General features: G+C 36.1%; 2 pseudogenes; both read right to left on the bottom strand.

Moving 5' to 3' along the window:
- Positions 1–15,685: 15,685 nt before the first annotated feature.
- Positions 15,686–21,477, bottom strand: LOC129903680 (uncharacterized; annotated as a pseudogene).
- Positions 21,478–29,617: 8,140 nt separating this feature from the next.
- LOC129903679 (protein MAIN-LIKE 2-like) lies at positions 29,618–30,306 on the bottom strand (annotated as a pseudogene).
- Between the last annotated feature and the right edge of the window lie 41,783 nt (positions 30,307–72,089).

Below are 72,089 nucleotides of genomic sequence, written 5' to 3'. Positions count from 1 at the left end.
AAACTCAAGGAGGACTTACATAGACAATCTATCCAGTGGAAAAAAACTTCGGCCAATATTTGCTGAAAGAGACCTCGTCTATAATATCTGGCGGAAGAGACCTCGGCTGTCAGAAGAAACCTAGGCAAATTACCTCGAACAATAGAAACCTCGGTTCCAATATCCATTACCTCACTCGTATCATTTTTCCGCCATCACAGATATAATACATGCACAAGTAATGAGTGAAATAGGATAAATATTCACATAAGATGCCATATAATCCTTAATCACACAATAGATCAATGTCCCATAGTTCACAACACTTAGACAATTCTCTATCTGAATTTCCATTATCACCCTTCAACTCATATAATTCAATTCAATCTAATGACCCAACACACCCTAATCCCCTCACATAGGCAAATACAAAGTTCAACATACTTAACTAAGGTTAAAATTCCACTTACCTCAGGAAAACATCACGCACAATCTGAACTCAAAGTTTTTCCCCTCCGACAATACTCCAAATCACGACAATCTTTCAAATATATACTCACAATGACGTTTAAAAACTATTGACAATTAAAGTAAGGAATTTGGGGGAAAAGGGTAAAATGGGCAAAATCTCATATCAAAAATCGAACTCGAAATCTGATTTTTTTAGATTAAAATGTTCCTCAAGGAATCAGGAATCTAATGGTGAAAACCATTTTATAAATGAGGCTTAAATGAGTCCAAAATCCGTATTTCTCTTTCAATAGTTCATGTTCAAGAAAATCCAAAATCTCCAATATGAAATCCATAATTTAACATTAAAATACAAAATTACTCAATGGAAATTATGGAAAAGTATTAAAAATACATTACCCAATAGTTTTATCACGAAAAAGCTCAAAGAAATCCCTAAACCGAGCTTGGAATGTTAAAAATGGTAAAAATACCTTAAAACTCGTCTAAACCCCTTCAGATGTCGCTTAAGCGACTAGACCTTCTCTTTAGCGGAGGTTCTCTTTCGCAAACCCTGCCTAAGTGAGTCCCTTCGCTTAAGCGATGGGTCTCACTTAAGCTAAGGTTCTCTTTAGAGAACTTTGCTCGATTAAGTAGACCCTGCAACAGCATCAGCAAAATAAGCTAAGTCACAACTCAAGCCTTCGATCGGACCCTCAGAATTTGTTCGGAACCCCCTATATACAAACCATATATGCATCCCTACTAAATTCGACGTTCGAGACTCAAAGGAACAAGAGGAATTCAAATTTGAAGCCTTCTTGACCCAGAATACGATAAATAGCAACTAAACTAGTTTCGACACTTGAAATACCCAAAATACCCTTAGACCTCTAAAATTTATGATGAATCCATTTCTAGCATTAGAATCACCTTCTGAAACCATTACAACCATCAGAAATCCAATAAGAGCACCCGAACCCAAAATGTTGACCAAAGTCAATCTTGGATCAAACTTTAACTCAATTTCCAACTTCGAACCTAAATTCCATGTTTTAATTCCAAATCTAATTCCGACAACTCTTCTAGACCAATTTACACATTTCAGAACTGATGGAATCAACCAAATTCCATTTCGAGAATCGAAACTCCAAATGTCTTCGAAACTCAAAATTTGGCAACTTAAGCCTTTAAAACTCATTCGCAAGCAAAACCTCAACTTTTTACAATATTTCCAAAAACTAACTTTCAAGCCCAATCAAAAGTGACTCGGGAAAACTAATAGGAGGGGTAAAAGGGTAATTTTATGGAAAATATCTTAAATGAACTGGAAGGTCATTACATTTTCCACCACTAAAACCCATCTTCGTCCTCAAACACAAAGTAAAAGAAAGAAGGATACTCGACGCTACCAAGAGTCCGAGGTGTAACCTCCAAGTTCGGTATTTCCCTCCCCCAAGTGAAATCATCCCTAAACCATATCATCAGGAACAACTATCAAAACTTAACTTCTGAATCAAAATTAAAAAAAGCTACAACCTAGGAGTGATTACTGAGTCATAGGCTAATCCATGAACCAAACTTGAACTGACACTCTCTAAATCATAGTATAATCATCGAAATGTAATCTTTTATTGCATAATCATGAGATGATTCTTAACTATTACCTGCTAAAACCCGGAGTGAATCCAGAGCCAACCACCAAACATGCATAATGCACACACCCACCATTATTCTTAGTCAAGTTTCCATTACTTAACCTAATCCTTCCATGAGCTTTAGTTTAAAACAGCTGATCTTTAGACAATGCATACTCATCAAGGGAGAACCCAACTAATTTGATCCAAATAAGGAGATGGTCAAGTAACCACCTGCTAAACAGTACCTCCAAACATACACAACCTCTAATAACGTTGCTGAAAAATTATAATAGTAGTTGTGCTTGTAATCAATTCCCAAACGAGAGAACTAGGCCCAATTGTCCTACAAGTATCAAATCACACCTAGCTGAACATGTCCTCAATGAAAAGGTAAAACTCAAGACTGTCGAGAAACTGCAATATATAAAGTAGCTCTTCTATAAGTTCTTTTAAACAAGATGACACTTATAGAATTTCTGAAAACCTTCAATTGCCGCAAGGCAACACCAAATCTTCCACATCTAAAATAATCAAACTTACATCAGTATCTTAACCTACCAAAAAGTGCATGGATCGGTACATCTGATCCATCACTAGGTATAAGTCCACGTAAGTGAAAACACACATGGGCATAGATAAGAAATCAAACTATAAAACCATGTCTGAAACAGAGTAGGTGGTCACATAAGAATGTACCAAACTGAAGTCGGATGACACAAAATATTCCTTCCATCGTGTCTATACCACACATCCCCATCTGTCTGACTTCACAATCAACCAGCCTGGTTTTATAACCATTGTAGGCATACTCGATTTATGAACTCCTTCATACTCTTTATAGTCCTCCACTGAAGCCCGCACTCTCAATTCTACCTGAGCGTTGTAGTTACACCAGTCAGTTACTTTAATTCTCAAACTGTCACTGGTATCAAGGTCCTATTAGCAACACATTGTGGTCCCTAAAAATTTGAACTATTGACCTCTCTCATTCTATTTAAGCATCCTGCTACAAGTACGGGTTTTACCCAATTGATAATCCACCTTCAAAATCTCATAGTACTTTCCTATTGAGATGAAACTATTGAGTCATGCTCACTATCAACTCCATAAAATCTTCCATTTGCCCAGTTCCAACTATTATTCAAATTATTATGTACTTCATGTGCGAACCTAGAGAGACTATTCATCACCCTGATAATTTTGTATACTAAGAACACATAACCCATGGAATGCACCATAGTATTCTGTGTAACCCCATCAATAGAGCGGTATTAATCCCACTACAGAGCCTTGATAATCATGTAGAACTATATCTCACCCTGTAGTACATCATATGTCGCATACCATAATTTGAACAATCCAACCCCACATCAAACACAAAATCTTTGATACCTTACAGTCTGTCACCTAATTTAAAACCAAACCAAACCTTTAGAAAGTCGTTAATGACCCATCTTACATCTGTGCTCAATCATCCCACCTTGTATTATCATATCTGAACTCAAAGGCGAAAACCCATACAACCTTCAATCTTGAACCTAGGGATCTATACCTGAGGTCTTATTTCTTTCACATTTCTTAGCTTGTATCCATTGCGCAATACGACTAAAAAATTCAAACTCCTAACTCATACTCATGACTCAATATCAAATGTTTGAACTCTTTAATGCAACAGACTCGTATTCCATTTCTTAGCTCGTTTATCATTATTATTTCTAGGAAAAACATCCACAATGTATTGCCTATTACCTTAAATCAAACTTCTGAAATGAAGAATTCATTAAGCTCTTTTACAACCGAAAGTAATAAATCCACACTCGAATCATACACAAGTTCCTCCAACTACTTAACAATCGACACAATCAATAATTCCTTACCTTTCCAAGCCATTCCTTGAGAAAATCAACTACCACGAAGGTAGAAATTATGATACAAAACTTGAATTTTAACCCAACCATGCTAACCACTCCCTTTTATCAGTCGACATTAGTCCATACAATGAAGATTTTATGAAATCACACAACTTAACTTAGCATTATATACTTATACGTCGATCTTATCCTATCCCTCATGAGGAACCCAAATTGTGCCAGTTGTCAGACTCGAGACCACTATAGAACTTACCACGACACTAGAGTTGATTGTCCATGAACTCCACCCTCAAAGCATTCACAACCCGACTGATGCACACCGATATTATTCCATAACCAAAACAAGATGGACAAAGCTACGTGTTTCTAAACAAAACTCTCTAACATCCCTGAAGTTAAATCCTTGAACCCTGCAATCAAAGTAAGCATTCTTTTCCTTGCTTCATTCAAAATGCCAAACTACATCCCAATAATTCTCCCATCATAAGTTGAAACTCCTTTCAATTCTACTCGAGTAGTTCCTAACACATCATACAACCTTTCATATAACTACACTGCTCATTAAGTGGTAGCAACCGCAACCTTATATACTCGTAAGTCGTCATCATCATACTGGATCCCCTAACCAAAAGCCATCACCACATAGTTGCATCCTAACTAGAGTCCATCTCAAACTACTATTACTATGCTCAATCACCCTTGCCATCATCATAGAGTCAACCTTATCATTTACGTGATACCTCAAACTCATTGTTCATCTCATGAATTAACCAATTCTCATAAGTACTTTCTCATTGGTACACTTACCTATCTTTACACATGTATGCTCGTTGGGACTTTTCTTACCCATAAACTTGTCATTTCAATGTCAGTCTACTCTTTTTTATCTTATCATGAAGTTACCAGTCCCTAATTTAATCATGTCAACTCAAATATCACAACATACCGAAGAGACAGAATAGGATCAATTCACCCAATCCACCACTATAATTTTTTGTATAAATAATGCTTAATCTAAGCATTTATAGTAAATAACTACTTGATTCCTCGACTAAGAATATAACAAAACCTCATTACCTAAGTAGGTCAAATTGTTGATAACTTCATAGATGTCTCTGTTTCCATGAATCACCAGTACCACATCGTGAATATCTACTAGATCTACTATTATGTCACATCATATTCAATAAGAAGGCCGTACTCAAATAGCCCACAGATTATACCCATTAAATAGCTATAAAACATACCAAAGTATTTCAGTCTCTAACCAAAAGTAATATGCACCATTTCATTAGCCAGGCTGATAACAGAAGAAACACAGCCCATAACCTCACCTAAGTAAAGACAGGTATCTTGGCAGTAGACGTGTCATAACCTTTCTTTATATATACCCACTCTATAAAATTTTCGTACAAATTCTAGTCTAGATTGACGTAACATAATCATCATCATACACCATGCAACCTATCCTGTTATGATGAATTTCATAGTCTGTAGTCCCCAAAGACACAATGCTCACTGCATACTCACGCCCCTAATTATACAATTCTTCATTGTCATCCACTTGAGATGTCGAATAAGGCACACTAATGTTATTCTTCATTGTTGAATAACTAACCAGACAAAATAAGATGTTCATGAAGTCTCTTAACAATTGTTCATCTTTCAATTCCATAACCTCGAAACATATCATAGAAGTACAACCTTACTTATCCCTTTCGAGTCGCAGAGCATCCCAATTCTGATTACACATCCTTCCCATAATTATATCATTTTTACATCAATGCAATATCTAACACTAACACCAAGCGACAATAACTCAATTTCTCACACGCAGGACCAAGCACGAGTCATCTCTATAGGAAAGAGGACGGAGTGAAATGATCGGAACTAGATCAGAACAAGGACGCATGATAGAGATACAAGAAGTAAAGGTATTTCTTAACAGTCTTCATAGCCTCTCGAAGATAAGTACAGACGTCTCCGTACCAATCCTTGAGACTTTACTTAGACTTGGCTGGTACACATGAGACCTATGAACCTGGGGCTCTAATACTAATTTTTCATGACCTAGAATTGGGTGTGATGACATTCGTCTAACCTATCAAGACGAGTCATCCTAAGAGTCTCGACTATTCAAAATAACTGAAAATAAAAGCAAAAATGTAAAGCCTAATATTATATAAATAAGGATAAGTGGAAAATAAATTCTAAATCATCGAAGACTTGGTGTCACATGTACAAGCTAGTATTTCAACAAAAATGAAAAAAGAATACAAGTCTAGATGACTCAGTTCTAAAGAAGAATAAAGCATATAGTAAATAGACGATGAGGGTCTGCCGAAGAAGACAAGTTGCTACCTTTAGACAATTAAATCTATCCGAATTTCCACTATCACACTTCAACTCATATAATTCAATTCAATCTAATGACCCAAAATATCCTAATCCCCTTACATAGGGAAATTCAAGGTTCAACATACTTAACAAAGGTTAGAATTCCACTAGCCTTACCCAAACGACACACACAATCTGAACTCAAAACTTTTCCTCTTTGACGATACTCCAAATCACCACAATCTATTCAAATATAGACTCATAATCACATTTTGCACTATTGACAATAAAATCAAGCAATTTGTGTAAAGGGTAAATTGGTCAAAATCTCATATAAAAAATCGAATGCGGAATCTATTTTTTTAGATAAACATGGTCCTCAAGGATTCAAGAATCTAATGGTGAAAACCATTTCAAAAGTGAGACTAAAATAAGTCCAAAATCCCCATTTCTCTTTCAAAAGTTCATGTTCAAGAAAACCCAAAATCTCCAATTTGAAATCTACAATTTGAAGTTAAATTGCGAAATTTGTTAGAAATACATTACCCAATAGTTTTCTCACAAAAAAGCTCGAAGAAATCGGCTAACCGAGCTTGGAATGTTAAAAATGGTGAAAATACCTTAAATCTCATCTAAACCCCTTCATATGTTGCTTAAGCGACTGGACCTTCGCTTTAGCTTAGGTTCGCTTTCGCGAACACCACCTAAGTGAGTCCCTTCGTTTAACCGATGGGTCTCTCTTAAGGGAAGGTTCGCTTTAGCGAACCTAGTTTTCTTATGCGGACCCAGCAAAAGCACCAACAAAATAAGATAAGTCACAACTCAAGTCTCTGATCGAACCCTTGGGATTTCTTCGAACCCTCGTATACACAAACCATATATGCAACCCTACTAAATTCGACATTTCGAACTCAATAGAATTATCAAAATTCAAATTTGAGGCTTGCTTGACCTAGAACCCGATAAGTCGCAACTAAATTAGTTTCAACACTTGAAATACCCAATATACCTTGGGACATCTAAATTTTATGATGAAGTCATTTCTAGCGTTAGAATATCCTCTTGAAACCATTGGAACTATCAGAAATCCAATATGAGCACCCGAACTCCCAACGTCGACCAAAGTCAAACTTGGATCAAACTTTAAAATAATTTCTAATTTTGGACCTAAATTCCATGTTTTAACTCCAGATCTGATTCCGACAACTCTCCTAGATCAATTTCCACATTCTGAAACTGATGGAATCGACGAAATTCCATTCTAAGAGTCGAAACTCCAAATGATTTCGAAACTCAAAATTTGGCAACTTAAGCCTTTAAAACCCATTTCTCAAGCAAAGCCTCAACTTTTCAGAAGATTTCCAAAAAAACTTTCAGATCTAATCAAAAGTGATGGGGGGAAAACTAATGGAAGGAGTAAAATGGTAATTTAATAGAAAATGTCATAAATGACCTTTCATATTATTACATCATCCACCACTAAAAACCATGCCCGTACTCAAACATAAAGTAAAAGAAAGAAGGATACTCGATGCTACCAAGAGTTTGAGGAGTAACCTCTAAGTTCGGTATTTTCCTCCCCCAAGTTAACTCAGCCTTAAACCATATCATCAGGAACAAATATCAAAACTGAAATTTTGAATCAAAATTGAAAAACTCTAAAACCTAGGAGTGATTACCAAGCCATAGGCTAATCCATGAAAAGATTCTTAATTATTACCTGCTAAAACCCAGAGTGAATCTAGAACAAACCAACAAACATGCATAAAGCACACATCCATTAAACTTAGTTAACTTTCCTTTTCTTAACCTAATCCTTCCATGATCTTTAGTTACAAATACCTGATCTTTAGACAATGCATACCTATCATGGGAGAACCCAACTAATTTGATCCAAATAAGAAGATGGTCAAGTAACCAATTAATGAATAGTACCTCCAAGCATACAAAAACTCTAATAACATTGGCAAAAAATCGGAATAGTAGTTGTTCTTGCAATCAATTCCCAAACAGAAGAACTAGGCCCAATAGTCCTACTAGTATCAAATCACACCTACCTGGACATGTCCTGAATGAAAAGGTAAAAATCAAGACTATCGAGAAACTGCAATATATAAGGTAGCTCTTCTATAAGTTCTCTTAAGCAAGATGATCGTTGTGGAATTTTTGAAAACCTTCAACTGCCACAAGGCAACACCAAATCCTCCACATTTGAAATAATCAAACTTACGTCGGCATCTTAACCTACCAAAAGGGGCATGGATCGGTACACCCGATCCATCACTAGGAGTCTATCCATGGAAGTGAAAACACGCATGGGCATAGAGAAGAAAATCATACTCCAAAACCATGTCTGAAATAAAGTAGGTGGTCACATAGGAATGTTTCGAACCAAAGTTGGATGACACAAGATATTCCTTTCATCATGTCCAACCACACATTCCCATTCATCATACTTCACAATCAACCAGCCTGGTCCCATAACCATTGTAGTCATACTCGATTTATCAATTTCTTAATATTCTTTATAGTCCTCCACAGAAGCCCACACTCTCAAAACTACTAGAACATCGCGGCCACATCGGTCAGTTATCTTACTTCTCAAAATGTCACTAGTATCAAGGTCCTCTTAGCAACACATTGCCTTCCCAAAAAAATTGAACTGTTGAACTCTCTCTTTCTATTTAAGCATCCCGCGACAGGTACCGGTCCCACCCAAATTAATAATCCACCTTCCAAATCTCATAGAACTTTCCCATCGAGATGAAACTATTGTCACGCTCACTATCAACTCTACAAAATCTTCAATTTACACATCCATGCTCAATTAGCCCACCTTGTATTATCATATCTAAAATCGAAGGTGAAAACCCAGACAACCTTCAGTCTTGAACCTAGGGATCTACACCTGAGGTCTTATTTCTTTCACATTTCTTAGCTTGTATCCATCGTGCAATACGACTAGAAAATTCAAACTCTAAACTCATACTCATGACTCAATATCAAATTCTTGAGCGTATTAATGCACCAGCCTCACGTTCCTTTCCTTAGCTCATTTATAATCATTATTTCTTGGCCAAACTTCTCAAATGAAGAATTCGTTGAATCTTTTACAACCGAAAGTAATAACTCCACACTTAAACATGCACAAATTCCTCTAATTGCTCAACAATCGACACAATCAATCATTCCTTACCTTTCCAAGCCATACCTTAACAAAACCAACTACCATGAAGGTAGACCTTATGATGCAAAACTTGAATTTTATCCCAACCATGCAAAACACTCCCTTAATCAGTCGACATTAGTCCATACCTTAAAGATTTTATGCAATCACATACCATAGCTTATCATTAGACACTTATGCATCAATCTTACCCTGTCTCTCATTAGGAACCCAAATTGTGCCAGTTGTCAAACTCCAGACCATTATTGAACTTACCACGACACTAAAGCTGAGTGTCTATAGACTCCACCCTCGAAGCATTCTCAACCCGACTAATGCATACCGAATACTATTCTATGACAAACACAAGACAGATGAAACTACGTGTTTCTGAACCAAACTTTCCAATGTCCTTGAAGTTAAATCCTTGAACCCTACAATCAAAGCAAGAATTCTTGTCCTCATCTCAATCCAAAGGACAAACTACATCCTACTGATTCTCCCATCATAAGTTCAAACTATTTTCAATTCTAGTCGAGTGGTTCCCAACACATCATACAACCTTTTATATAACTACACTACTCAGCAAGTTGTCATCATTATACAGATCTCCTTAACTAAAATCCACCACCACATAGTTACATCCTAACTAGAGTCCATCCTGAACAACTATTACCATGCTCAGCCACCCTTGCCATCATCATAGATTCGACCTTATTATTTACGTGATACCTCAAACTCGCTATGCAGTCTCATTCCATGAATTAACAAATTCTCATACGTATTTTCTTGTTAGTACACTTACTTGTGTTCACACAAGTATACTCATTGGGACTTTCCTTACCTATAAACTTGTCTTTTCAATGTCAGCCTACTTTTTTTGTCTTATCATGAAGTCACTAGTTCCTAATTTAATCATGTCAACTCAAATATCACATATTGCCGAAGAGACAGAACAGGATCGATTGTCCTAATCCACCACTATAACTTTCCATATAAATTATGCTTAATCCAAGCATTTATAGTAATAAATACTTGATTCCTAGACTAAGAATGCAGCAATAAAACCTCGTTACCTGAATAGGTAAAACTGCTGATAACTCCATAGATGTCTCTATTTCCATGAATCACCAGTACCACGCCGTGAATATCTGCCAGATCTACCACTATATCACATCATATCCATTGAGAAGGCTGTACTCAAACATCTCGTACATTATACCCATTAAATAGGTACAAAACATTGCCAAAGCATTTCAATCTCCGGCCGGAAGCGATATGCACCATTCCATAAGCCAGGTCAATAGCAGAAGACACACAACCCATAACCTCACCTAAGTAAACATAGGTATCTCAGCAATAGACATTTCATAACCTTTCCTGATATACACCCACTCTATAAAATTTTTGTAGAAATTCTAGTCTCGATTGACGTAATATCATCATCATGCACCATGCAACCTATCCTATTATGACGAATTTCATAGTCTGTAGTCCCCAAAGACACAGTGCTCACCACATACGCATTCCCCTAATTATATAATTCTTCATTTCCAACCACTTCAGATGTCAAATAAGCCACACCAATAATATACTTCATTGTTGTATAACAAACTAGACAGGATAAGATGTTCATGAAGTCTCTTAATAATTATTTATCTTTCAATGCCATAACCTCAAAACATATCATAAAACCACAACCTCACCCATCCCTTTTGAGTCATAGAGCATTCCAAGTCTGACCACACATCTTTTCCATAATTATATCACTTCCACCTCATTGCTAGATTTGACACTAACACCAAGCGATGACACCTTAATTGCTCACATATAGGAACAAGCACGAGTCACTACTATAAGAAAGAGGATGAAGTGAAATAATAGGAATTAGATCAAATCAAGGATGCATGATTGAGAATCAAGAAATGAAGGTGTTTCCTAACAGTCTTCATAGCCTGTCGATGATAAGTACACACGTGTTCATACCGATCCTCAAGACTCTTCTTTCACTTGGCTTATACACGTGAGTTCTATGAACCTGGGGCTCTAATACCAATTTGTCACGACTCCATATTAGATGTGATGGCACTTCCCTAACCCACCAAGATGAGTCATCCTAAGAGTCTGAACAATAAAAAATAAGTAAAAATAAAAGAAAAAATGTAAAGCCTAGTATGATATAAATAAGGATAAGTGGATAATAGAATTTAAACCACCCAAGACTTGGTGTCATATGTACGAGCCACTATTTTAACAAAAATGAAAAAAAAATATAAGTCTAGATGTCTCAGCTCACAAATAGAACAAAGCATAATAAATAAATAACGAGGGTCTATCGAAGAAGATAAGTTGCAACCTCTCATGCATTCAGAGGCTTGACCGATCCAAAGAAGTACTAAAAATAGGAGGTGCCAAATCCTTCATAAATGTAGAAGCAAAGGGTGAGCACCAACAATACGGAACTCAGCAAAATAGAAACTAAACTCAAAGTAAAGCAATGCGAAATGCAGGTACTCTTGACATCCCAACCACAATCCTCCACAACTACACACCTGCACTCAGACAACCCAATCCATACAGTTTACATCATAATTATACCAGAATACTAGACTGTACACAAAAAAAGTACAATTGCATTCTCGCCACTACACTCAGGCAAAAATATGTAATCTCAGATTATAATCAATCAAAAAAAGAAATAGATGCAAATGCAATGTCAAATATCGTGATGCTTGTTTGTCCTATTGTACACATCCATTGATCAAATCATAACGGAACCCATGGGGGCCTTACATAGACCGTGTATCCACCAAAAAAGACCTCAACCAATATCTTTCAGAAGAGACCTCGACCATAATATCCACCGAAAGAGACCTCCGTCTTCGGAAGAAACCTCGGCAAATCACCTCGACCGATAAAAACTTCGTTCCAAATATCCAATACCTTACTCATATCATTTCTCCTCCATCACAGATATAATACATGTACAAGTAATGAGTGAAACAGGATAATTATTTCCATAAGATGCCATATAATCCACAATCATACAATAGATCAATGTCCCACGAGTTCACAACACTTAGACAATTAACTCTATCTAAATTTCCACTATCATACTTCAACTCATATAATTCAATTCAATCTAATGACCCAACACACCATATTCCTCTCACATAGGAAAATACAAGTTTCAACTTACTTAACAAAGGTTAGAATTCCACTTGCCTTAGCCAAGCGTCATGCATAATCGAAAATAAAAGTTTTTTCCCTCCAACGATATTCAATATCACCACAATTTACAAATATAGACTCAAAATCATATTCTGAAACTATTGAGACTAAAATCGAGCAATTTGGGTGAAAAGGGTAAAATGGTCCAAATCTCATATCGAAAAATCAAATTTGGAATCTGATTATTTTTAAATGAAAATATTTTTCAAGTAATCAGGAATATAATGGTGAAAACTATTTCAAAAATGATGCTAAAACGAGTTCGAAATCCCCATTTATATTTCAAAAGTTCATGTTCAAGAAAACCCAAAATCTCCAATTTGAAATCCACAATTTGAAGTAAAAATATAAAATTATTCAATGAAAATTATGGAAAAGTGTTAGAAATACATTACCCAATAGTTTTGTCGTGAAAAATCTTAAAGAGATCTCCTAAACCGAGCTTGGGATTTTAAAAATGGCGAAAATACCTTAAACCTCGTCTAAACCCCTTCAGTTGTCACTTAAGCGACTAGACCTTCACTTTAGCGGAGGTTAGCTTTCGGAACCATGCCTAAATGAGTCCCTTCGCTTTAGCGATGGGTCTTGCTTAAGAGAAGGTTCTCTTTAGCAGACCCTGCAATAGCACCAGCAAAATAAGCTAAGTCACAACTCAAGCCTCCGATCAGATCCTCGGGATTTGTTTGGAACCCCGTATACACAAACAATATATGAAACCCTACTAAATTTGACCTTTCGGACTCAATGGAACCTTCAGAATTTGAATTTGAGGCCTCTTTGAGCCAGAATCCGATAAGTCGCAACTAAATTAGTTTCGACATTTGAAATATCCAAAATACGCTTGTGGACTCTAAAACTTATGAAGAAAACATTTCTAGCATTAGAATCACCTCTCGAAACCATTAGAACCATCACAAATCCAATACGAGCAACCGAACCCTAGATGTTGACCAAAGTCAAACTTGGATCAAACCTTAATTCAATTTCCAACTTCGGACCTAAATTCCATGTTTTAACTCCAAATCTGATTCCGAAAACTCTTCTAGATCAATTTTCACATTCCAGAACTCATGGAATCGGCAGAATTCCATTCTGAGACTCAAAACTCTAAATGACTCCCAAAACTCAAAATTTGGCAACTTAAGCCTTTAAAACCCATTTCTCAAGCAAAAACCTCAATTTTTCACAAGATTTCCAAAAACTAACTTTTAGACCTAATCAAAAGTGACTCAGAGAAACTAACGGAGGAGTAAAATAGTAATTTTATTAAAAATAACGTAAATCACTTCCACATCATTACATCATCCACCATTAAAAGCCCAGTTTTTCCTCAAACATAAAGTAAAATAAAGAAGGATACTCGACGCTACCAAGAGTCCGAGGTGTAACCTCCAAGTTTGGTATTTGCCTCCCCCAAATGAACTCAGCCTTAAACCATATCATTAGGAACAATTATCAAAACTAAACTTTTGAATCAAAATTTAAAAAATCCACAATCTAGAAGTGATTTTCGAGCCATGGGCTAATCCATGAATCAAACCTAAACCAAAACTCTTTAAATCAAAGCACAACTATCGGAATGAACCCTTTTCTCGCATAACCATGAGAAGATTCTTAGCTATTACCTGCTAAAATCCAGAGTAAATCTAGAACCAACCACCAAACATGCATAATGCACATATCCATCATTAATCTTAGTTAACTTTCCTTTTCCCCATCGCTTAAGTGAAGGGACTCACTTAGTTTCGTGAACCTCCGCTAAAGCGATGGCCCGATCTGTTAAGCGATGGGTCTCAGTTAAGTGAAGGTTCACTTTAGCGAACCTAGTTCTCTTAAGAGGACCCTACAACATCACTATTAAAATAAGCTATGTCACAACTCAAGCTTCCGATCGGACCCAAGAGATTTGTTCAAAACCCTGTATACTCAAACCATATATACAACCCTGCTAAATTTGATGTTTCTGACTCAATGGAATTATCAAAATTCGAATTCGAGGCCTCCATATCCAAAATCTGATAAGTCACAGCTAAATTAGTTTCAATACTTGAAATATTCAAAATACCCTCGGGACATCTAAAATTTATGACAAAGCCATTTTTATATTAGAATCACCTTCTAAAACCATTGGAACCATCTGAAATCCAATTCGAGCACCCAAATCCCAAATGTTGACCAAAGTCGAACTTTGATCAAACTTTAACTCAATTTCTAACTTTGGACCTAAATTCCATGTTTTACCTCCAAATATAATCCTCTTCTAGAACAATTTCCACATTCCAAAACTGATGAAATCGATGGAATTCCATTCCGAAACTTGAAACTCCAAATGACTTCGAAACTCAAAATTTGGCAACTTAAGCCTTTAAAACTCATTTCTCAAGCAAAATCTCAACTTTTCACAAGATTTCCAAAAACTAACTTTCAAGCCCAATCAAAAGTGACCCGAAGAAACTAACGAGAGGGATAAAATGATAATTTTATAGAAAATGTCGTAAATGACCTTCCAGGTCATTACAGGATATAGCTCTTGCTCGACTGGCCAGAAAATATAGTGTTTGCAAGGAAACGGGCCATACAAAGGCAAGATGTCCTACTTGATTATAAATATATTTTTTATGTATTTTAAATGAATGTAATTTTATGTCTTATTATTAATAATAGTAATAAATTACTTTTAATTTAGTTATTACTAACTTTTATCTTTCTAGTAGATTAAAACTAATAAAAGATTCTTGGTAATATACAAAAGTTAAAAAAATTAAAAAAACATTGTCATTTATATTGCAAGAAAAAGTTAAAAAAGATTGAGATCCTCTGCATTTTTTATTTAACAATTCTTCAAACAAAAAGGAAACAACAAACCAAAAAGTTGATTTGACTTGATAAGAGTAAGTTAAAAAGTAAAAAATATTAAAAAGTGATTCTTGAATTGATATTACACTGCACAAAATAATAAATTTCAACACTAATAATCAACAAGATTTTGCAAAAATAAAGATCAATAAAAATTATTCGTCTGAGTTTTTTGAATCTTCCACGTCTTCATCTTCCTCTTCATTTTCTGAATCCTTCGAATCTTTCTCATTTTGATAGTGACTTCCCGTATCACACCTAGTTGATTTGTGGGGCCTAGATGTTATTGACGTAAGATTCTATCTAACAAAAAATGAATGTTGTGAAGCTTCTGCATTAAACCTTGAGTCATGGGACATGGTTACCTATAATAAAATATAATATAATTAAATAAATATATACATAAAAAACATAAAAGATAATTATTCAATTTCAATAAAAATTATCATACTTACATCTAAAAAATTCAACCTCACACCAAATGGAGAATTATTAATAGGAAATTCATGCATGCCATGTTGAATACCAAATGAATTATTAGGTTGAGATAAAAACCAGATATAAAAACATGTATAGTTACAAAACCAGTTATTTCTTGATTTGAAAAATTAGAATTAGTTGTAGATGGTCCAGTAGAAAAGTCAAATGTGGGGTAATAAGGCTCGGGAGTAGCCACCAAATATAATTGTGTACTATTATCAAACACATTTTATTCATCAACCAAATGATTTCCCACATAATCTCAACAACGAGCACGACCTTCACCAGTACTCCTTCTACCTCAATGTGCACCATCTCTAGGCGCTATTATTTCGCAAACGGTGGGCAACTCGTGTAAGACCCCGTAAGTTAGAAAGTTGGAACCAAGGATCAAAGTCCCAGAATTTTGAACCTATCCAGGTGAACAAGTCCATCTATGGCTCGTAGAGATCCCTGCGGCTCGTAAAGTTGAGTCATAGAGTGACCCTTCGAACAAAAGTTGAAGTTTCTCTCAGAAGAGGTTCTATAGCATGTCAGGATGAGTCTTCCTCATGATGACAACACATAGAAACCCCTCATAAACTAAGTTCAGAGGCCAAGTTTCAAGGATCCCTCAGAGTCAAGTCTACGAACTTACAGGATGGGTCATAGAAGCTAGGACGGGTCATAAAGACCCACTGTTATAAAAATTCAGAGACTTGTATTTTGCATATTTTTGGGACCTGTAGGATGAGCCCAAAATATGGGTTGTTTACTTGAAAACGGATCGTAAACCCTGCCCATTCCCAAACTTCAGAGACTATATTTCTAGACCCATTTTTCAGACCTGCAGGACGAGTCATTTAGATGGCTCGTCATTTCCAAGACCACTCGTATAAAGGGGTCTGTAGGGTTAACTTTTAGAATTTAATGAAGGGAAATTATTTCTTTTCCCAAGTTTGGTTTAATGAACCTAGACATTTTTATGGTCAAGTTCAAAGTCTATAAATACTCTATTCTTCAAACTCTCCTCCTATTCAATTCATTCTCTCAAAATTCCCAAGGCAAGAACTATCAAATTCTCTCAAAGTTTCTCTCCAAATTCAAGCTAGGGTTTTCAGATTTCTTTAAGGTTTCTTCTGAATTCTAAGTGATTTCAAGAAAGGTATGTGGGGATTGATTCATGGGCTCTTTCACCCATGATTACCAAAGATTTATCAATTTTTCATTTAATTTATAATTGATTATGAACCCTAGTTTGGATGAATTGCATTAGGCTAATTTTATTTCATTTTTAAATGTTATCAATGCTCTTTATATGCATGTTCTTATATGAATTGCATGATTTCAAGTTGAATTATAGATTTCTATACATAAAGCTATATTTTGAAATCATGATTATGAAGTAAAGATGAGTTTTTGAGTTAATCACAAGTTAAATGATTTATAAAGATAGTTTTCAATGAGTTACATCTAAGATTATGATTTTAAAGTTAAAGATTGATATGATGATCAGAGTTAAGATCATTAGATGTTTTGAGATAGTGATAAGGACAATTCTCACCGAACTTATAGATTCATATGAATCGCCAAATTAGATGAGCCATTCCTAAATATTTTAAAGATGTATTGATAGGTAGTTACTATCTTTTCCTACTATGATATGATCATGTTTATGAGTTTCCATTGGGATATTGACTATGCACCGAGAGGAATCCTAAGTGGGGTTCAGTACGGTAACGCAATTAGTTACCCAGGGGAATCCTAGTAGCAATATAAAGTCTCAAACTACGTTGCCCACGTAGGTTGCCTTCAAGTCCTAGCTAGTATATCAACATAGCCCAATTGAGTTGAGTTGAGTTTTCTTTAGAGTATGCCCTGGCAAGATAGCATCTCCTATTTTGATGCAAGAGTCATCGTCCTGTCTCAATGCAGAAGTTATCGGATTCTATGTAGTAGCTCGCATGGTCTTAGGTGTTGGTTAAAGGTCTTATCCCATACAAGTTCAAGTTCAAGTTAAGCTATGAGGTTTCAAGTTATGAGTTAAAAGTTGAAGTTTTATGATATGCATTGACCAAAAATTTCTTGTGTTTTAAATTTCTTTTAAGCTATACTCATGTTCACTATGATTGGTCATGCATCTTATGGCATATTGATACATTCCTTTAATTGTTCATGAATATCTCACATACTTAGTACATTCAAATATACTAAAGAATACTTTGCCTACGTTGCCTCATAATGTAGGAACGGACGACACTCAGGACTACCCCGCTCATGGCTAGAGTTTTTTTTAGATTTCCAAGGAGTTGGTGAGTCGTTATTCTACAGAAGACAAGATTTTTATTCACATTACTATTGTTGAGTCATTTATTTTATTATTAAGGTGAGCTAAGAGCTTATCCTAATCCCCCGTCAAAGATTAGACTATAGACATGTTTAGACATTATACGGTATAGTCCCTTTGGACATCTATTATGTTGATTTCCCTTTCCCAGTTCCCCACTTATGATTACTTCTATTTATATTATTTTTTACCTTATGTATGTAATGTATGCTAAGATGGATTATGGTTGGGTTCCCTCGCATCCCTATCGCCTTGTTACGATTAGGCCCTAGGTCGGGTTATGACAAATTTGTACTGGTTGTGGTTCCACATATTAAGTTGGGGGATTATATCCGGTATCAAATATCAATCACGTTCCTTGATATGCCGCATTCATTGACTCTAGTGAAATATGAGTGTTACACCCGATAAAATTACCAAAGTAACCCAAGACTAAAGACCGCTTGCTCAAAACATCATCCTTAACTTTTTCGGTCAATCTGAGGTCAAAATATCAATCAGGAGGAAAAATCATATGGGGAAGTAGTTTCGGTTGAATTTTACACCAACCGAATCAAAAGATAAATTTTAGGAGTGAAGTGACGGAAAACAGAGTGGTGGGAGACAGGACCGCGCCACGGACCTGCCGTAAACTTGCACTTAATTTTATCCTAGTTATTTTCTACTGGGTTAAAATTCGATCTGAAAATTTTTTTGGAAAAAGATGAACTATGAGAGAACAAGTCCACGTCGCGCACTTGTTCCCCCACAAGCCAAATTTTCTGCCCATTTTTATTTTGAAGAAGGGGCATTCTGGTCTTTTCTCTACCCTTCATATACTTAACCCAAGACTGATATAGGTCATTGTTGATCTTAAAAGACTTTCAAAAATATTCCTAAGTCTATTCTACACATTCTAACTAGAGACCTAACGCTAAGGAGTAGAGAAGAGGCTAGGGTTCAAAAGATTCAAGTAATTTCTTGCCAGATTGATTATCTTGTCTTCATCCCAGGCATGTAAGGCTACACTAAAGTACGTACTTTGTTCTTCCATGTGCCCCATGAATGTGATAGGTTGATTTGTGAATAAATTGAGTTCTCACGATTGTGATAGGTTGAATTGTGAATGAATTGAGTCTTCATGATTGTGTTTCTTGAGAATTTTCTTTAAACTTAACATATTTTTACATAATACTACGTAATTGATGATTTATATGAATTTCTTCTTCAAGAAAATAATTTTGACTATTTACTTCATAAATCCTTAAGATATTTTGACTAATGTTGGATGAATATGATTAAGGATTGAGTCTAGAGCCTTGAACTTGTGAATTTATGGTTGTAGTTTAAATGTGAGCATGATGATAGTCTTCATAAAACTTGATAGTCATTTCATGTTCATTATTGAACTAAATTGAATAGTCTCAACTAAATGTTGTCATAAATAATTGTCCTAACTACTCAAAAATGAATGATTTGGAAAGGACTGGAAGATTGATTATACAAAATAATTGATTGGATAGAATCGATGAACTAATAAAAGTCCATATGAGATTTGTTGATTGGTTTGATTGGAAGATTGATTGTCGGAAAGGACTGATTTGATAGAACAGATGAACTGATAAAAGTCCATATGAGAATCGTTCATTGGTTGATTGGAATTAATTATCTTATGAGCATTCAGTTTTGGGAGGAGTATCGAGCACCGAATTGGATAAGAGTAAGTAATAACTCGAACCCAATAACTACATAGCCAGTGTAGAAGAAGATTGAACCATTAAAATTAGATGTTTCCTTTTATTTTAATGACCTGAAAAGATAGGACTTGATTTTTTGATTGGATCCTTGATTGGATGATTCATCCTTTACCCTGACAAAGTACTGGACAGTTGTGGAAATAGCAACGGTCTTGTTGTATGATCACTAGCTCATAAGTGATTATTGTTGGATAATAGAAACTCTCATATAGGTCTTGATATTACTCCGGATTGGAATGGATTGGATTATATTGTATATGATTGGTCTTTGTCTAAATCTTATTCTTGTTTTAGACTTAGAATATCTTGATTGAGTTGTTCACCTTACTGATTGGAAATCTCTGAGTTGATTTGATTCCACCTTGGTGCATGTTTCATTCTTCTATTTCACATACTTGTACATTCCATGTACTGATGTCCATTTGGTCCTGCATCATTTCATGATGCATAAACATGTACTAGAGATCATCAACAGGCGCATCGTTAAGGATCTATTTGCATTCGGCGATTTGGTGAGTCCTCCCTACTTCCGGAGGATACCACATATATCTTTCAAGCTTTGAGTTTAATTTTCTTCATTTGATTTGAGGTAGCCATGAACCTGTCATTGGCACCGTTAAGATTTTTGATAGAGGCTTCATAGACTAGATTGATGATGATGTTAATTCATTTCATTTTGACTAGTTTCACCCTTACTATTTGTTGATTTGTTAGATGGTTGGCCTTTGGCCTTATTTATGAGTAGTATTCTTAATGAGTTGAGTCTTCCGCTAATAAAATGTGATTGAATAAATGTTTGATTGGACTAATTGATTCGATTGAAGACCAGTAATGGTCTTCGAGTACCCGTCATGCCTAGGTTACCCTCCCGGGGCCTGATAATGAGCGACTTCCTCATCAGATTGGCTTGCATCATCTTTAATTATTCAATCTTGACAATACTTAACTTCATGACCCCTAGCCTAAAATAAATAAAAATAATTAAAAAATTATTAATAACTAAAATATTGTTAAAGATTATTATAATTAATTAATTTTAAAAAAATATACGTACTAAAGCCTCATGTCTTCCTGCCATAAGTTGATATCCTCTTTGAGTAACATGGCTTGGATTTCCAACTAATATGTGGGAATGTCTCATGTACCAATGAAAGTACTTTGTTTGATCACTTATAAATATAGGCTGAAATATATTATTTCGACATTGTTCCCATAAGTAATTTGTGTAGTGAAACACATCGATATTCTCTTATTTTATTTTGGTCCATTTATCACGCTTATAATATTTTTAGTCAAAATAAATGCATGGTCCAGGAATATGTTAAAAATAATCAAATTGTCTCACAACACAATTCACCATGTGCCACTCACGATAAATTCCACATATGAGTGGAACATGTACCATCCAAATGGATTTTTCTAACCGACACCACCCAGGTAATCCATTAATAACTTTTTCTGAATAAGGTTGCCAAATAAACTATAAAAAAGTAAGTAAAATAATTATTTAATGTTTTAAAAAAACTAAACTAGTTATATTAACTAAAATTAACAAAAAATAATTAATAATAACTAACATTTATAACAAAAAGACAATAATAACAATAGTTATCTACCTAAATAATCAATAATCAATAAAGTATCACGTGAATGTACAAAATAATTTTACAAAAAGAAGAATCTTACTATTATTGTAATGACATGCTTCTGTCGTTAGGGATAGGCCAATGGGGAAGGATTTCAGGACAGAAACTTCGGATAGTAACTTCGAAAAAATTGAGCCTAGGACAGATTTAGACGAATTCTGAGTCAGGTAAAGTCTAGGGGAATCATGTGAACGATGAGAGATCAAATTTATTAATTGATTAGACAGGCTGATAGCCAACACAAAATAGAGCATTTATGGCTTCGCGAAATTGTATTTAGGCGAGTAGAAAGTTGATTGTTTGTAGGTCCTTTGAGAGGACCCTTGTGTGAGATTATAGTATGTGAAAGACTTTGAACTGTGATATTAAGATGTGGTTTTTTTATTCTGTATATGTATGTGCCTATTATATTAAAATTTACTTGTCTAGGATCCGTTTCCTAGCTAACCGTGTGATCCTACCAATACACCATGGTTTTTTGTACTGATACTACTCTTTGTCTAAATGTTTTTAGTACAGAGCATATTCAGCCAGAGCAAAAAGACCTCATCTAGAGGAGTGATGGTCTTTACGAATTCAAGGGTGAGCTGTTCCTTTAGGCTTCCATGGAGTCTATCGTTGTTCTAGTCCTTTGTTTTCTAGGACTTAGGTGTTCAGATAATGTTTGTATTTATTACTAGTTTCTATTCAGAATTGTACTTCTGTTCTAGACTTGTTAGTTTTAGAGTTTTTGTATAATGACTTTCAATTCCTAGGGGTGTTTAATTTCTCATATTTGAGGTTATAACTAGTTAGTTTTCTGAGTTTATGGGAACTCACCACTTGTCTTCGATTTAAAACCTATTTCTGCATCTTTAAGCTTGTGTACACCTTGTGATTATTATTGTTTTGCTGTTAGAATAGTTCTCTCACCAGAGAGTTAGATAGAGTGTCAGTCACGGCGGGTTGGAGTCGTGACAAAGTTGGCATCAGAACCTAGTTTCATTGATCACGTCATACCAAAATGACTCCAGTAGAGTCTCGCTGAATGGTACGAAGATGTTTGTACTTTTTTTATCAAGAGGCTATCGAATTTTAGAAAAAATTTCACCATTTTCCTTCCTTCATTCTATAACTTGATTCCAATTGGTATCTGGTGATCAAAATTATTCTCTTATAACTTTCACTCTCTTATCCGCCGATGGTTAACATGTATTTCAACCATGTTAGGCTAGTAGCTCTAATTAAGCCCGACGAGGAGCCAGTCATTCGAGGGCGTAGTAGAGGGAGAGGCAGTAGAATTAGGTGAGGTAGGGGCAGAGGAAGGGCAGTACCTGCGAGAGTAGAGGTCTCTGTTGAGGAGGTACTGGTAGACGAGGCGGCTCCTACTCTCCTGAATAAGTTTGAGGGAGAGGTGGAAGCTAAAGAGGAGCAGAAACAAGTAGGACAACAGAAGGATGGATAGGCTGAGACCGTTGGTACTCCGCTCTTTGAATCCACTCCTGGCCCATCAGATCATGGCATTCCTGAGTGGGCTAGTTGGTGCTGGTTCCATCCCTACTATGCCCACTTCACCAGCTCTTGTTGACCATCCAATTGCTATTGTAGTTCAGCGAACAGATGTAGTGATGGGCACATATGCTTTCTTCAGGCCCTTAATGGGTCCTATGATGAATAGTACTGATCATGACATGCTCAGCATATTCCTCAAGCTCAAACCTCTAGTTTTCTAGGGTACTAAAAATGAGGATACCTACGAGTTTATTCTGAATTGCTATAAGAGGCTACACAAGCTAGTCATAGTGTATCAGTACGAAGTAGAGTTTGTGACTTTTCAGTTGTAAGGAGAGGCTAAGCAGTAGTGGAGGGCCTATGTGGAGTGATGCTCGCCTGTGTTGCCCCACTCATGTGGGCTCAGTTCCATGCTCTATTTTAAGAGAAGTAAGTGCCCCTCACTAGGAGGGATAGGAATAAAGATGAGTTTATGGCCCTTGAGTAGGAAGGATTATCAGTGGCTGTGTATGAGGCCAAATTTCATGCCCTATCCAGATATGCTACTCAGTTGGTTACTACTAAGAAGGATAGAATCAGGTTGTTTATGAAGAGTTGGACCCTGAGTTGCAGGTACTCTCTGTTTATATGACTTTGTCCTCCAGGAGTTTCAATGAAGTCATGAACTTTGTTAAGAAAGTAGAGGAGGAGGAAATCTGAGAGGCCATGGGGGCCGAGGAAGTAGTAGTGTAGGTCAAGGATTAGTCCATCCAGGCAAGGAGGTGGCCCATCAAGATGACCGGGCTTATTTTTATCCATTCTAGGGAAAAACTGAGGTAGAGGCATCTAACGCAGTTATCACAAATATATTCTTATTTGTGATTGGATGGCTAATGTCTTATTTGATCTGGGTTCTACTTATTCTTATATATCTGTGAGGTATGCCTTGGGTTTTGATGCATTATGTGATATGTTGGATGCCCCTATTCATGTTTTTACCCCTGTTGGAGAGTCAGTCATAGTCACCTATATGTATCGTTCTTGTTTTGTGATGTTTATGGGGTACCAGACATGGCTGGACTTAGTGATTCTAGACATGACAGATATTTTTATGATCTTAGGCATGACTTTCTTGTCCCCCTATTTTTTTGTACTTAATTGCAATGTAAAGACTGTGGATCTAGAGATCCCGAGGAGGGAAAGGTTAGAGTGGGAAGGGATGTACAAGCCTAAGCCAGTTAAGGTCATATCATTTCTCCAAGGTAGAAAAATAGTGGGGCAGGGTTTCTTAGCCAATTTGGACTATATCCAAAATATGAAAGTAGAGTCTCCTTCTATTGAGTCTATTCTAATTGTGTGTGAATTTCGGAGGTCTTTCCTTCAGACTTACCTAGTATGCCTCCTGATTGAGACATAGATTTCTACATTGATTTAGAGTCGGGTACTCGCCTAATTTCCATTCCTTCCTACCGTATGGCTCCGGCAGAGTTGAGAGAGCTTAAGGCTAAAATTCAGAAGCTCCTTGATAAGGGGTTCATTCGTCCTAGTGCTTCCCTTTGGGGTGCTCCGATGTTGTTCATCAAGAAAAAAGATGGTAATATGAGAATGTGTATTGACTATCGAGAGATGAATAAGGTCACCATCTGAAATAAATACCTTTTTCCTTGTATTAATGACATGTTTGACCATCTACAAGGTGCTTCAGTCTTCTCAAAGATTGATCTCAGGTCTGGGTATGATCAATTGAAAATTAGACCTGAGGATGTATCCAAAACAGCTTTTAGGACCAGGTATGGGCACTATGATTTTTTAGTAATGTTCTTTGGGTTAACCAATGCACCTGTAGCTTTTATGAGTTTTGATGTATGGGGTGTTCAAACCATTCCTGGATATTTTGTGATAGTGTTTATAGATGATATATTGGTGTATTTAAACAGTGAACAGGAACATGCATATCACCTTTGAATTGTGTTGGGTGTTTTGGGCAGACAAATGTTGTATGCGAAATTGTCTAAGTGTGAATTTTGGCTGCCTTCAGTTGCCTTTTTAGGCCATGTTATTTAAAATAAAGGGGTGATGGTGGACCCACAAAAGATTGAGGCAGTTAAGAATTGGACTAGGCCTAGTTCTGTAATAGAGGTTAGAAGTTTTGTGGGACTGGCTAGTTACTATCGTCGGTTCGTAAGAAAATTTGCCTCTATTGCTACTCACTTGACCAGGTTGACTAAAAAGGAAATGTCATTCGAGTGGACTGACTAGTGTCAAAAAGAGCTTCCAAAGGCTAAAAACTCTCCTAACCACAACCCCAATTTTGACCCTACCAGTCAAAGTTAAAGATTTTATTGTTTATTGTAATGCTTTACATTCTGATTTGGGTTCTATGTTGATGCAGAATAAGAATGTTGTAGCATATGCTTTGCGACAGTACAAAGTGCATGAGAGGAACTACTCGACTCATAACTTGGAGTTGGCAGCGGTAGTATTTGCATTAAAATTTTGGAGACATTATCTTTACGGTATCAAGTGTGAGGATTTTACTGATCAATGCAGCTTACAGCACGTGGTCACCCAGCAGGACTTGAATTTGAGATAGCGAAGGTGGATAGAGTTACTTAAGGACTATGATGTCACGATCCAGTACCATCTAGGCAAAGCTAATGTGGTAGCAGATACATTGAGCCAAAAGCTAGTGAGCATGGGCAGTTTAGCTTATTTGGAGGCCCTTAAGCAGCCCTTGTCTAGAGAAATTCAGGCCTTGGAGGACCAATTCATGAAGTTAGGCATCTTTGAGAAAGGTGGGGTAATGGCTAGAGTTGATCTAAGGCCCACTTTCATAGAAGAGATCAAAACCAAGCAGTTTGAGGATGTATACTTAAATGAAATAAAAAGGAAGGTATTGATGGGCAAGGCTCCAAGCTTAACCCTAGATGTAGAAGGGGTTATCCATTTTAGGGGAAGAATTTGTGTTCTTCGGGTAGATGGATTAATTAAAAAGATCCTGATTGAATCTCATCATTTCCGATACTCTATTCACCCTAGAGTGACTTAAATGTATTAGGACTTGAAACGGTTATATTGGTGGCCAGGTATGAAGAAAGACATAGCTGAATATGTAGCCAAGTGTCAAAATTGCAAACAGGTGAAGTACAAGCATAAAAGACCCGCAGGTTTGTCGTAAAGAATGCCTATTACTGAATGGAAGTGGGAGAGAATAGCCATGGATTTCGTGGTGAGACTTCCTAAGATTTTAGAAAATCATGATTCTATTTAGGTGGTAGTTGACAGGTTAACGAAATCAGCACACTCCATTCTGGTTAGAGTGGATTATAATGCACATCATTTGGCCAGAATTTATGTAAAGGAGATAGTAAGGTTGCACGGGGTGCCCCTTTCTATCATTTCAGAACGTAGTATGCGATTCACTTCCATATTTTGGGGTAAGTTACATGAAGAGTTGGGTACTCAACTCACTTTCAGCATAACTTTCCATCCACAGACAGACGTGCAGTTAGAAAGGACTATCCAAGTACTGGAAAATATGTTGAGGGCATGTGTGATAGACTTTGGAGGATATTGGGACAGGCTTTTGCCTTTGTTTGAGTTTTCCTACAACAATAGCTACCAATCCAGTATTAATATGGAACTATTTGAAGCCCTGTATGGGAGGGGATGAAGGTATCCAATAGGGTGGTTTGAAGTTAGGGAAGTGGAGCCATTGGGGGTTGACTTAGTGAGGGATAGTCGATACAAGGTGAGAAGCATCCAAGCTAAGCTTCTAGTGGCTCAAAGTCATCAGAAGGAGTATGCTGACCAAAAGGTAAGGGATATGACATTCGAGGCTGGTGAAAAAGTACTTCTAAAAGTGTCACCTATTAAAGGGGTGATGAGATTTAACAAGAAGGGCAAACTCAGTCCTCGTTACATTGTCCCTTTTGAAATTCTTGATTATATAGGGCCGGTGGCATACAGGTTGGTCTTACCACCTAGCTTGTAAGGGGTACACCCTGTGTTCCATGTGTCTATCCTAAAAAAGTGCCATAGGGATAGGGACTACATCATTTAATGGGACTCGGTGTTATTAGGCAAGGAACCTAAGTATGAGAAAGATCCAATTGCAATTCTTGATGGTGACATCCATAAATTTAGGATTAAGGAGATCAATATGGTTAAAGTGCAATGGAAACATCATTCGATAGAGGAAGCTACATGGGAGATAGAGAAAGATATGCTAGACAAGTATCCTCAACTGTTCAACGAAATAGGTACTACTCTATTTTTGCTTTAGCCCTATTTTCCCTAGTTAGTCACTCAGGGACAAGTGATGGGTAAATTGGTATCTATTATAACAACTTACTTTCGTTGTTAGGAATAGGCAAACGGGGAAGGATTTTGGGTTAGAAAACTTCGAGTAGTAACTTCAAAAAAATTGAGCCTAGGCCAGACTTGGACGAATTCTGAGTCAGGTGAAGTCTATGTAGATCATGTAAATGATGGGAGGTAAAATTTATAAGTTGATTATACAGAATGTTAGCCAAGGTGATACGGAGCATTTATGCCTTTGTCGAATCATATTCGGATGAGTAAAACTCTCGAAATCGAAGTTTGCATGGGGAGTATATTTTAATACGTTCTTGAAGGGAGGTGTTGTGAAAGGGGATCTTGAAGCACAAACTCCGAACTCTCTGTTTCTTCTTATCCCACTAGAGCGGGATTATTTCCGCTAGAGAAGGTCCATCAGAGCGGGAACTGTCCCGCCAGAGCGAGATCTGTCCCACTAGAGCAGGACAGTCGCGACTTAACTCATGAAAAAGACCATAAATGATCTTTTTGTGCAAGTTTAGTTTCTAAAACCCCAAGAGGTGACCTAGGGTAATTTCAATCTATTTTCTACGAATTTCCACACTTAAAGTAAGGTTTTTACTCTCTAGATTCATACTTTGATTCTTAGAAACTAGAAGTATGGGTCATAATAATTGGGGGAGGATTTGGACTAAAAATCTAGGTAGAAAGTAGCCCTAGGGTAAGGTTAGGCTCATAGATTTGGCCTATATAATGAAATTGTATTATATTTCTTGATAGTTAGGTCATTATATTGATCCTTGTTATGTATTTAATATTTCTGGACCAAGAACGACGAGAATGAACCCAAAAAGGGAAGGTCATTGCGTTGTAAGGTTTTGAAAGCTTGAATTTGAGGTAGGTGACGGTCTAGTTTCCTGTATATGTTTCATATACTTGTTAAATTACTTCATAATATGCATATGTATATATGAATAGGGAAACGTGCTAGATTATGTGTGAAATGATCACATGCTGGCCTGTTATATTTATGAACCTACTCTTAGTGGTATAATGTTGTAAACATTGTATGTTCTTGTGATTGTGATATTTTGGGACCAGGTGTCATATTCCGACATGTACTTGGATGAGGTGTAACGTTCTGACACGTACTTGAATCGGGTGTCACGTTCCAACACATACTTGGATTGGGTGGCACGTTCCGACACAAAGTTGATTATTTGTAGGTCCTTTAGGAGGACCCTTGTTTGAGATTATAGCATGTGAAAGACATTGAACTGTGATATTGAGATGTGGTTGACTTATTCTGTATATGTATGTGTCTATTATGTTGAAATTTACTTGTCTATGATCTGCTTACTGCTAACTGTGTGATCCTACTAGTACACCGTGGTTTTGTTACTGATACTACTATTGTTGTGCCTTTTTGTTGAGTACAGGGCATATTCAGCCAATAGCAAAGAGACCTTGTCTAGAGGAGTGGTCATGTTTTCAAATTCAAGGGTGAGATGTTCCTTCAGGCTATCGTGGATTCTATCATTGTGCTAGTCCTTTCTTTTCCAGGACTTAATTGTTCAGACAATGTTTGTATTTATTACTGGGTTCTATTTGGAATTGTATTCTTGTTCTAGATTTGTTAGTTTTAGAGTTTTGGTATGATAACTTTTAGTTCCTAGGGTTGATTAATTCCGCACATTTGAGGTTATAACTAGTTAGTTTTCTGATTTTAGGGAACTCAACACTTGTCTTCGATTTAAAACCTACTTCCGCATCTTTAAGTTTGTGTACACCTTGTGATTATTGTTGTTAGGCTATTAGAATGGTTCTCCCATCGGAGAGTTAGAGTGGATACCAGTCACGACGGATCGGGGTTGTGACAATTATGTCATATGATTTGACATTAGAGGATGTGATGTAACACAACAAAATATTTTAATTTGAGAACCTGCCAAGATCTATGCATTTGCCATTATATTCGCATGTTATTTTTCATGTTGGACGGCGGGACACAAATATGAATAATTAAAAATTTAAATAAAATGAGTATTATCTTATTTTTTGCAATAAATATAATAATATTTAAATACTGGTCATCAGTTAGGTTATCTAGTACATCTCTAATCATGCCAATTACATTTTGTGCCTCATTTTATGAATCCTACATCGAGTCCATTTAAGTGCTAGTGCAGTATGCCTCATGTTGGTTGGTCCTTAGAGGAAATGGTAATGTTTTCAGTGGAATAATACGCTCCCAAGCCCATATTTACAATAAATAAAATTTAACAATTTTTAAAATATAATTAAATTTAAAAATGCATATTACATAGAAAATAATTTTAAAAAATAAATTACATACCTGCACTAAAGAGAGAAATCCACAAACTTCGTGTTGACATTGCATTTATACAAATATGATAATGCAATCTCTCCCATGCTTGTGTTGACATTGCATTTAAATTTCTCATGTCAATCAAAAGGTCTAAATTAACTTTATTATTAGATTTATCTGAAAATATTAACACACCACATAACCATAATAGATATAATCTAAATATTTGTTGCACTTCATGCTTAGTTGATTCATCAGTAATATCATTTAAACTGTCAATATGTTTGACTATTTTGAATGTGAACAGTCTACTAACATCAGAAAAATAATCGTTATCGGGCAACCATCATGTCAATTCAAACATCATTTGTTGTCTACTCAAAATTCCTAAATTATTAGCACCATTTAAAGTTATAGGGCTACCATCTATAACCATGCCGAACAAAATTTCTACATCCTGCAAAGTAATAGTAGCCTCGCCAATTCACATGTTAAAGGTATGTGTTTCTGGATGCCACCTTTCAATTAAAACAGAAATTAGTCCGGAGTCATACGACAGAAATCCTACATTAATAATTCCTTTAAATCCACAATTTTCAAAATACTGCCGAATGTGAGAATGTAATGGATGATGCTTTATATGTTGCCAAAATTCAACATCACCGCGACATGCATATAAACAACTTTTCTCTCCTTTTAAGCTACCATTCCAAATTCCTTCAGAGTGATGTTTGGCTTGGCTTGAATTGTTAATATATCATACTCTGTTGGATCAGGATGTAGGTAAAAAGGAATATTTTCACAATATAATAATAATTAATAACTAATTCTTAAACTTTAAAATAAAATAAATTAAACTTACCTCAAATTGAAAACTTCACTAATAAATTTCAAAATTTGATGATAGGGAGAGAGAATTAGTATTGAAAAAATTTGAAGTAACTCATTTGAAAGAACAAATGTTGATATAAATAAGGAAATGTTGATTTTTTGTTTCACGTGAATGCCTGTGCATGAATTAAAAAAAATGAAAGATGTTGCTCACATTATCAAAAATAAGTGTTTGCTCACATTATTATTTCACAATATTTTTTAATTGAAATGGCAATTCAATATTTGCATTAACTGTGGTTGTATGCATATAAAGATAAGTGTTTCTTAACATTATTCAAAAATATTGTTCCGCCTTATAAGTATTCAAGTGAGGAAATAGACCACACCACACTAATTTATTAAATTTTCATCAGTTATAAACAAATATTTTCTTTGTTGCCTCTAATTTTTTAATATTTTAAAAATTAACAAGCAAGTTTATCTATAACACAAATAAAATAGGAGTTTTCCGCTGCATGAGTGGTGATATTAATTTTTTTAACACTGCATCGATATATTTTTTTTTGAAAAAACAAAAAATTTAAATTGTTGCTATTGTAGGCTTGCAGCAATGTGCATTTTCTATTTTAAAAGTTAAGGAGAAATTAAGCGTGCAAAAACGTGTAAAATTACTACTACAGTGTTGTGTTAAATCCAACCATCTACTCCATGTCAGTAAATTACACCCCCACATGCCACTGTCCTTTTTTTCTTCTTCTAAGTTTTCATTTCATTCTCTAGTCTTTTTTATTTCATTTATGCACGGAATTGATAAAATTGGACAATTAATTAACTACATAAAAATGAACATATCTTATTTTCTTTTGATATTTGGGATTAAAAATTGATTCAATTTTAATTGGTGTCAAAAAAGTCTTACGACGTATTTTATTTGCACATTAATACTTAATTATATATTCTTTTAAAAAATTGCACGACTCCTATCCATTTCAAAACAACTTCAAAGTGTCTAATTAACTATTAAACTAACTTCAAATAAAATATATGAAGCTAGGTGTGATGTATATTTTAACACTTCAGCGGTGTGTATGCTAAAAAAAATTGGGTCAAAATCATTGTTGTAGCAGTGATGTGTATTTAAAGAAAAATTCAAAATTGCTGCCAGTGCAGCATTTTACATTGAAAAAAATATTGAAAATCGCTGCCAGTGCAGCATTTTACAATTTTTTTTTTTAAAAAAAATTCTCTTGAAAATCGGTGCAGTTGCAGCGTTTTACATTTTTTAAAAAAAATTGAAAATCGCTGCCAGTGCAACGTTTTACAATTTTTATAAAAAAATGTTGTTGGAAATTGCTGCAGTTACACCGATGTTTTATAAAAAAAAGTTAACTGCATTAAAAAAATTTAATAAATTGCTATAGTGTCAGCGATATGTTCCTTTTGGTTATTTCAAAATATGAGTGGCCCTTTTATGAGTTTTGTAGAAAAAAATTGCTTTTTTGGCTCAGGACTCCTAGAAAATATGGTGGCAACAACAGAAGATACCAGCAGGGGAGAATTGTGGTAGAGGCTCAACAGGTCCGCAAAACAAATACCTTTAAACCTCTTACTATTATAGATGAGAATGAGCTAGTTGCTTATGTAGGGGTGGTTGGTAATTTCTAATATAGTATACTATGTGGTTAAGGGCCGGTTTGTGTAGTGGAGACTTTTAGAAAATATAGGAAGCAAACTAGACGCTTTGGGTTGATATGTAGTCGAAAACTGCTTCATGTGTGATAGAAGGGCTAGACCTTGATGTAATGACCCGTTAGGTAATTTTGAGAACGAGTCCTCCTCCTTTCATAGAAGACCCTTTTTGTATATTTAAGTTAAAAATTTTGGACCTTACGATAACTTCGGTTAATTGGTTGAGCGATAATTTTAGAAAATTAATTTAATTGGTGGGCTAAAGCGTTAATTTATTTAATATCCTATATCACTTTTCTTATATTTATTAAAATAGGTTAGTAGGATTTGTAAATTTTAATACATAATTAGTTTGAGAAAGAAAAAGAAAAAAAAAGGAGAACAGCGAGGAAGCAAACGCAGAGGCTGGAAAAAAATATGGCGGAAGAAAGAAAAGAAAGGGGAAAAGAAAAATAAAGGAGAAGAGAAAAATAGGGATTTTCAATCCAAAGCGTCAAGGTAATTATTCTCATCCTTTCTATTAAATTTTTATGTGTGAACATATTTTTAGGGTATATTGGTGGAGAAATAACGCTGAAATAAGAAAATATGACCCTAGGTTCTTCACATAAAAATATGATTTGGGGGTCAAATAACAATCTGTTTTAGCTGAAATTTGACATGTGAGTTTATTTTAACATGAGTGAACATAATCGGAAAGAAAATTTCAGATTTGACTTCAATGACTCGGGATGACTTTTTGACCCAATTGTTGATTCGAAAATAAATATAGCAATATGGGTGTCATTGGATTCGTATTCTTATGAAAATTATGTATTTGAATAGATTTTGATTATTCGGAGGAATTATGAAAGGCTCAAGTTTTAAAGTGATTATTCAATTTAATTGAGGCAAGTGAATTTCTAAACCTCAATTTAAGCTTATATATACTTGTATTTCCGTGTTATGTGCACTGAGAGTAATGAGAATTGGAATGGATTATTAACTGTATGATTGGCCTTAAAAATAGAGATGATGGGTATAAAATGGTGATCTAATGACATGTATTAGTGGAATTGATATGTTGTGATTATGAGTTTATTTTGGACATGTGAAATGACTATGTTGATGTGAGATAGGAAAAATTATTGTTGTTGTCATGTTATTATCGTAAATCATATGAACATGATTTAATTGTATTGGTTCTGACATACTGTGCTGAGACTGAAAATGATATGAACCAAAGGGGTCGGGCCACATGCTCCGTGGCAGGTATTATACAATAAAGGGGTCGGGCCACACACTCCGTGATAGGATATGTATATTAAGAGGATGGGCCACACGCTCCGTGGCAGGTTACATGGAAAAAATATCTCCCATGGGTTCCGAACTGTAATTCAGCGGATGTGTACCGATAGGACATACATGCATTATCTTATTGCATTGCATCGCATTTTGTTGATATTTGTGAATTCGTGTTTACTCCTTTATTGCTCTGTATATGCTGAACTTGACTTGATATGATTCATTGATGAGATTATTGATGAGTATTCATAGACTGTATTACTGTTATTATTATACAAGTGTAGAGTTGGGCTAGTTTTATACAGGTTGTAGTTAAGGAGGCTCGATTTGGAGGATAGGAGGACTTGCATCTATTGAGCTTTGCTTAGTTTTAGTTGTCCACTTGCTGAGTACCGTGTTATTTGGTACTCACCCCTTACTTCTACACTTGTGTAGGTTGTGAGCCCGGACCTGCTTGATCTCCTAATGTTTACCACCACATCTGAGGCTATCATTCCGAGGGTTGAGATAGCTGTTACATCCATCTAGCGGACACCTCTTACTCTTTTATTATGTTTTAGTCCTATTCTAGAGACAAAGACATTGTGACTGTATTTTTTTTGTACTTCGGTAATTTATTATTGGCTTGTATACGTGACAACTAGTCTTGGGGGATTTTGAGATTATTCATTTGCCTTTGTCTAAGTTAAACCTTATTTTATCTCAATTACTTCCGCATTTAATTTTTATTGAGTTTTAGGTTGACTTATCTCGGTGGGTTGATATGAGTGTCATCATACCCGGATTCGAGTCGTGACAAAATGGTATCATAGATCCAAGTTCATAGGTCTCACGTGTATACAAGCCGATTCTAAGTAGAGTCTTGAGGATCGGTACGGAGACGTCTGTACTTATCTCCGAGAGGCTATGAGGACTTTTAGGAAATTTTCCATTTGTTCTTTCACTTTGTATCGTGCGTGGTTCCTTGTGTTGGTATTGAACTTTTACGTGTCCCTTCTGACAGATGGCTAGGACCATAACTACGGCTAGAGGTAGAGGAAGGAAGCACTCCCTAAGGTTGATGTTGGGACCCTAACTAGGGGTAGAGATAGAGGCCGAGCTAGAGTCCGTGGTCGGGGTGTGGGGGCAGCTAGAGGTAGTGCCCGAGGAGCGGCACCAACTATAGGTCGTTCTAGAGAGACTTCTCCTGATCCACAAATTGATGCTAGAGAGGAATAGGTCCCTCTAGAGCTTGCTACTGCACTATTGCTTCTGGCCACTTTGATGCGAGTATTGAATGCGCTCGAAGGATTTAATCAGAGTGTGAGGGAGAATGGTACACCCGAGGGTTCTTAGACTAAAATAGAGGCTAAAAAACTGGGGTAACATCAGATTCCATTTGTTTAGGATCCGATGGGCCAGCCACCTATGGGCCCTAGACAAGATGAGGATGGAGTACAGGTAGGGGGAGCCCAGGGTTCACCTGTAGTCATGTTGACTGACGACGAGCAATGTCGATATGAGAGGTTCCAAAAATGGACCCACCATAGTTTCAGGGTGGGGAGAATGAGGATGCACACGAGTTCCTGACCATATGCCGAGAGTTGTTGGAGGTAGTAGGATTAGCTGAGACTCACAGAGTTCGTTATATAACACTCCAGTTACGTGGGCCAGCCAAGGAGTGGTGTAGAGTGTATCTGAGTTCCATGCCAGTTGGGTCATCCCAGATGACTTGGGATGAGTTTTCTAGTGTCTTTTATGACCGTTTCGTCCCCTGGAGTGTAAAGGAAGAGAGTCGATTATGGTTTGAGAATTTGAGGCAGGAGGGTCTTATAGTTGCTAAGTATGAGACTCGTTTCTACCAGTTGTCCAGACATGCCATGGCTGTCCTTTTTGATGAGACAAAACAGATTCGCATATTTGTGCGAGGACTAAACTATTCTATTCGTACAACAGTTTTTCGACCTGCCCGTGAGGGCGCTTCCTTCCAGTCCATTGTGGGTGATGTCAAGGAAGCGGAGTTGATGGAGAGAGAGGAGTTTGGGGACCCCAAGAGGGCCCGTGCTTCTGGTCAATTTTTGGGTACCTCATTTGGAGGTAGAGGGTTCTATAGAGGAGGTAGTTCCTTCAAGCGTAGAGGACCAGTTCATGCATCTATGCCGTCTTCTGAGGATGGTTAGACACCTCGTGGGTCCTACAGTATAGGTCATAGTTACTAGGGGTCATAGTAGAGGCCGGTGAGCCAGGGTAGTTATACAAGTTCTTTAGGTTCATTGTAGAGGTTTTCACACGGGAGAGCATATTATACTTGTGGTGATCCAGATTATCTATCATGATAGTGTACATCTTAGGGTCGAGGAGGAACCAGTCTAGTTCTTCAGTGGCAGTTAAAGGACCAACGTCACTGGTCAGAGGTCAAGGTAGAGCCTAGACTAGTAGAGGTGGTCGCACTCCTGGTAGGGGTGCTGGTGGTGCTATAGTCCCTCATGGAAGAGGTAGAGCTATTGGGAAGGCCGGAGGTGGTAGAGAAGCCCAGTGTTATGCTTTTTTAGGGAGACTCAAGGCTGAGGTGTTTGACGCAGTTATCACAGGTATCATCCCAGTCTGCCATCAACCTGTATCTGTATTATTTGATCCAGGGTCTATATTTTCCTCTGTGTCTGCCTATTTTGCATCTGACTTTGATTTGACATGTGATCGTATGTCCGTGCCCGTTCATATTTCTACACCCATGGGTGAACCCTTAGTAGTGGATTGAGTATATCGATCCTGTCTTGTTTCCTTTGCCGGATATGATACTTGGGTAGATATGATTATTCTGGGGATGGTATATTTTGATGTGATATTGGGTATGGATTGTCTTTCTCCCCATTATTCTATTCTCGATTGTTATGCTAAAACTGTTACCTTAGCGATAATTGGTGTACCGAGGATTGAGTGGAAGGGTACTAGTGGCTCCTATCCCAGTAAGGTTATCTCATATATTCATTCTCATAGGTTGATTGATAGAGGGTGTATGTCTTATTTGGCCTTTATTCGGGATATCAGTATTGAGTCACCTCCTATAGAGACTATTCTAGTGGTGAAGGAGTTTTCTGATGTATTTCCTACTGATCTTCCTGGTGTTCCTCCGGATAGATACATTGATTTTGCTATTGACTTAGAGTCTGACACTAAACCCATTTCTATTCCTCCATATCGCATGGCTCCAATTGAGTTGAATGAGTTGAAGGATCAGTTGCAAGATTTGTTGAGTAAGGGGTTTATTCGCCCTAGTGTGTCGCCTTAGGGTGCACCGGTTCTGTTTGTAAAGAAGAAAGATGGGACTATGAGGATGTGTATTAATTACAGGCAGTTGAACAAGGTAACTGTAAAAAATAAGTATCCTCTTCCCCCATATTAATGATTTATTTGATTAGCTATAGCGAGAGACATTGTTTTCCAAAATAGACTCGAGGTCCAGTTATCATCAGTTGAAGATTAGGGCGTCAGATATCCGTAAGACAGCTTTTTGGAATCATTATGGCCACTACGAGTTCTTGGTGATGTCATTTGGGTTGACCAACGCCCCCGCAGCATTCATGGAGTTGATAAATGGAGTGTTTCGCCCGTACTTAGATTCTTTTGTGATAGTATTCATTGATGACATCTTGGTGTATTCTAAGATTGAGGCAGATCATGTCCGCTATTTAAGGTTGGTACTTCTGAAGTTGAGGGAAGAAAAGTTGTATGCAAAGTTTTCCAAGTGTGAATTTTGGCTTGATTCTGTGACATTCTTAGAACACGTGGTGTCCAAAGAGGGGATTAGAGTGGATCCAGCTAAGATTGAGGTAGTTAGAGGTTGGACAAGGCCTATTTCTCCTACTGAGATTCATAGTTTTGAGGGGTTAGCCGATTATTACAGACGGTTTCTGTAGGGCTTCCCCACTATTGCAGCTCCATTGACAAGATTGACTCAGAAGGCCGTAGATTTTCATTGGTCCGACGAGTGTGAAGAGAGCTTCCAAAAACTCAATACTTTATTGACTTTAGCTCCTTTTAACGCTACCCGAGGAATATATGGTATTTACTGTATATTGTGATGCTTTCGGTGTTGGTTTAGGCGGTGTGTTGATGGAGAAGGGGAAAGTGGTTGCCTATGCCTCGAGACAATTGAAGTCCCATGAGAAAAACTATCCTACTCATGATTTGAAGTTAGCGGCTGTGGTTTTTGTGCTTAAGTTATGGCGTCATTACCTATACGGTGTGCATTGCGAGGTCTTCACCAATTATAAGAGTCTTCAATATATATTCAGTCAGAGGGATCTGAACTTGAGGCAACGTAAATGGCTTGAGTTGTTGAAGGACTACGACATGACTATTTTGTACCACCCAAGAAAAGCCAATATGGTGGCGGATGCCTTGAGTAGGAAGTCCTCTAGTATGGGGAGTCTTGCCGCGATCCGAGTTGAGGAATGACCATTGGCTAGAGATGTTCAGAGGCTGGCTAATAGCCTTGTCCGGTTATAGATTTCAGAGGATGGTGGTATTCTTGCCTTTGTGGAGGCACGTTCTTCCTTGGTTGAGCAGATTTGGGAGAGGCAGATTGAGGATGAGAAGTTATGTATCATTCGAGACAAGGTATTAATAGGTGAAGCTAAGGAGGCAGTACTTGATTTGGAAGGCGTACTGAGGATTGGCGGCATGATTTGTGTGCCTAAGGTGGGTGAACTGACCAGACTTATTTTGGAAGAGGCTTATTGTTCAAGGTATTCCATCCTTCCGGGAGCATCCAAGATGTATCATGATCTGTACCAGCACTATTGGTGGTGTGGGATGAAGAAGGATATTGCAGAGTTCGTATCCAAGTGTTTGACTTGCCAACAGGTAAAGTGTGAGCACCAGCGGCCTGGGGGTGTGAGTTAGAGGATGTCTATTCCTACTTCGAAGTGGGAAATAATCACTATGGACTTCATTGTGGGTCTACCTCCCACCGTGGGTAGCTACGACTCTATATGGGTGGTGTTTGACAGACTGACCAAGTCCGCCCATTTTATTCCAGTTAAGGTAAGGTACACAACGGATAAGCTAGCCCAATTGTATATTAGTCAGATCGTTCGGCTTCATGGTGTCCAGTATCCATCATTTCGAATCGGGGTTAAGTATTTACTTCGCACTTTTGGCAAGCATTACAGCATGATTTGGGCACTAGACTTGATATGAGTACAGCTTTTCACCCACAGACCGATGGTCAGTCCGAGCGGATGATTCAGATGTTGGACGACATGCTCCGAGCTTGTGTTATTAATTTTGGTGCTAGATGGGATCAACACTTGGCCCTAGCAAAGTTTTCCTACAATAACAGTTATCACTTCAGTATTCAGATGGCTCCATTTGAGGCTCTACATGGTAGGCGGTGTCGATATCCTATTGGCTGGTTTGATTTAGCTGAGATGGACTCCTTAGACACAGACTTGCTTAGAGATGCTATGGAGCAGGTTCATAGGATTCAGGGTAGACTCCTGACAGCCCAGAGTAGGCAGAAGAGTTATACAGACCAGAGAGTTCGACCATTGAAGTTCGCCGTGGGTGATCATATTTGGCTTCGAGTGTCACCTATAAAGGGCGTGATGCAGTTCGGGAGAAAGGGAAAGTTCAGCCCTCGATTCATTGGGCCATTTGAGATTTTGGCGTAAGTTGGAGAGGTGGCTTATAGATTGGCCTTACCACCTAGCTTATCGGCTGTGCATAACGTCTTTCATGTTTTCATACTCCAAAAGTCTGTTCCGGATGAGTCCTATGTGTTATCACTCGATTCAATGGAGTTGGGTCTAGACCTGACATTTGAGGAGGAGCCTATATCTATTCTAGATAGGCAGGTCTGTAAGCTTAGAACCAAGGAGATAGCTTCAGTGAAGGTACAATGGAAGCACCGTTCAGTCGGGGAGGCGACTTGGTAGACAGAGGTTGATATGCATGCTAGATATCCCCAGCTTTTTGAAGCTTCAGGTACTTTCTTTTACTTTATGTTCGAGGACGAACATAGTTTTTAGTGGTGGATAATGTAATGACCCGTTAGGTAATTTTGAGAAAGAGTCCTCCTCCTTTCATAGAAGACCCTTTTTGTAAATTTAAGTTGAAAATTTTAGACCTTTCGGTAACTTCTATTAATTAGTTGAGCGATAATTTTAGAGAATTAATTTAATTGGTGGGCTAAAGCGTTAATTAATTTTATACCCTATATCACTTTTCTTATATTTATTAAAATAGGTTACTATGGTTTGTAAATTTTAATACATAATTAGTTTTAGAAAGAAAAAAAAGAGGAGAATAGCGAGGAAGCGAACGCAGAAACTGGAAAAACAATATGGAGGAAGAAAGAAAAGAAAGGAGAAAAGAAAAATAAAGGAGAAGAGAAAAATAGGGATTTTCATTCCAAAGCGTCAAGGTAATTATTCTCATCATTTTCATTAAATTTTTATGTGATTATGAACATATATTTAGGGTATATTGATGGAGAAATAACGTTGAAATAAGAAAATATGACCCTAGAGTTCTTCACATAAAATCTTGATTTGGGGGTCGAATAACCATCCGTTTTAGCTGAAATTTGATATGTGAGTTTATTTTATCATGAGTGAACATAATCGGAAAGAAAATTTCAGATTTGACTTCAATGACCTGGGATGACTTTTTGATCAAATTTTTAATCCGAAAATAAATATAGCAATGTGGGTGTCATTAGATTCATATTCTTATGAAGATTATGTATTTGAACATATTTTGATCGTTCGAAAGAGTTACAAAAGGCTCAAGTTTTAAAGTGATTATTCAATTTAATTGAGGCAAGTGAACTTCTAAACCTCAGTTTAAGCTTGTAAATGCTTGTATTTTCGTGTTATGTATACTAGAGAGTAATGAGAATTGGACTGAGTTATTGACTGTACGATTGGACTTAAAAATTAAGATAAAGGGTATAAAATGGTGATCTAGTGACATGTATTGGTGGAATTGATATGTTGTGATTATGAGTTTATTTTGGACATGTGAAATGACTATGTTAAGGTGAGATAGGAAAAATTATTGTTGTTTTCATGTTATTATCGTGAATCATATGAACATGAATTGATTGCATTGGTTCTGACATACTGTACTGAGATTGAAAATGATATGAACCAAAGAGGTAGGGCCACACGCTCTGTGGCAAGTATTATGCAACAAAGGGGTCGGGCCAAATGTTCCGTGGAAGGATATGTATATTAAGGGGATGGGCCTCATGCTCCGTGGTAGGTTACATGGACAGAAATGTCCCCTCTGGGTTCCGAACTGTAATTCAGCGAATGTGTACCAATAGGACAGACATGCATCATCTCATTGCATTGCATTGCATTTTGTTGATATTTGTGAATTCTTGTTTACCCCTTTATTGCTCTATATATATGCTGAACTTGACTTGATATGATTCATTAATGAGAATATTGATGAGTATTCATGTACTGTATTACTATTATTATTGTACAAGTGTGGAGTTGGGCTGGTTTTATGCAAGTTATAGCTAAAGAGGTTCGGTTGGGAGGACAGGAGTACTTGTATCTATTGAGCTTTGCTTAGTTTTAGTTGTACACTTGCTGAGTACCGTATTGTTTGGTACTCACTCCTTACTTCTACACTTGTGTAGGTTGTGAGCCCATACCTGCTTGATCTCCTAATGTTTACCACCACATCCGAGACTATTATTTCGAGAGTTGAGGTAGCTGTTACATCCATCTAGCGGACACCTCTTACTCTTTTATTATGTTTTAGTCCTATTCTAGAGACAAAGACAATGTGACTGTAATTTCTTTCATACTTCGATAATTTATTAGTGGCTTGTATACGTGACAACCATTTTTAGGGGATTTTGAGATTATTTATTTGCCTTTGTCTAATTTAAACCTTGCTTTATCTCAATTACTTCCGCATTTACTTTTTTTTGAGTTTTAGGTTGACTTGTTTCGGTGGGTTGAGATGAGTGTCATCACACCCGGATTCAGATCATGACACTTGAACTGTATTAGAGTTGGCAGCGGACCAACTAAGAGGGATGAGTACTAGGCTTTAATGGCTTTAAGAAGGCTAGAAATAATTGTACTACTTTCGGATTGGGTAAAGGGGAATGGTAAGAATTATGTGCATAAAGGTTGGGTGGTGTATTTTTCTTAAGTGCATGCTTTTTCTTGTTAATTATTGTATACTAGTGTCTGTTGTTTGTACTGATATTATTCTTGCTATGCCACATGGCACAGTTTAATCGCAGGGTAAGTGATGTTTCTTAGGTGAAGACGAAGATGATTCTCCAACAGCTTCTACTCTTTCGTACTTATGGTGGGAGTTGTGTTATTGTCCCTTTTATATACTGTTTCTTTAGAGGCTCTTGTACTTATTTAGTTTTTTATGCTTGAGGGTGTTGGAATGTTTCTTGCAAACAACCTTGGAGTTTTAATTAAATAAAGATGGTATTTTCATTCCCTTCTAGGTTGTACTTTGGTATTTTATTATATTTCTATGTGTTGTTCCATTTAGGGGATTGAGAATTCTCTTACCTAGGCATTAGAGTAGGTGATCACATAGCCCGATGGGTTGAATCATGACAGTCGCATGTAGGTATGTGACTGTATCACTTCCTCCGCATCAACGTCAGTTCTAGCAATGATTTATTTGTTTACGTTCATCCTTTTTGCGCCTTTTTACTTTAAAAATATGTTATTCAGGACAAAACCATCGTAAGTGTCCCTTTTTTCCTCTTTGAAAACACACAATAGGGTATGATTAAGGGCCAGATAATTAGGTAAATTACCCACTTATCACGTTCAATGTGGGAGGATTGTATTAAAGAATAGTCAATTACTACTATTGTTGATTTATTGGACCAATGGAACTTTATAAAATTATGTGTATTTGAAAGCTTGTAATAACACAGAATCACCAATAGTTATTTATAAAAAAAGATACAAAGATATGAGATTTATTAATTTATCACCTAAGAATATTTTAACTCCTTGTTAATGAATTATAATTTTCTCATTTGGTAAGATTGTATAGGAGTAAAGGAAATTTTGATAGTTTTCCCAAACTATAAGATTTTCATATTTATTAAAAGAAATATAAATTAAGAAATCCAAATTGCATGTCCAAAACAATTTTTTAATTTTGATATCATGTCCATCGTTAATCTCAACTCTCAATAAGCCATAAAATTCCCGACATTTTTTAAATGAGAATGATGTTTATAATTAAATGAAATGAGATTTTTTAAGTGTTTAACTTATCTACACAATTGTCATTTAGGATAGATGCAAAAAAATTCAAAAGTTTGAATCAAAAGTGTCGAATAAAAACACATCATTTATTTTGGTACTCAATTGGAATAAATCATTGTATGAACTCTTTGAATGTACTAAGGGGTCGTCTGGTAGGATGCATTAAGAAAAATGTATGTGTTAGCTTTGTTTAATATTAATACCTTATTTGGTATATTTTTTCAACATTTGTATAAAATGCAAATTAGTTATACACTCTATTTATTATGTATGACTAATACATGGCAAACCATGGTATTAGTAATGCAAGGCTCTTTAATTGTCTCGACCCGAATTCGAGTGTGATGGCACTTGTGCCAACCCATCGAGATAAGTTATCCAAAACCCAATTAAAAGTAAATGGAAATGAATCAAACTTTAACTAAATGCATAATAGGTAAAATAAACTCAAAATCTTCAAAGATTGGTTGTCACGTTTATAAGCTTCTGGAGAATACATAGAAAGCAGAAAGAAATACAAGTCTCAATGTATTTATCTCAAACATGACTAAAAACATAAAATAAGAGTGGAGGTGACCGTCGAAGTGATGTAACAGCTACCTCAGTCACTCTATATAGTAGCCTCAATGATGGATGGAAATAAGGATGTGTCACACTGATCCGTGCTCACAACCTACACAAGTGTAGAAGCAAGGGGTGAGTACTAAAAACACGGTACCCAACAAGCACACAACTAAACATAAGAAAAGCTAAATAGAACTCAAATACCCCTGCCACTCCAACTGAACCTCCATAATACAACCTGTACGCAAACCAACCCAATCTAGCAATTTACATTACAAGTAGCACATAGGTTCAACCGTTCTCAATATTTTAACTAACTCAGTCAAGTATGAAGATATATCAGTCACAAGTATATCACAGGGGTAAATATGAATCCACAAACAATCAATGAAGTGTAATACAATGCAATGCAGTGTCAGATAATATGATGCATGTGTGTTCTACCTATACACATCCTCTGAATCTCAGTCAGAAACCCATGGGAGAAATATCTATCCATGTAACCTTCCAGGGAGCGTATGGCCTGACCTCTATTATGATACCTACCATAAAACATGTGACTCAATCTTTTTTTCTCATAATCACTTCCACGTAGAGTATGGCCTGTCCCATATTTCTCATTGTTATCACAAGTGTTTCTTTTCATTATGCCATAGAACAAGTACAATATAGGGATGATTACAAATAGAAATGTACAATGATAGTCAACAACTCACGAGTCATATCAATATAGTCACGGCACACTATCTCAGATAAGTAAATATCATCAATCATATCACACATAACAATAGAATTCATCAAGTTTTCTTTTATTACCCTATTCCTTATCCTTAATTCTTTCCAATTTCACAATTAATTCCCAAATACGAGTCCCCGTTACTGCCCAACACACATAGCATGAAGTATAGAATTCGATAATCTTAATAAAGGTTTAAAAATCCACTTGCCTTGAATCCGATCAAAACTAATCCAAAACTTGAGTCATGCCCTTATGTCGGTACTTTTATTCAGTAAAATATAATCAAATATAATTTCCAATAAGAATACGAATCTAACAACACCCAAATCATAATGTTTGAGATCCAAGCCAAAATTTACCCAAAACACGATTGCGAAAACAAAGGCCTCTCTAGCAGGGCCTCTAACTAGTGCCGCTCCTCGGGTACGACCTCTACCTGCCGTCACCCCATAACATGGCTTCAAGCTTATCCTATACCTCTATCCTTAATTGGGGTCCCAACATCAACTTTGGGGATGGATCCTCTTCTCTACTACTGTAGTATCCCTAGTCCTAGCCATCTGTCAAAAGGGCATACGAAAACTAAGAATTAACGCAAGTAACCACGCACGATACGAAATGAAAGAATATAAGGGGAAATTCCTAACAGTCCTCATAGCCTCTCGAAGATAAGTACAAACGTCTTTGTACTGATCCTCGGGACTCTACTTAGACTTGGCTTGTATACATGTGAGACTTCTGAACCTGGAGCTTTGATACCATTTTGTCACTATCTGAATTCGGGTGTAATGGCACTCATCTCAATCAACTGAGACAAGTTAGGCTAAAACACAATAGAAAGTAAATGAAAACGAATCAAACTTTAACTTAATACAAAACAGGTAAAATAAACTCAAAATCCTCCAAGATTGGTTGTGACATGTACAAGCCTTTGGTAATACATAAAAATCAGAAAGAAATACAAATCTCAATATCTTTGTCTCAAACATGACTAAAAATATAAAATAAGAGTAACGGTGGCCTCCAAAGGGATGCAATAGCTACCTTAGTCACTCTAAATAGTAGCCTCATTAATGGATGGAAAGAAGGAAGTATCACACTGATCCGGGCTCACAACCTATACAATTATAGAAACAAGGGGTGAGTACCAACAACACGGTACCCAACAAGTTCACAACTAAATATAAGAAAAGCTAAATAGAACTTAAATACCTCTGCCACATCAACGAACCTCCATAACTACAACCTCCACACAAACTAGCCCAATCTAGCAATTTATATTACAAGTAGAATATACGTTCAACCGTTCTCAATATTTTAACTAACTCTGTCAAGTATCAAGATATATCAATCATAAGGATATCATAGGGGTAAATACGAATCCACAAACAATCAATGAAGTGCAATACGATCCAATGCGGTGTCAGGTAATATGATTCATGTTTGTCCTACGGATTACATATCCGCTGAATCTCAGTCCAAAATGCATGGAGGACATATTTGTCCATGTAACCTCCCACGGAGCGTGTGATCAAACTTCTATTTCTCATATGCACTGTCATGGAGTGTGTAGCCCATCCCATATTTCTCATTATTATCACAAGTGTTCCATTTCAGCTGTGCTATAGAACAAATACAATATATGGATGATTACATGTATAGGAATGTACAATGATAATCACAAAAATCATGAGTCATATCAATATAGTCAAGGCATGCTATCTCAGATAAGTAAACATTATCAATAATATCACACATAACGATAGAATTCATCAAATTTGCTTTTATTATCACTTTTTTACCCTTAATTCATTCCAATTTCACAATTTATTCCCAAATCCGAGTCCCCATTACTCCCCAATAGGGTCATTACATTAACACATGCATTAGCATGGTTATTTTCCACATATCATTTCCATTGTATTTGTGGATGATATTTTTATTATAAAAATATTTTTTTAAAAATTATGTAATATATGTTATTTTTAATATACCAAATTAAATAGTGCATATAAAATAATCGCAGCATAACTAATATCAATATTACTTACATATTATATTTAATATTACTTTTATACACCCCACCAAACCACCCTGGGCGTTTTGAAAATAAAACAAGTCCATCAAGGCAAAGGACTATATAAACCATATTATGTGGTCCTCAAAGTGGAAATAGTAAATCAACTTGGGGAAAAATAATAGCTAACATAACACTTTTGCTTATAAAAACATTAGAGTGTGTATGGATTAACTTGTTTTAAGTGCTTTTAAGTTTGTAAGTTTTGTTTTTCCTTTTTGTGGTATTTGAAAAAGATATGAAGTGTTTTTAAGACCATCTCCAACCCAACACCAAATTTGACACCAAATTCTATATTTGGTATAAAATTTGGTGTTTTGTTGCTCCAACCCAACACCAAATTTACATCAAATTTGGTGTGATGAATAGTATTACACCAAAGCACACCAATTTTACTTTTTGAATATTTTATATTATTTCATTATACAATACTTTTGATTAAACATCATATAAATTGTATGTAATATTTTTATAATATTAATTTTATATTAAAAATTCATTATTTTTATAAATTATTTTTCTATACATGGCTTTTTAAAAATTAAATTTATGTTAATTCTACTATACATTTTAATTGGATATGCTTACAATTAACCTTCACAAAAATTAAATATGCAAAACTATAGATTCGTGGACAAATAATACAATGCACTTTAGAATTATCGAAAATAATAAACATTCAACAAATTAATTTTCTTAATGCACCAATTCAAGATGCATTTGATGGTCCAACTCCGATGGTAGAAATGATAGTAGATGAAAATTATCGATTTCAATAATTTTTTGCTCGACATAAAAAAATTAAGGACAAAGAAGCTCATTTTGAACTATGTAATTCATTAATAGAGCATTTCTGAGAGCACCGTAGTGATTTCATTAATAGAACATTTATGAGAGCACCGTATTGATCTTGAAAGTTGAATATTCATGTAGAATTTAAAATAAAATTTTCAATTGTGTAATGTTTATTTAACTATATTTTATTAATGATTTCACTTTTATTTGTGTTATCTATTATTATGTATAATATGTAATATTTGCTAGCAATTTATATTATTTAACAAATTATGATATAAAATAATTTTATATTAAACGACTATAAAAGAAAACAATATGAAAATTATATATAGTGAATGTTTTAGAAAGAATTTTATTTTATGAAATTAGAAAATATAAAATAAATAAAAAATAATAATATTATAATGAATAGAGAGAAAAAGATTTCATTTTGGTGTAAAATTTGGTGCAGTAGGTTGGAGTTGATTTACACTAAAAATAGTGCTGACAACAAATTTAGTACTCCTTCTGTCCCATATTAGATAAACACTTTCTATTTTATACGATAATTAAGAAATTATTAATATATTGATTGCCTTTACTATTTTGCTCTTTGTTCATATCAATGCAATATACATAAAATATAGAATATGTAGTATTGAGAATTGTTCACATTCAAAAGGTCATATTAATTGTAGGATAAAAAATATTTATAGGAAAATGCACATCTAATATGGAAATGAGGGAGTATAAATTTGGTGTTTAGATCGGAGATGCCCTAAGTACTTATTTTTAGACACACATACCGAGTACTTGTTTTTTCACAAAATTTAACCTAATTGTTCGGAGTTTCCACAACTTTAATTGATAGTTAGACATACATCCTGAGTACTTGTTTTTTCACAAAATTTATTACTCAGCATCTTAAAAATAAAAGAGTAGGTGTGGTTGCTAGAGTGGAGCCTATAGAGAGGCATTAATTTTATTTTCTCATTTTTCTTTTGGGACATTGTCTCACTCAGCCGACAAATAGAACTATTAAACAATGCCATTGAATGCCTCATTTTAGTACCTTTAAAGGTGCACAAAAGAAAATAATGTTAGGTAGGGCTTTTGTACTCTTTTTTACAGATGAGATATGAAATGATTATTCTGATATCTGATATACTTATACTATATATCTTCTCAGTGTTGGGTCCTATATTTCTTTTCCAAGAATGGAAAGAATGGGACTTGACATTTTTCGTTTACGGAAAAATAAGTCACTCAATTCTAAATTAGGATTATTCATTTATTACCCATAAATATAAGCTAATGGTTGTCAACGCTTAGGTGGAGTTCTTCTCATTCATTCTTGACCCAAAATTCACTCCTGAAGGTGGAAAAATTAGGATATTTTCCCTACTTATAAAAAATAATGAGAAAAAATATATTATGTTTTCTGCTTTTTAATGTCTAAATATATATATATATATATATATATATATATATATATATATATGTATATATTTCTCGCGTGTAAAAATAAAAATGTTTTGTAAGAATGATATAAAATATATATATATATATAAAATATAAGTAGCCTATAAAATCAAGGAAAAATCACACCATATATTTATTTAAGAGTTAATATTACATTTTATTTACAGGTCTTAATATATCTGTATTAATTTTAAAATTAGTTTAAATTAATTCTTTTTTAATATATTAAATTAGAACATAATTAATAGAAGTGATAATCACAAATTCGACGCATTTATTGAAACAATCCAATCATTAAAGTCTGATGGTTCCTTATAAAATTACAAAAAAGGTGGGATTGAATAAAAATAAGAAGAAAAAAAAGGATTAAAGTCTGATGTCATCATCGGCTATAGACGTCAGAGGCAGAAATAGGGACACAACAAAATGTATGACCCTATCAGCCTCAAAACTTCTAGGAAAATAGGGTGCACAATAAGGCTACCTAGATGAAAGTGTTGAAAATGACCAACATTATGATTGCAGTTTCAGCATTACTTCAAGTGATCAAACCTCTAGTCTTAGTTCCCACCAAGTGCAACATTCTAACTCCAAACAAAAAGACAATGCAACCATTAGTGGTATAGAATTCTCAGCTAGTCCTATTACCTCTAACCAGCAAGCTACCTCTAAAACACTACGGAAAAAGAGAGCTAGAAAGAAGAAACAAGAAAAGAAGCAAGAAGCTGCAGCCCCTACCCCTCCAACCACTGCTGATACAGGTGGAAAAGATAACAATGGTGAGGTGTTTTCAAACTCTTGGTCACAGTATGTACTCTTAGATCAAGCCACACCAATAAGGAGCCCTGATTTTAGTTGTGAAGACCCTCTTAATCTTACCCCTTTGAATATTCAGCCAGCTCCTTTTATGCAACCTGAAAATGCCACCAACATCCTATGCACTAATAATGAGGCTCAAACTTCAACTCCTGATAGTGATGATGAATATGGGGTTATTCATTCGGAGGATGAATATGACCAAGACTTTCAAGGTGAGGTTGAACTTGAGAATGAAGAAGAGACTGCTGAACAGTCTAATAGTATAGCTGCACCATCCAAGACCACTACTAAGGTCACGAATGATGAGATGAACCAGCTAGCTAATGAGCAAGCCTATCACCTAAAGGCATTCATCACAATACAAAATTAACAACTATTCATGCTCCTATTAACAGACCAAACACTAAGCTCCACAACCTTAGATCCCATCAATGATTAACACAATTGTTTGCAATGCTAGAGGTATCAATACCAAATGAGTCATAGACAGACTAAAGTCGCTCAAACATATCCATCAAACGTCCATTATTTCCATCCTAGAACCTTTTTCCAATAATGTTCATCTCCAAACCTTTAGAATCAACCTTGGTATGGATAAGTCCGTTTGCAATCCTAATGGCAAGATTTGGATCTTCTAGACTCAAGATGTTGATTGTAAAGTTATTGATGTGGACGACCAACAGATCACTTGCGAGATAAAACATGTAGAGCATCAAAATGCATTTCTCACGACTTTTGTTTATGAAAAATGCAAAGATACTCTTAGAAGACCGCTTTGGGATAGGCTCCTACACCACGCTTCCACTAACATTTCTTAGTGCACATTTAGAGACTTTAATGTCATCACCTCCATTACTGAGAAACTAGGTGGAATCCCTTACAACATGCAAAAAAGCTTCGAGTTTATAAGCGTTATTGAAGCATATGGCCTAACGGATTTGGGTATCATGGCCCAGACTACACTTGGTGTAATCAACGAGATATGCATAAAAGAATATGGAAGCGACTCGATAGAGCTATAGTGTCCGATAATTGGTTAGCCGCTATGCCTCACATTTCAGTCACCCATCTTCCCTCTACTGGTTCTGACCATAACACTTTACTAATAGAGATGAATGCTAGGCAGGATTCCGCTATTAAATATTTTAAATTCTTGAATTGTTGGGTGGATAACCCTACTTTTCTCAAAACTGTAGAGTCCTGTTGGGATAGACCCCTGACTGGGAATCCAATGTGGTCCTTCCACCAAAACCTGAAAAGGCTTTCCTCCACCTTTAGCAAATGGTCGCGAGTGGAATTTGGCGACATTTTTGCCAAGGTTAAGGAATATGAAGAATTGGTGAAAAATGCCGAAGAAAATCTGATAGTGTCCAATAATGAAGAGAACAGGATGCAATTGCATGCTCTCAACGCTGAATACATCAGATTTCTTAAAATTGAAGAGAACATTCTCAAACAAAAAACTCAACTATATTGGTTCAAGGATGGAGATGCTAACACCAAGTATTTCCATACTTTAATCCATGGTAGGAGAAGGAGATTGTTCATTCACAAGGTTATCAACGAAGAAGGGGATTAGATTTAAGGCGACGAACATATTGCTAGAGCAACATGCGATCATTTTCAGAAAATATTCACAAGTGATGAATCTCGGATTCTGGAGAACATCTTGAATTACGTTCCTAGAATGATCATAGATGCTCAGAATGAAAGCCTTCAAGCCACGCCTACCATTGAAGAGTTGAAACAGGTAGTCTTCTCCATGAATCCTAACTCTGCAGCTGGTCCGGACGGTATGAATGGAAAATTCTTCCAAGCTTGCTGGGAGATTATTTCGGAGGACCTACTAGCAGTGGTTACTTCTTTCTTCGGAGGGTATGCTATGCCTAAGTTCTTTTCTAATGCTTGTTTGGACTTGCTCCCAAAGGTAGATAATCCCAACACACTCTCTTACTATAGACCCATTAGTCTCAGTAACTTCACCAATAAGATCATATCAAAACTCATTTGCCTCAGGCTTGCTCCGATTCTCCCCGGTCTTATTTCTCTCAATCAGTCTGGGTTTGTAAAAGGAAAAAGCATCTCCGAAAATATCATGCTAGCACAGGAGATTATCTACGATATCCGAAAGCCTGTTATTGGCGACAATGTGGTTATCAAGTTAGACATCGCTAAAGCATATGATAGAGTCTCCTGGTCCTATACTTGTCTAGTACTGAGAAGGATGGGCTTCGGTGAGACCTTTATTAATATGATTTGGTGAATCATGTCTAACAATTGGTACTCCGTTATCGTTAATGGGTCTAGACATGGTTTTTTCCACTCCACCAGAGGGCTTAAACAGGGTGATCCTCTTTCTCCCGCCTTATTCATTTTTGGAGCGGAGGTACTGTCCAGAATGTTGAATAGTCTTCATAATTACCACTTCTACCGTGGTTTTCATATGGATAAAAGAGGCCCACAGATTAATTATTTGAGTTTTGTGGATGATGTTATCATATTTTCCTCCGGAAGGAAGGAAATTCTCCAGATTATCATGAAGACCATGACTCTGTATGAAAAGACATCGGGACAGCTTATAAACAAGAATAAAAGCCACTTCATGATGTATCCCAATGCACTCCAAGACAATGTGGAAATGGTGAAACAGGTTACGGGTTTCACTCAGAAGCATAGTCCCATCACCTACTTAGGATGCCCACTGTACATTGGAAGGCAGAGAGTCATGTACTACACGAACATAGTCTCTAAGGTTGTCAACAAAATTAGAGGGTGGCACTCCAAAATCCTTATCTACGGCGGTAGAGCTACACTCGTGAAATACGTACTTCAATCGCTCCCCATTCACCTTCTTTCCGCCATTACTCCCCCCGTACTACTCTCAAACAGATTGAGAGAGTCACCGTAGATTTTTTCTGGGGGTGGAAGGATAACAAGAAAAAATACCATTGGGCTTCATGGAAGAAACTTTGTTACCCTTATGACGAAGGAGGTATTGGGTTGAGGAGAACTACAGATGTGTCCAAATCTCTCCAGTTAAAGCAATGGTGGATCTTTAGAGCTAAACCAACATTGTGGGGTGATTTCCTTAGAGCCAAATACTGTCATAGAGCAAATCCCATCATCAAAAAATTCCATACTGGCCAGTCGCTTGTGTGGAAACACATGATGCACAATAAATACATTGCCGAACCTCACATTCAATAGAGGCTTCACTCGGGTTCGTGCTATTTTTTGTGGGATGATTGGCTAGGTATCGGACCCTTAGCCAACTATAGACAGGAGTTGGGAAGAACAAACAATGCGAGGGTGGTTGATTTTCGTATAGAGGGCCAATAGAACATCGATATGCTAAATCAGTTGGCACCAGCGCAGCTCGTTCCTCTCATTACTTCTTCCACACTTCAGCTGCAAGGAAACACACCGGATCAGGACATTTGGAAGCTGAATACCAATGGGAACTTCACATGTTCCTCGGCATGGCAGCTTGTGAGGGTACACCGAACCAAGACACTTTCCGACCACTACACTTGGCACAAAAACATCCCCTTTAAATGCTCTTTTTTGTTGTGGGGGGCTTTTAGAGGCAAGCTGCCAATGGAGGAAAAGATCACTGCATTTGTCTATGTTTCCACACCATGCTATTGCTGCCACAGTCCAGGTCCGGACACCATAGAGCACATTTTCAGCACTGGCCATTTTGCTAGGAATATTTGGTACTACTTCTCAGATTCCCTAGGCATAAGGCATGAAGCCACACCCCTCAAACCTCTTGTTATAAGCTAGTGGATTCGCAAGTACCGCATAGAAGCTCACAAACTTATCCTCCATTCCACCTTAATATTTATATATTAGAATTTGTGGAAGAATAGGTGCGCGAGAAAATACGGGGGGAAAAGTTCTAGCTTGGCGAGAGTGAAATTTGCAGTTCTTAAGGACATCTCAAATCTTCTTAGAGTCGCGTACCCCTATATCCGTTGGCCCTCGAACTGGATCCACACCATCTCCTGCATAGATAAGTGTACTCATGAGATGAAGATCACCCAAGTCTTGTGGATTAAGCCACAACTCGGTTTTGTCAAGCTGAACACTGACGGCAACGCATTAGGTAATCCGGGGGAAATTGGGGGGGGTGGCATATTAAGAGATCACATGGGTAAATTCATATTCTCCGACGCCATACCGTTAGGGGAGGGAACCAACAATCAAGCTGAACTAGAGGCGGCAGTTTATGGGCTTAAATGGTGCATTCAACAGGGTTTTCAGCACGTTATCCTAGAAGTTGACTCAGAGTTGCTCACTAAATGGATCAATCATCAGACTAAACCTCTGTGGAGCCTTCACCAGGTAACTCAGGACCTTGTTGGTATTTCCAAATTATTTGTTCACTTTTCTTGCAGGCATGTATACAGGGAGGCAAACTTCACTGCGGATGCTCTCTCCAAGCACAGTCACACTCTTACCACTCCAGGCCACTACACTACCCTCCAGCAGCTACCTCGTGGTACTCGAGGTTACTATATTCTAGATAGAGTCGTCCTACCCAGCTTCAGACGGAGGAAGACCAAACGGATTAAAAAGCCTCCATGATCTACTATTTTGTGTTGCATCCTTGGATTGAGCACCCAATTGCAGTGTTTGTGATTTTCCATGTTATATCTTAGCCATGTTATTTGATGTTCCTCGTCTACACTAATTTTGTTGTATATATAACATTTATGAGGATTCATCCCCATTTTTATTTAGATTTTTCCTTTATTTTATGTAAAGGGAGAGTCTCCCTTATTTATGCTTTCCTAGTTTCTTTGTATTGAGAGGAGTCATTTCCTTTAGGTGCATAGTTTCTAGGTTTCAATTCCTCTTTGATGTAAGGTACGGTAAGTCACTCTAAGCTATGCGTGTAAGGCCTTCTCATGTGCTTGTATCGGGGATGAGTTGGCTGCCCTTAGTAGGATGGTCGGCTTATGAACCACCATAGGATTGGAGGTTAGGTTTATGTCCCCCTCCATATATTTTTCTGTTTTTATGTATAATACAGCTTAGGGGTGAGCGACTCAACTCCTGGCCGTGCACAAGAGGTGGGAGCCTAAGAAACCAAAAAAACAAAAACAAAATGTATGACCCAGAAGACCAGTTTTGATTTTTTTTGAAAAATTACTAATTTATCCCTTTTGATAGTTACTTCGAGTTATTTTTGATCAGTTTGCGAAATTGACTATGGAGATTCTACGAAAAAATGTGATTTTTGAAAGTTTTGAGTTTTTAAAGGCTTAAGTTGTTTAAAAGTGGTTTTGGTAACAACCAAAAATACGAGCCTCAGAATGAAATTCCATCAGCTCCATCAGTTTTGGAATGTGGAAATTGGCCTAGTAGAGTTGTCAATTTCAGATTTGGGTTGTATCATGGATTTAAGATCCTAAGTTGGAAATTGTTGAGATTTTAGCCTTTGAGTTGACTTTGGTCCACATTCAAAGTTCGGACACTTGGAATGGATTTCCAATGATTCCATTGAATCTGGAAGATGATTTTAGGCCTAGGAGAGGTCTTGGTTGATTTTTTAGAGGTTCTGAGTTTGTTTCGATATTTTTGAGTCTTAAGTTTAGTTTAGTTGCGAATAAATGGATTTTGAGTCAAGGAGACCTTGAATCCGAATTACTATATTTCCATTGATTTCAAAACATGTTTTATAATCAATTTGAACTATTGGTTCATGTTTATAGGGTTCCGGATGAGTTTCGAAGGTCTGAAAGATATTTCGAAGAATGTTGATGCATACTTTTAGTGATGGAGAAATAGACCTTTAGCGACGGAAAATGGGATTTAGTGATGAAATCGTTGAGTTAAAAATTTATCTGATCCCATTTCGTATTTTTGACATTTTGGAGCTAGGAAGGTCCATTTGAGGTGATTTTTGATGTTTTTTTCTCCAATAATCATTGGGTACGTATTTCTAATCTTATTTTACTCGTTTTCCAAGAATATCCCTTTCATATTTCTTAATTTCTATTCACAAACTAGAGATTTTAAACCCCAAATTAGAAAAATCAAAAATCGTTGATTTGAAGGTCTATTTAGAATGGGTTTTCATTGAGTTTTGGGATTTAAAGTCCATGTATTATGGGCAAACTGATTTTGATAAAAGTTTTTCAAAATTTCCCGTTTTAAACCGCATTTTAAATATGGATTCTGGGCCCAAGTTGGAGAATTAGTAATTCTTTCATTTAGAGCTCGATTCTACTCTATTTTTACGGGGTTTTCAACCCCAAAATCCTCTTTATTTGTAGAACATTATTTTAAAATAAAATTCTTAATTTGACCAACCCGATTTCAGAGGGATTTTTGAACGATTTTAACACTAGTTCCTAACCTTACATATAAGGATATTGTTGATCTCCTTTTGATGAATACTTTCCATTCTTGATAGTTGAAGATTATTTCAGAGTCTTTATTTGAATTTTAAGGCTCGGTAGAGTTTCAGGTGAAGTTTTAGACCTTCGAGATTATGTTGATTTGGCTTCTCGAAAGGGAAAAGCTCAAGTTTTGAATTAATTGTGATTGATTAAGGCAAGTAAACTTCTAAAACTCCGTATATCTTATTGAATCCTCGAATTTCCTTTTTTTTTGTATGTGTTGGGGATTAATGGGAATGAGGTGTTGAGTTATTATTCATGTAAATTGGCCTTAATAAAAGAACAGGGATAACAAAAAGGCAATGTGTGCTATGGTTGTGATCGAAAATGTGAAATTCTTGACTTTGGAATTGATGTGAATTCGATGAAATGTTTGATAGCTCATTGTGATGTAAACTTAATGAAATTGTCAACTTTCTCATTATTGATGGTGGAAATTGACATGAAACATTTGCTCACCAGTTGATCCTAATTATGTGAAAAAAGAAAATGAAATGGAAATTTGATGACTTCTAACAATGTGCATGATATGAGTAACGATATTGACTTAATATTGGAAATATGTCGTGACTATCTTGATATAAAATTTTTTGTTACTATTGACATCAACAGATTCTCATTAATTGTGTGAACATACCTATCTGCATTCGTTCTATGGCACAACTGAGATGAGATACTTTGTGGTAATGAAGAGAAATACGTTCTGTGGCAGGTTTTATTTGAGAGGTCGGACCATACGCTTTGTGAAAGGTTACATGGACAAAATTGTCCCCCATGTGACTTATTTAGTGATATTTATGAGCTATTGTGTCACGACCCGATTCCTCAGGTCATGATAGCACCTACTATAACCCACTAGTAGGTAAGCCAACATGTAAACCCGAAACTCCAAGTAATGGGTTTGAGGGCAGAAACTAAACAAGAGTGGCGAATTATAAAAGTAAGCAGAATTAATAAGAAGAAGTAACCCAAAACCTGATATAAACAACTAAAGATCCCTCCCAGAATCTGAAAGTCACAAGTACAGAGCAACTACAAAGTAAAATATGAGTACAAGTCTCGAAAGTGAATCATAAATATTTACAACAACTAGATAGTCTTAAAAAGGCAAAAGATGGGTCATCCTTACTGAAGGAGACATAAGTGATCCAAAACGCCAAGTACTCACCTTAGTTTCCAAAGTTGACTGCAACAGGCTCGATCTATCCACGGCGGTAGTTGGTGCTTGGTCCTACATCATGAAAGTAGATGCAGAGTACAGTATGAGTACCAAAACAAAAAGTACCCAGTAGGAATCATTGGGCGACTAACCAAAAATTGTGAAAATAATATGAAAAAGAGGAATAAACCTAAATAGGAATTAACATAAACATCTAAAATGAAAAGAGCACTATCTACGAAAACTACAACTAACTATACCCAATTGGGCCCAAATAAACCCAGCAAGGATACTCGTGCACAAGTTAAATAAGAACCTAGATGATCCCCCATAAGCCCGCCGCCGAATACACAGATTAGCTACAACTACCAAGGATAGGAATCAAGAATCTACGATATTGGAAATGAAGAACTACATCATTTCTAAACCCTGAATCTCCAAGAGTCAACAAACTAGGGGTGCCTTAGGGGTCAACACCGGGACTGGAACCCAAATGCTCGCCCGAATGTCCAACGTGGCCAAGGCCAGGACTGGGTACCCGAATGCTCTCCAAAATATATCGGTGCAGTCGAGGCTGGGACTGGGTACCCGGATGCTCGTCATAATGCATCGGTATGATTGAGGCCAGGACTAGGTACCTTGATGCTTGTCATACTAGCAAGCTGGTAGAGGCCGAGGCTGGGTACCTGAATGTTCATCGTAATGCATTGATATTATCTAGGCCAGGACTGGGTACCCAGATACTCATAGATAATTTATCCCATGGTGCCGAGTATTCTTCTTTCCAACTAGACAATAATGGTACCGAGAATATCCTCCCCAATATACCAACTGATATGCCGCCAAAACTTGAACCGGTGCCGAAGCCAAATGGTCATGAAGTCTAGTATTGCTGATGTATCTCAAAGTCATGATTACACCGAGTTAAGTATGAGGGTGTTATTAGGAGTAAGTGTATCGCCTAGCTAAGGCCAACTACCAGGCACTAGCCCGTTACACCATTCTACAAGGATCTAAGTCTTTTGGAGCTACACCGGGGCAACTAAATAAGGTTCACAACCTATACTAAGTCCAACATACTCCATAATATCGACAACATGCTCATTCAACTCTCCTAACAATACCGATGAATAATGGAAAGATATAACCTTGGTCTAAAATTCCTCAAATTCTTAGATCAAGACCTCAAATGTTGGTTACAACTTCAAAACTGATTTCGTAAACTCTTCTAGGACAATTTTAACATTCTGGAGCTACTAGAATCGATGGAATTCCGTTCCGAGATTTATAGCTACGATTATCCTCAAATACCACTTTTGAACACTTAAAGCTTATGAAAATTCAAAATTTCCAAAGACTTAATTTTTCATAGGATTTTCTAAAAACCAACATCCGGTACCAATCAGAAATGACTCGGGGCAACTAAAGGAAAGGATAAAATAGTTATTTTACAAAATTTCAAAAATAACCTTTAGGATCATTACATATTGTTGACCTATATACCTTATGAATTGTGTAATCTAGATTGAGCTATTTTCTGTGCAGGTTGTAGTTGAGGAGGTTTGGTTGGGATGAAAAGAGTTCTAATTTTCTATTAGATTTGCCTTGTTTTGTTAGTTTACTTACTAAGTACCGTGTTGTTTGGTACTCAATCCTTGCTTCTACACTTGTGTATGTTTCCAGCCCTGACTGTGAATAGTTTTCTTTTCCTATATTAATCAAGGCTTTGAAAAGACTCCGAGTGGTAGCTGTTTGATGTCCAACATACTCTCTTGTCTCTTCTATTATGCTTTGTTTTATTTAAGAAACAAAACATTTGAGATTTGTATTTATTGTGACATTCGGTGTTTAGTAGAGACTTATACACATAACAACCAGGTTTTAGGGTTTATTTGAGATTAATAAAGACTTTCTCTTTTGTTTATATCATCTATTTATTTTTTTTGCATTATTTTCCGCATATGTTGAGTTTAGGCTAACTTGTCCTGGTGGGATAAAACAAGGGTCATCACACCCAGTTTTGGGTCATGAAAAAAGGTATCAGATCCCAGGTTCATAGGTCTCACATGTGTATAATCCAAGTCTAAGTAGAATCTCAAAGATCGATACGAAGACGTCTATACTTATCCTCAAGAGACTATGGCGACTTTTAGGAAAATTTTCACTTCTTGATTCTCTATCGTCCTTCATTGGTTCGATTTAATTCATATTGCTTCACTCCATTCTCTAACTTATAGTGATGAACCGTGCTTGGTCCTACATACGTACAGTTAAGATATCATCTTGTAGTTTTAGTGTTAGATCTAAAATTAAGGTGGAAATGATAGATTTCTGAAAAGTGTATATGGGCAGACTGAAATTTTTCTGAGATTCAAGAAGATTGAATAAGGTTATGGTTCAATGGCTTATTTTGAGTGTATTGTATGGAAAGAGGAACAACAGTCCAAAGGATCTAATGAATGCCTTATCTCTCTGGTTAGTGGGTTAGCAACGAGAATGGTGCTTGTGTGGCCTATCCGTTGTTTGAAGTGGTTCTATAATTGAAAATTGTATAATTAGGGGAATGACTAGGTTGTAAACACTGTGACCTTGGATATATAATTTGTAAAGTTTATCATAAAAGAATGAGCGGCGTAGTGTATGATAAGAATGATGTTGCGCCAAACAAGATCAAAATTTCCACTGCGGTTTCACAAAAGGGGTATATATCAAGAAGGGTTATAATACAATTACTAGTGTGGTACCTGTATTTACTCGATTAGGGTTATAGGTTGTGTTACTTTTTGTTCCAACTTGGCCTACAAAAAGGGTGCATATCACTAACGGTTGGGGTCTGAAAGGTTTTGGTAAGGTGTTGTAGTTACTTAAGGGGTGAAAGGTGTGGGCTATCAGAGTACGATCTTCTCGGTGAGTATGATGTGTTCTAGTGGTGGATCTAACAGATGTTCACAATATGGTACTAGTGATATATGGAAGTGAAGACATCGGTTGTCAAGTGTGAATACTAGCTTCTTAAGAAGTTATCAGTTGTTTCATCTACTCGGGTAATGAAGTTAGATGTTGCATTCACATTTGAGAAACTAACTTGTTGTTAGTACGGACGCTTGAGTTAGGCATTGCTTATGAGGAAAACTATAGTCGTGGTTCTTTGTTAAGGTATAAATGTGTTTAAGTGGTGAAGTGTATTTTGAGGATCTAATTGGGGACTAGTGATTTCATTATGAGCCAAAAGAAGTGGATTGATATTGGGAGGATAAACTTATGGGTAAAAGAAGTCCCAACAAGTATACTTATGTGTAGCCAATTGAGAATGTTAGTAAGAAAGTGCTTGTAGAAATTGGTTAGTTCATTGAATTTGGTAGATATGGCTTTTTTTTCTTGTTCGTAAAAGCTTCTAGGTAAGATCTGAGAAAGAAGTCTACAGATATCTGGCTCAAGTATTGTGAAAAGTTTTTTTGTGATTTTCAAGTTCGGTAACTAGTACGGCTTGGATTTCTAGTAAATAATATGGTAAGATCGATGAATAGGTGTTTGACGATAAGCTATGGAATGTGATTTCATTAAATCTCCAAGGTATGGGCTAATGTCAATTGATAAGGGGGTTGGTTGTATGGTTCGAATTGAGGAGTTCAAACAATTAGGATTGGGACATGAGTACAGTTAAGAATTTGAATGTCCTAGCAGCATTGCGTGGTGGATACAAATTAAAATATATGAAGAAATAAGACCTCACGCATATATTCTTGGTTCAAAGTTGAGGATTGTATGGATTTTTCCCTTTTAAGTTTAGATATGACAATGTAATATGGACTGATTCGACAAAGACTTATGAGAGGCATATCAATGACTTTTAGAAGGTTTGTTTTTGGTTTGGGTGACCAATAGTGAGGTATGAAATATTTCATGTTTTATGTGGGGTATGATTGCTCAAATTTTGGTAGGTGACTTATTTATGCACTATAAGATAGGATACAGTTCCACATGATTATTAAGTATTTCGAGTTGGATTGATATTACTTTGTTGATAGGATGAACATGAGTTTTATTGGTGGATAATGTAATGACCCGCAATGTTATATTTGAAAATTTTTGAAAAATTACCATTTTACCCTTCTCGATCGTTGGCCTGAGTCATTTCTAATCAGTTTGCGAAGTTGACTTTGGAGATTCTATGAAAAATGTGATTTTTGGAAGTTTTGAGTTTTTAAAGGCTTAAGTTCTTTAAAAGTGATTTTGGTACTAGTTGGAGCTACTACAAGCCTCGAGAATGGAATTCCATCAATTCTATTAGCTCTGGAATGTGGAAATTGGTTTAGAAGATTTATCAGTTTCAGATTTGGGGTTGTATTGTGGAATTGAGGTCCTAAGTTTAAAATTGTTGAGATTTTAGTCTTTCAGTTGACTTTGGTCAACGTCCAGAGTTTAGACACTCGGAACATATTTTCGATGATTTTATTGGATTCGGGAGATTCTAAGTAAGGTCTTGGTTGATTTTTTAGATGTCTCGAGCTTGTTTTGATATTGTTGAGCCTTAAGTTAGTTTTGTGCTAATAAATGGGTTTCTGGTCAAGGAGACCTCAAATTTGAATTTCGACGATTCCATTGGTCCCGAAAGATATTTTATAATCAATTTACATTATTTGTTCGTGTTTATAGGGTTCCGTATGAGTTTCAAAGGTCAAAAGATATTTTGAACATTGCTGATGCATATTTTTAGCAACGGAAAGAATAGACTTTTAGCGACAGAAAATGGGTTGTAGCGACGAAGTTGCTGAGTTAAAAGTCTATCTAAATGCATTTCGTGTTTTTGACATTTTGTGTGCTAGGAAGGTCCATTTGAAGTGATTTTTGATGTGTGTTTTTTTCCAATAATCATTTGGTATTTTAACCTTATTTTACTCGTTTTCTAGAAATATTCCTTTCATATTTTGTGATTTCTATTCATAAAGTAGAGATTTTAAACCTCCAAATGGAGTAATTGAAGATCGTTGATTTGAAGTTCGATTTGGAATGAGGTTCAATTTATTTTTGGGATTTAAGGTCCTTGTATTGTGGGTAAAATGATTTTCACAAGCTTTTCAAAATTTCTCTTCTTAAACTGCGTTACAAATGTAGGTTTTTGGGTTTCTTCCCCAAGTTGGAGAATTAGTAATTTTTTAATTTAGAGCTTGATTTCTACTCAACTTTTATGGATTTTTCAACCACAAAATCCTATTTACTTGTAGAACATGATTTTTAAATAAAATTCTTAATTTGACTTACCTAATTTCGGAGGGATTTTTGAACGATTTTAACCCTGATTCCTAACCTTAGCAATATGGATGTCGTTGAGATCCTTTTGATGAATCATTTCCATTATTGATTGTTGAAGATCATTTTGGAGTCATTGTTTAAGGTTAAAGGCTCCAGTAGAATGTTCAGGTGAATTTGGCCTTTGAGAGTATATTGATTTGGCTACCGTTCGAAAGGGGAAAGCTCAACTTTTGGATTAATTGTGATTGATTAAGGCTAGTGAACTTCTAAAACTCCATAAATTTTGTAGAATCCTAGAATTTCCATTCTTGTATGTGTCGGGGAGTAATGAGAACGAGGTGATGGGTTATTATTCATATAAATTGACCTTAATAAAAGAAAGGGGATAAAAAAAAGAAATGTGTGCTATAGTTCTGATCGAAAATGTGAAGTTCTTGACTTTGGAATTAATGTGAATTGGATGAAATGCTTCATAGCTCATAGTGATGTAAACTAATGAAATTGTCAACTTGCTCATTATTGATGGTGGAAATTGACTTGAATTATTTGCTCACTGGTTGATCCTAATTATGTGAAAAAGGGGTAATGAAATAGAAATTTGATGACTTCTAATGATGTATATGATGTGACTAATGACAATGACTGAGTATTGGAAATGTATCATGACTATTTTGATATAAAATTTTGTGTTGCTATTGATATCATCATATTCTCTTTAATTTTGTGAACATGCCTATTTGCATTGGTTCTGTGACACAGTTGAGATGAGATAATTTGTAGAAATGATGAGAAATAGGAGTCGAGCCACACGCTCTGTGGCATGTTCTATTTGAGGGGTCGGTCCATGTACTCCGTGGCAGGTTATACATGAGGGTTCAAGCCATACGCTCCATGATAGGTTACATGGATAGAATCGTTCCCTATGAGTTTTGAACTGAGATTTACTGGATGTGTACTGATATGACAGATGTGCATCATTCCACTAGACACTTCATAGAATTGCATTGCACATCATTGGTTGTCTGTAGACTTATGTTTACCTCTTAGTATTCTTGTGTCACACCCGGAGAGGGTACCCTTGGCGTGACCGGCACTCTGAGACCATTGCTGGCCCCAAGGGAACCAGTTGGTCTGATCACTCATTTAATCACTCAGCGGAAGACTCGACTCAATAGATAATTAACTCAAGTAGGAATTTAAAAACATCATCATCAATAAATACATAATACATTAAAAATACCCAAAGTATAATGTAACTCAGTGTCATAAACTCAATAATGAAATTATTGTTTAAAAACAGACTCTGAAAAAATCCTTCTACTCAACTTTACTCTGTCTATGAAGCTTCTAGTTGACTCCTACGAAGGTGCCAAGACATGTCCACGACTACCTCAAAGAACTACTAAATAATAAAAGAATGACTGAAAAGAAAGGAGCTTCTCCAAATGCAAAGAGGTCTCACCAAAACTAGAGACATAGATCCTTAATGATACGCATGTTGATGATCTTTAATACCTGTGTGTGCATCATAAAATGATGCAGGCCAAATAGTGTCAGTACATGGAATGTACGAGTCTATAGAATATATGGAAAGGAAAACAGTCAACAATACTCAACCTCATATAACTCAACTAAAGGGACTCACTCTGAAATGACTCAGCTCAATAAAGCATGCAGTAAAATAATACAATACTTTAAATAATATGTAGTAAGAGATGAAACTCACTATATATAAAAATATAATATTTTTCTCTTGGGAAGTTTCTCTAACCGACAACCATCAGTTATGAGCTAGTAGTGATACACCCTTAAAAAATGCCGCTGCCGTAGCTGTCCAATACCTTTCCAGGGTAAAGGACGCTCAAACTCACTGGATTCAAAATTAATTAAAGTCCATCGTATTGGGACTTAGAGAGGCATAACCTCTATTCTACCCTGGCTACATAGTTTATGGAGTTTAAGTTACCTCTACTCTTGCCCAAATCGGTACTCAATACTACTCCCAAAATACTTTATTATGATCATATAATTAATAAAATACTCAATTGACTCATTTAGTCTCTTTTGGACTTAGCTCACAACTAGACTCATGTCAACTCAAGGAATGCATTTAAAGCGTAGTTTAACTCTTCAACTCAACCTCAAAATAGATATTTTTAATGTAATAATGCTCAAATCGTTTATACTCAAAATTCTCATGCTAAAACAATAGTTAACAGATTTCTCAAAATCACCTCATGCTCAACTCTTTATCAATCAAAGGCGAAAATAGTTATTCTTTAAACTCAAAATAGTTCATAACATAATTAACATGAAATGTTCATAAATCATTCTTTTACAAACTCCTTCAATGCATAGAATACCATTAAAATATCAATTAGGGTTCATGTGAATGCAAACACGAATCCCCTCTCTCAACAAAACACAACTCAAATAACTCATCAAGGAATATAGTAATATATGCAAGAATAGAAAGAAATTTTATATACAATCTCAATAGGAATTATCATTAACTCAAGAACTCAATTCATAGAATCTCGAAACTCAACTTAACTTGAAGAATTGGAGATGTAGGGAACGTGGATGAACTCAATCCACGTTATGGGTAGCCTTACATATCTAGAAATCAAAGAACAATCAAAGCTCGAAGACCTCACTTGAAAACCTTGAACCCTAGCTCTTTCTCCTCTACAATCCTTGCTTTCAAATAATTCTAAGTGTGAATGAGAGTTTAGGTGTATAGCGTACTGATAAGGGACTCAAAATAGACCTAAAATGTCAGGGTTTGGTTTGGAAGGGTCTGAAAAGACCAAACTACCCTCCACTAAAATAGACTTTTGGCCATATACGGGTCCTTCTATGGATCGTAGAAGACCAATCGTAGAAACTATGGCCCAGAATAGGATTTCACTGGTTCAAGGTATTTGGGATCTATGACCAAGTTTCTAAGGGTACTACAGGTCATAAGAACCATTCATAGGAACTTTGTGTACATTTCAGTAGCTACTGGAATAAGACACTAAAGTCTACGACTCATTCTTGACACTAAAGTCTATGACTCATTCTTACGAGTCATAAGAATTTTTATTGGTCGTAATCAAGACCTGTGTAAATGACCCTAAAGACTGATATTTTCCTAAGTTTTCAGGGTTTCTACTAATCGTTCCTACGACTCGTAGAAAACTCTATGGGTTGTAGAGTTGACACGTAGATTTGGATGATCTATCAACCTCTAGTAAAATAGTCATAACATTTTACTTCGAACTCAAAATGAGATAAACTTAGTGTAATTGGAAAGAAGACTCAAAGACCTTTGATTTGATAGGTCACGGTCTACCTAATTCTTTATATTCTAGGATATATGATCATTTGAAGTTGACCTAAGTAAAATCTTTTACCAAAACTCAATCGGTAAGCAAACTTTTAACTCGACTTTGTGGTAGAGGATCCTTATGACCTTAGTTCATCTCCAAATATATTATCACACTAAAGAATTAACCTCCACACATGCACATAATTATGAATTATCCGGTACAACCCCATACACATATGAAGGATGGTTTTTTCTTAGCTTAATTTTTTTTAGGGTGTTACAATATCTCCCTCTGGGGATCATTCGTCCTAGAATGATGACCAAGCAAGGAAATTGAGCAAGGAATGAGTGCAAATCAAGAAATAAAATACTTAAACACTCAAACAATCTATCTATCATTACTCAAACTCAAGAATACTCATTATATACTTAAACTCGGAATGAACATCAACTTTAAGATAGGAAAAATGAATATTATCATTAATATCATCATTGGAAGGAAAAATGCAATGCAAGAACCTAAAGACTCAAGCTTGCGAATAACTCACTCAATTACTGAAACTGAAGAAGGTACTATCTTAGAGATAGGAATAGGAACATTACCTTCAACATCGACACTGATGCAAAAATGAGAGGAGGGCTACAATCTCTAACGTTTTTATCAAAATTTCTCATAACTTCGGGAAAGAGGCTTATGAACCTGATATAAGAATATGACCATTATGAATTAAGTGACATGACTAATAGCTTTCAAGCTTAAATACTCTTCTTTCTATATACAACTCTTTCTCGGCATCGACTCATAACTCCCACAAGGATACATTTGACTACCTTCACCAAGGCCTAGGATTCCAAATCTAACTGCATGCTCTTATTATGTTCAAGCCTATTTCTACATCATAGGGGGCTACACATAATATAATTATGCTAATACAGACTACAAGTTTCATGTTCTATACCTCTATAGAGAACCTCATCTCAAGAGTACTACTCCTTTCCATTATATTCAACCAACCTCGAGTCCAAATCAAGAAGTACCTAATCCATCATGAATTTATCCATATGCCATCAATACCACATTCAAGCCTAGTTCTATAACCATCCCAATACACTTACTTGAAAACTTTACAAGAGGACATTACTAGCCTATTGCAATCACCCACACAACCACTATACATGAAAGTCTATCATTCTAACCACTTTATGGATTCTTTGAAGACAATATCTCTTAAGAATTCTCATGCCAATCTTAGCATCTCTAAACCGACAAATGTATTAACTTCTACAAAAGGGAACACCAAAGTACTCTTACATATTTATTTCACAAAACTAGATCCCATCTCGCTCTTCCTCCACGTCTATAGAATTAAATGGAATAAGCACACAATGACTATCACAATAAAGAATACCCAATCTCTTATTTCTGTCACCACTTATCTACTATCATCAACATCACTATCAAGATTGAAAAGAAAGGATCATTGGGAGGGCTTAGAGCAATAAATCATAAGAATGATTCATTTAAGAAATCTAATCTGAGAACATTCATAGTATAACATGATTCACTAACCTTTTAAGGCCTATCATATTTATATGGAACTGAGAATACTTCGAAACATAAAAGCATATATCATATCACATATAACATATGGCTGGAAATTAGTAGATTCAAGGAATAAGATTAGAATTGCTGAAAGAAGCCACTTCTTACTCTAGGACCTAAGTGTGAACATGAATAAGCATGAAGTGCTTAGGTATGGGCCATGGGTATGGCTCTCATACACAGGACTGGTGTAGGTATCACCTAGACTGAATTATAAGGAATGTAAGAGATGGAAAAACACTAATGTCTCATTCTGGTCAACGCATAACCTCTTAAAAATCAAGACTCACTTCGGTCCGTTACCTCATCATCTCCCCCTTAGCTCAAAGGACACTACTCTAATCCTGTGGATTGATTCTCTACACTTGCTATAAGCACACTGCTCCACACGGCAGAGTATCACTATTCACAAGAACACTTAAACTCTCTAATTATACTATACCCGAAGATTCCAAAATGCTAATGGGTCCTCATTATAAGATACTTACCTTAACTTCCTTCTATCTGTTAGGCATCTTTCTATACTTGCTTCTCTTATTGACATACACATCCACTTTCTCTAACTCTTATGATCTAACCTCTTCTCTTTAGCCTGCTAACGCTCATCTTCTAGGTTCACATATTCCTAACTTAGTTGAAGGAAACTTGAACTATAACAAGAGACTCATCATTATCTATATACAACTCCTTTCTATCCAATTTTTATGGATACTAAATAAAAAGAAAAACTCACATCAAGCCTTCTCCACATTGGCAACTAAAGGGTGCTAACTAGTCACCCATAGCAACTCATAAAATTAGAGTCTCATATAACTTCATACTATCTGGGATACACATCTTTTTAAAACCTAATTAGAAACATGGTATGCACACCTAATATGAAAAACATGATCAATTATTGAGCAAATTCTAGATTTTAAGATAGTAACAAAATCAATATTAGTAGAAACATTATCTAAAAAGCTCATCACTATATCAGTAAAACCATAAAAGTTTAAAATATCTATAATAAATGTGTAGTAATATAAGAAGCAGTTTTTTCCACCCCACATATTTATAACCTATAATGCATTTTTGTAAATTTTTGTCATGATCAATCCAATAAATTGTAACAGTTAAATAATCATTTCCATTAACAATATGTTATATATCAAAAGCGTTAGACACTCTATAATCAAATTAGTAAAATCTACAACGTATAATTTGACAACATTTAATTTGAAATTTAGAAACATTAGTTTTGTAAGACCTCAAAAGTTAGAAAGTTGGAACCAAGGAGAAATTCTAAAATTTCTGAACTGACCTATGTTTACGCATCACTCTACAACATGTAGAGCTTTCTATGACTCATAATAGTGATTCGTAGAGTGACCTTTTGAGCATTGTTCAGTGCCACCCTTAGGAGAGGTTCTAGGACTAGATAGGATGAGTTGTCATCCTATTGACGAGTCGTAAGAATGAACAGTTTCAAAACTTCAGAGGCTATCAGACTTGCAGGATTTCATTCCTACAAAACGAGCTAAGTTTATAACTCGTAGTCTTCTAGACGACTCATAATCATGACTCGTAAATGAAGGTTTAGAGACTCCAAGTCTGTAGGGTTCAAAGCTGATAGGATGAGTCTAAACTATGACTTACTAATCCAGTCACTCTTTTTGCAGCCCTGTGGAGTCAAGGCATAGAAACAACTCGTATGAAAATTTCAGAGACTTGAATTCAAGACCTTTTCTCAGACCTGTGGGACGAGTCATCTTGGCGATCGTCATTTCTTCTACGACTCATAGAAAGGGATTTGTAGGGTCATGATCTAATTTTTAATAAAGGGAAGTTATGTTATTTCCCAAGTTCATTTCAATGGCTAAGTTCAAGCCTATATCTACCAAATCCTTTGAAATTTCCCTCATTCTAAATCATTCTTCTAAAATTCTCTAAGGCAAAGAACTCAATTTTCTCAAGGTTTCTGTCATGACCCGACCTAGGGCCTAGTCATAACATGGCGATCGAAACCTTGAAGGATCCTAATCAAGCCTCTTAGCATACATTGCATTCATAAAGTAAGATAAAACATTATAAAAAAAAGAGGAAGAATAATCTTAAACATGGAAGTCTAGAAATAAAAATAAAATCTCAAGTCATATGTCCAAACAGACTACATCAACTCTATGTCTAAACATGCCTCTATCATACTAACATAGGTGGGGGCATAGAATAAGCTACTAGCTCACCCAAAGAAGAAAAATGAATGTTCCCAAAATAACAATATAGTCTAGAGTTAGCAAGAAAATACAAGCTTGATAGGTAGTCCTCAAAGCATGTTGACTTACCAAATCAAGTGAAATTCTTCTATCTAGGTACGAGAGTGTGTAAGGTGATCGCCGAGCCCTACATTATAACACAATGTAGGATAACAAAAGTATGCGTTACTACTTTGAATGTACTAAGTATGTGAGATATGCATGAAAAATGAAATAAGTCATAAACAATATGAACATAGGATGCATGACCAATGTAACGAAAAGCTTGAATAAGGCTTGGAAAGCATTTGAAATCATATTAAAAAATTATGGTCAATGCATCATAGTAAAAATTACTTCATTTTATATAACTTATGAGATATGACCTTTAACGTTATGAGAGATCATGGACATGTGAAAGATATTAGTAGTCATAGTAAGAATTAACTTAAATATTTGTGAGAGAGACTTTTTACCTTTATGAGAACCGTTAACTGACATAAACCATGTGAGCTATAACATGTAGTCCTAATGCTTACCCATGCATGGAGGAAAGGGGGAGACTACTTACCAAGGTAGACTCCTATATGCCTAAGTGGATCCACTATGCTACATGAAGGATCAAGCCTCTACTACGAGTGACCGTTAAAGGAATCGAGCCTCTACTATGGGTGATCCTTTTTCCTACGGTGTCACATAGTTATGGGATAATGTGATCTTACTATGGGTCTCTAGCCTTTACTACGGAAGAGAATGCCTATCCCAAGGTCCGCTAGGTGCTAAGTAAAATCTTAACTGAATAGTTTTAGCTATAAAATAATAAGTCAACATCATATGGGAGGGGTCATATATACTACTCGTCCACTCTTCATAAAAAAATAGTCATAGAAAAGCTTCCTTTCATCATTTAATATCTTTATTCATAAGACATCTTTAGGGAATTAACTCACCCTATTATTAACTTTCTTGAACATTGTAGAATCATCATTCATAAAACTTCATTGCAAAAAGCACCTTTAAACTCATTTGTAGACCTTGTCAAACATTCATAAAGCTTTCGTTGAATATAATTTGGAACTCTATATCATAGCTTATACTTGAAACTTAGGGTAAAACATGCATACATGATAGATGTACTTTGAAATCATTGAATTTGAGTGAAAACATACGTGCCCATATATTTTATATCAACCCACACATATTTCATGAAAGATGAGATCAATTTGAAGCAATGTTAAGTGTACCCATAATCCATATCATAACCCTAAAGATCAATATTGGATATTAATAGACAATATTTGAAATCATCATTTATAAAAGCCTTCATTGAAAAACCCTATGAAATTTATCATAGTTCTTGAAAATCACCATTTAAAATAGAATAATGCATGGACACTTATACAACAATTTGAAATCATGTAATAAATATAGAATTATGCTTATAATGATCATTGATAACAATTAAAAATGAAATTTAAATAGCCCAATACACTTCATCAAAACTAGGGTTAGAAACCAATGAAATTGAGGAGATCTTTTGATGAAAACCTTGGGACTCCATGGGTGAAAGGAACCCATGGATCAATTCCCACATACCTTGGGTGAATTCCTTGATTGAATTTTAAAAATTGATTGAAGAATTGGAAACCTTAGGTGATCCTTCAATGAAGTCTTGTAGGAGAAGAAGAGAGCCTAGAGAGGATTTTATAAGGGCAAAACAAGCTATAGGAATGATATATTCCTTCAAAACACCCAAAAACAACTTAGGATAGGTTTAAAAGGCTTGGAAAAGGACCAAAATAGCCTTAAAAGTCGTGCAACATTTGTCTTAGAAAATGACTTCTACGACTTGTAGAAGACTCTATGGGTCATTGTCACGACCCAAACTAGGGCCAAGCCATGACACGGCGATCGGAATGTGAGGCACCCCAACCATAATCTATCTTAGAATAAATCACATACATAAGATAAACAACATGATAAATATAAGCGGAAGTAATCATCACAAGGGAATGGGACTAAGGAAATAAATTCAATAGATGTCCAAATCAGACTACATCATAAGCCATCTAAACATGCCTTTAGTCTAGTTTTTGATGGGGGATTAGGAAAAGATCCTAGACCAACCCAACAATAGAACAAAGTCATTCAACAACAAGAATAAAAGTCATATCCTCGATAGAATGAGGACTCACCAACTCCTTGAGAATCTAGGGCAACTCTAGCCACAACTAGGATGATCGAGAACGTCGTCCATCCCTACCTTATGAGACAATATAGGCAAAATATGCGTTAGTATGTTTGAATGTACTAACTATGTGAGGTATGCATGAACAAGTAAAGAAACATGAACAATATGTCACAAGATGCATGACCAATTATAATGAACATGGATAGAGCTTAAAAGCATTTGAAAACATGTGTAACTCATGGTCAGTGCATATCATAAAACTTCATCATAAGCTCATAATTAACGTTTAACTTGTGTGGGATAGGATCTTTAACTGACATTTAAGACCATGCGAGCTATTACATGGAATCCGATGAAACCCTTATCGAGAAGGGGGAGGCTACCTTTCAAGGGTGTACTCCTTCATGGTACTTATCTCAACTAAAAACAATTGTGCTATATATGGATCCATTAGCTAGGCCATGAAGGCAATCCTATGCGGGCAACATAGTTTCAGACTTTAGGTTGCTACTAGGATTTCCTTGAGTAACTAACTACGTTATCAGACCAAAACACACCTAGAAATACTCTTGGTGCTTAGTCAATATC

This window comes from Solanum dulcamara, chromosome 9 (assembly GCF_947179165.1).
Source record: "Solanum dulcamara chromosome 9, daSolDulc1.2, whole genome shotgun sequence".
NCBI lineage: Eukaryota > Viridiplantae > Streptophyta > Magnoliopsida > Solanales > Solanaceae > Solanum > Solanum dulcamara.
Note: the sequence above shows the minus strand (reverse complement) of the source record. Positions and strands in the feature narration are given on the sequence as shown.